The sequence below is a fragment of the Electrophorus electricus genome, chromosome 7, assembly GCF_013358815.1.
Source record: "Electrophorus electricus isolate fEleEle1 chromosome 7, fEleEle1.pri, whole genome shotgun sequence".
Taxonomy (NCBI): domain Eukaryota; kingdom Metazoa; phylum Chordata; class Actinopteri; order Gymnotiformes; family Gymnotidae; genus Electrophorus; species Electrophorus electricus.
The window spans coordinates 15923185-15991525 of record NC_049541.1 but is presented as its reverse complement, the minus strand read 5'-3'; the positions used below and the strand labels follow the sequence as shown (position 1 = coordinate 15991525).

Genomic DNA, 68341 nt, shown 5'->3' with positions numbered 1-68341 from the left:
TTGTGAGGTCTGCTCCTTGCCTGGTGATGGAGAGTGATGGTCTCTGTTGAACAGCAGACTTGGAAGTGCAAATGATTTTGTCTGTGTGCTTGGAGAGATGTTCAAGGGTATATCTGCAGTCGTTTAAACTGTGATAAGTTATGCGTGCGTGCGTGCAGAGGACAAGGGCGCTGCATTATAGCTGATTTTTGAGTAAAATAAAATGTTCTGAATGTATATGTTCTAATCACGAGCAGTCTCATTATGACATTACCATTAAACTGGGTTTTGATAGGCTACTTGTAATAAAACTCTCGTAACTGAAAGTAAAGGGGGACGGGTCATTTAAAGTGTGTCTGGAGATACTGTAATTTTTAGCTTAGCTAAATGTATTGCCTTTTTGAGAGAGGGCGAATGTGGGACAGGCCAAGAACTGCTGGGAGAATACACACCCCACCTGCCTCCAGCCTTCCTAACCACCCCCCACCCCCACCCCCATGAAAAATGAAATACAGCATTGAAATTCCACACAAGAGGAAAGAAAGCAAAGCGCAAAGGCTTTGAAGCACTGCCCTGTCAGTCTGTGTGTGTGTCTGTGCGTGTGTGTGTGCGTGTGTGTGTGTGTGTGTGTGTGTGTGTGTGTGTGTGTGAGTGAGAGACAGGAGATGAGTGAGAGAGCTCCATCTTCGAGGCCTCTCTCCTCTCACTCTCGCCTGCTGCCACTCCCAGGAGCCTGGGCAAAGCTGCAGCACACGTTTGAAAAAGTTGGGTTTGTGGACTTTGAAAAGGAAAACATCCCTCGCTTTTGAACTCGCCAAACAGCGAAAGCACACCTCGCTCGTAGCTCAGCTGTGTCTGAGGGAAAGAAGACAAGCAGGAAATGGAAGAGAAAATTTAAAAAAAAGTAGAAAACAAACACTAACATGCAACATTGGTCAGGGTGAACAGAACCCATCCCCCCATACACCCTCTAAGGATTGTTTGAACATTCTAACACTTTTCCCAAGAGGAAAACCTTCTTTCCTATTCACTTCCTTTCCAGCATTTCCCTCCCAAGCAGGCATTTGGCATTTATTAATTGCCGGATGGGTTATTGATATAATATCAATAATCACAGTCTGCAATGAAGGAATAGCATCTCTCCGCATTATAGCATTACCTGAGTTTATCAGTTATCACTTGCATTTATTATAGCCATACTGCTGAGGATCATTTTTTCATTCTGCTAAATAGATTGGAATAAAAGCCTCCATGGCAGACGAAGAAGAGCTAGAGAGACATCAGTGAGCAGGATGAGGCACCACGGCAGTGAATCAGGCAGGCAGGGCAGGATAATGAGCCTCATCCTCTGCGTTCATTAGTGCAGAGTGCTCCCCAACCCTGGGGGATAAACGTACTCCCGTCGTGCCCGCCGCAGGCTTTTTTAACAAGCGCCATCGCTGAACCCGCCTCAAGTGAGGCACCTGATCTGACGAGTCTGGCCCGCGATGATGTGTGTGCTCCGACGAAACAAGAACACGCTGCAGATTAGTCAGGTCTTCTGGGACACTGTGGAGACACCGCACCCCACACCCCTCCGTGACACCACAGATCAAGTTTGCAAACAAATCCGTGTACCTCTGTATACCGAGGCCCCTGTGGCCTTGTAGGGGGACAGGTACTTGGCTGGTGTTGTGCTATGACTTGGCGGTAGTGAACTCTACCCCAGCTTCTTCCCCAGAGGGCGGGACTTACCTGCCAGCCTGGGCATCTGTGGGCAAATTTATGACCACAAATTTATGTCTGACGTGTGTTATTCAATGCAAAAGGTAATTACAATTTAGTCAGGTAGACTGGGGCAGGAAACACACAAAAACAAGCCCTGAAACCCGTAGTCAGGTCTGAGACTGTGAACCGGTGATTTCGACATCATCAGGAAGTTAGCACAGCAGAACAAGATGCCGAGATTCCAGGACTCACCAGAGTGTTTCTGATATCAAGGGACAGAGGAAGACATAATTAGAAGACAAATTGCTAAAAATTAGTATAATATGTTTCGGTATCAACATTGTTGATGCTTCAGATTATGAGCAGTCATTTTACCAGGTCTGTATCTCATTTTCAACCTGCAGCTGAAAAGCTTTGCGACTCATAAATGTTGCATAGGTGCTACTTCACTTCCCACTCAGTTCCTTATTTGCCACTTGGTTGAGGACATGCAGTCTGTGCTCTCAAAAAAAAAACCTCAACTACTAATTATTCAGCAGCTTCCAGTGTGAGTAATTGTGGGCTGTGTTTCCTGTAGAAGGCCCAAAAGAGAAGCATTAACATTCGTTAGTTGCTTTTCTTTGAGGGGCGGCTATTACTAATCTCTTAGAAATTTCCTCTCCTTCCTACCTGCGGCACTGTCAGGTTATAAATGAAAAGGAATTAAGAAGAAATCCATACGTTTCAGCCCTTCTCCCCTCCACCCTGCCTCCACCCATTTCCCCTCTCCCAGTCTGCGTACACCAGACCAGCGTATATCATTAGAGGAGCAAATTAAACATTAGCTCTTCGGCTGACGGTAGTTTGGGCTAATTGCTAATCAGCAGTAAAAGTTGCCTGGCACGGAATATTGCTTACCATAAGCTAAAGGTAATTTGCTGCTCGAGACGAGCTAGGCCGACTCGTCTGTTGTTGTCCAGAGTCCATTCCTAATTACTGCCGGAGGGTGATGACAGTCATTCAATGGAGATTAAGACCGAGGCAAAAAAAATGGAAATGCGCCATAATGCAGGAATGAGCTAGAAGTGCTTCTGTCTGCTTTTCTTTAATTCTCTCTCTCTCTCTCTCTCTCTCTACATATACTTCTTTTGCCTTCTGCATGCAGTTACTAAGAAGGATAGATAGATTCTCAGACTAGTCAGCAGCAGAGTAGTTGCTTGGTGGCAAATGGAGTGTTATGAAAAGCTGCATCATATATTGAGTTTAAGATGGTGAAAAGTTGAACTGAGCATCTCTGAACTAACTCATCCAGTAGGCCCTGTCGACATGTGTCTGGCAAGGCTCCATTTTACGCTGTACTACTAGAGCTGTTTCAATTTCTCCTCATTAGGCTAAAGTTTTTCTTCGTGATTCAGTTGCGCTTGCTTTCATGAATATTCTGGAGTAAATTGTCTGTGCTTTGCTGATCACCAAATGTGCTTGAGCCTTTTATCTTGCAAACTTTCCATACTCCTGATGATCATGTATATTCAAAAATATGGCGATCGCGCTGTGTTCTCATCAACTTTGCCATCTTCTGTTATTGCTCGTCTCTGTGACAGCTAACACAGGCTCTGCTCATGTCCCACGGGCTTTCAACTACCAGATAAAATCAGAACCCCAAGTTATCGTAATTAATAATCACCCACCTACAGGGTCCTCAGTCTAACCTTCAGAATCCAATCCAGCTTCTCTTCTGATCCCCTGATTGATAGATGTGCATGTAACCATGGATATGTACTGTAAATATCTATGTACACATAAACTCTAACAACATCCATGTCTTTCATCTACAGGTTTGCTGTACAGGGGGAGAACGCACACACACACACACACACACACACACACATGCATACGCACACTTTTATCTAATGTCAGACTTCAAAATGTCATCCTACTTGGAATAGAGAGAAAGCGAGAGAGCAGGCGAGGGAGGGAAAGGGAGGGAAGGAGGAGGGGAGGAGCCGTAGGTGTCTCACACCCCCTGGTCGAATCCCAGTACAGTCGAATCAATACGTCGTTATAGATCTTAATCACGTGAAGCGTATAATCGCCTAAAACCTATCAATTATAGAGAGAGAGATAGCTCGGCCGCCAAATCCTGGCCTGCAGCCCCCTTCCTCCTTGGATTAGGATCTGAGATTGGGTCGGGATCATAGGCGCCGTGCCCTGCCTGGCCAGATAGCGCATTAATGACCACTCCAGGGGCAGCTGCCTTTCAGGCTGCAGTCTGGCAAAATAAATAATAAATCATTTAGGCTGGAGCTGACATAATTACCAAGTAAGAAGCTCAGTGTAGGCCAGCAAGGCCAGCAACAATGTCGGGGAGCGGGTGATCGGGCTAGTGCTCTACAGCGATTAGCTCTGCTTTCTAAAGCCCCACATGTCTCTCTCTCTCTCACACACACACACACACAGACACACACACATCCCTCTCACACTGGTCTCAGCGTGCTTCATTTATTCCTCCCCATTTACATGGACAGAAACACGCCTTGTGTCAGAGTCTGCACCGCACTTTTAAACGAGAAAGGAATCCCTTGTCCTCTGGGTGCTCCTCTTTAGTAGAAGGGGGCTATAAACCCAGTTCTGCTCACTCTAGAGGAGTACCTTTAACTCTGACTACTGGCCTATGAGGACTAACGAAGACTCTCACCTGCCTGTTGAGAGAACTGTAATTAATTGGAGGTTGAGGCCTACTTACTGTACCAGGAGCCAAATGTACTCCAGGCCAGGGAGACATGTTGCACGGTAGATTTGACAGTGGCATATTGACCCAGTCTACTTTTTTTCCTGCCAGTAAGGAATTGTCACCCCATCCCACATGCCCCCGGAGCACCTTGTTGCCAATGGCGATGCAATTAAAGGGAAGAAGAATTCATTTCACATGCAGGACTCACCAATCAAGCATCGTTTGTGTCTGAGGTAACGCAGGTGGCCGTGCTGTGACAATTTTACAGATTCACCTTCATTTTGCCCTCATTTTTTCTTCATTCACAGAAAAAAAAGACAAATATGTAATATGAAAAGGAGGGACCTAGAAACAAACATGCACATGCTTTAATTTCTCTCCCCAGCCACACCTCACACGCCTACACTTCCTGTAGCAGGCTTGTTCATTGCCCGCTCCAAATTTAAATTCAGAAACATTTTCTAAGCGGATTTTCTCAATTTAGCCATACTTTTAATCTTTGGCAAAAAAATGAGTGATGACTTCTTTCAATAAAAAAAAAAAACGCACCCTGACAGGCTTAGAGTGCACCGGCGGATTAGTTTCCCGTGGAGATGAGGTTTTCCTTTGTGCAGGCGTGTGTCTGTTTGATGGGGGTTTAACAAGAAACATTCACGCTGAAATTGGATGCAGACAAGGATAGTGGCGAGATGGCCAGTCTTCGATACGGCCCCCACGTGGGAGCTCGGCCCTCACCATAGCCGCCTCCCACAGGGCTGCTGGCCCCCCAGTCCCCGACTCCATGCCCAGTTCCACCTGTATGTCTGGAATGCATGAAGCCCACAAGGCTACCTCTGAATGCAGGACCATCGTGTCAAGTTGCCGTAACACTTACAGCCAGGCTTGGCTCCTCTGGAATCCCCTAAACGCATATTTCTCGCTTGTTAAACTGTTGGATTCCACAAGTGTTGATGCTCGGCCTGTTGTGTATTATGCAGCCAAAGACAGTTGGAGAGAAAATGCCAAGCATAATTGGTGGTCTAAACCTGGTAATGCATAAGATGAATGGGGTCTTGTTGCATAGAAACAGGCAGAAGCACGGCAATAGGCACAATTGTGGAAGCGCTGGGTGAAAATGCGGCCTATTTACAGCAGGGCAGAAATCAGGCAGCTCAACGCAATGAGATTAAACGCTTGGGCAGAAAGACTGTAAAATGCCATAGGAAAGGAACTATGTTCCCATGAGTTTCCCACTAAGAGCTGTTTAAGTGTCTCATGATAGGGGAGAAGCTGATGTATCAGACACAGAGAGATGTAACTTTACTGGACATTAATCCTACAGCAACAGCCACGCATGCCTGGGCTCCCTCAGGAGCAAGCGGGCTCCACACACCCTCCCCAAGCCCCCCCACCCCCCCCACCCTCGGCCGCGCTGCCGATGGCCCGTGGCAGATGGGCATCAGCAGACCTAAGCTGGGACTGAGTCCGTGGGCCCAGCTCACCGAGGCCCTGGCAGCAGCCTGGCTCACGGGTGACTAGCTCCCTTATCTTCTCAATCCTGCAAACAGGCTTTTGTTTGCCCGCCACCTCCTCTTCCGTCCTGTCATAGACCCAGGCCGGCCAGGAAGAGAGCCCAGGCTTCTAGCGTGTCGTGCTGTGCAAATATGCCATAAATTACTGATGAAGCCACTTACTTTAGCACAGAATCAGCACATCGGCACTAATTCCACATGGAAAAAAATGCGACTTTAACGTAGGCCGGAAATCTGTTACACAGGATCAGTTAACCAAGTGACCCAACTCCCCTGCCCTGTGCAACGATGTTGGGCTAGTGAGAATATCAGAGCTGAAGGCACAGGAGCAGAATCCTGCCAACAACTCTGCTTCACTTTCTGGGTATGTGGTGTGCTTCGACCCACAATACCACGAAAGTGCATCCAAAGGGAAAAAAAGCTACTGCTCTGATAGTATCCTTTGATGTGCACATGCATTTAAGTGGAGCCACTGCTGAGTTGGATGCTTGATAAACCACCAGGGTGAGTTGCTACTCTGCATGTTTTTTTTTCAAGGGAGGAGTGGAGCTTGGAGAAGAGAAGTGTATTGGCTTTCCCTCTTAAATCCCCTGCTCTTGACCTACTTTTTCATTAATGGGGAGTCTGAGTGCAAAAAGGACCTGTTTATCAGGTGATGAAAAGCATAATCACATCATTCATTTTTTTCAAAGCTGAAAGATTGGCCAGACAGGCTTCCATCTGTAGTGGGTTAGAACAGTCCAGGTGAGTACTGGTCCTGTCTTTATATGTAAAGGTGGTCAAAAGATGCTTTTTTGCCAATAGCCAACATAGACGGTCTTCTTCTAACAGTTCTCACTTATCGGCATCCTAGTCGACACGTAGATGGTGAGCAATGATCACTCAAAGACTCAAAGCAGGAAAGTATTTTAGGGAGGTGGCACTGTAATCTGAAGTGAAGCTTTTTATTTTCAAGGTTTGTTAATGATCAAAGCACTCAATGGCGTTGAATATAATGATGACTAATATGAGTTATTCTTGTCGAAGCACGTCCATTAGGTGAGATGAGATGATTTTAATCACGAAGTAGGTAATTAGCTAACAGTGATGCTGTCCTTTAGGTTTCCTGCTTTTGCTGGCATGTTTGCGCACATGCCCAGTGAGCAGCAGTGAGTGGAGGGGAGCCTATCGGCGTGCCTATCCTGGAGGTGTTTGTACTGGCCTCCAGTGCACAGAGAGGGGAGTGGGGGGGGTGTAGAAGGGAGGTGAGCTCCGTCTTCTCAAGCAGCGGTAGGCGGGCGCGTGCTGAGTGTCGGCAATTAGAAGCAAGTCCCACTCGCGAGGTGCACCTCACTTCAAAGGGAATTATTCAGCTCTTCGCTTTATTTGATTATGGACAGTCCTCTGACCTCGTCTTTCTCATGAACCACAATGCATTTCACCAATTACCGCCAGCACCTGGACGCAATTGATATGTTGTCAGAGAGCCAGGCTTGGTGCAGAATATTTAATAGTTGCATCTCAATCCACAAATTATTCACTAAAGCATATAAATATTTGATTCTTGTACCTTCCAGTCACATATTGGATTTTTTTCTTTTACCCCAAGGCCTGTGCATGGGCTGTTTTTTTACTCCCATAAAAACACAGATGTTTTATATAAATATTTTAGGTCATCCTCTGTTTCTCTTCTTCTCTCTCTCTCTCTCTCTCTCTCTCTCTCTCTCTCTCTCTCTCTCTCTCTCTCTCTCTCTCTCCTCCTCCTCCTCATTTACTATTTGAAGCAACTATTAGTGTTTTAACACCACAGGAAAGCGGCTTCATTGAAATGCAATGAAAACTGCACAGAAAAGGCAAAGTTAACTAATGGGCTCAAATTTTCAAACGAATGCAAGATTAAAGTCAGTTGAATCTCCCATTGGGTTTTGACTGAAACCCTTTGAAAAGGGGCCCCATAGTGGGTTTCAGAAATGAAAAATAGGGCTTGTTCTAAAATATTAATAACATTTTATACCCTCATTACGGCAAAGCAATAACGTTTGTTCAGAAACTTACCTCAAAGTGATTTGCATGACTCCACCTCTTGGCTTCAGACAGGTGCTAATACCATCAGCCCTGTGGACACATCCTCATGCACGACTCTTAAGATGTAGTTTATCAACACATCAGTGAGAAGGCTATCATTTCAAATAGGCCATATTCATATTTGATCTGCTTTCTACAGCCCACCCTCCTTGCTTCAATCTCTTAAACTGAGTGGGAATTCTGGGAAAAGATGCCATCTCCCCTCTCTGTGGTCGTCTGTGAAGGAAGTCAGAATAGGAGATCTTAGGTAGCAGGAATGTGTAGTGTACCTCATTGGCCTTCTGGAAGACAGAAACTAAATTCCCTCTGAGCACATTATATTATTCTTTAAGGAACAGACATCTAGCATCAGCTAGCCTGGCCTATTTTTCTCAACCAGACACTATGAATTAAATATATTACACCACATGAGCCCACGTGTGCATAAATGAGACACACATGACAAAACGAGTTCAGAGAGAAGATTAGGCAGAAAAGTTCCATTTGTAACTCAGCATTGTTCCTCAACACTTTCCTCTCCTTAAGCCCGTAGAGCTTCCTTCTCTTTAGAGATTTTCGTTGTGTCAGAAATCAGACAAAGAGCATCATCACACACACACACACACACACACACACACACACACACACGCATGCCTGCACGCACATGTGCACACACACACACACACACGCGCGCGCGCGCACACACAGTGCATACACATGAGCTGACAGGAAGGAAGATTCAAAACTCCTCTCTCGTCCTCACTAACACACACTCCACCCGTAATGGGGTAGAAGTCATTAAAAACATCACTGCAGGCCTAATTAAGACGGGACATCTGGTCTCTCCTCACAGAACGGATCGCAGGCGAGTACAAATAACTCCTCCATGACAAGTTGAGAGGTGTCATACATCTCAGTGATCGTCAATCAACAGGGGACTTAGGGAACTCTTTCATCATTAACGAGCGAATGCTTTGTTTTCCTTTTATAAAAGAAAACATTTCGACAAATTTCAAAAGGGGGGTTGGAAGGCAGGGTGTCTTCTGACATTTTTCAATCCCCCTTTTATGTTGCTGCCAATTAGTTGGTATAAACTTTAAGTTGTCTTTGACGATGACGATTTTTGCATAGCAAATGCATACTGCAGGCCTGCATAACTGCAGATTTATCAAAGCTTGATATATATGAGCCTAGCTACCAAACCCTGGCTAAAGCCAAGCAAAGATGGTGGTTCAATCTTTTTCTGGAGGGTAAATTGTTGCAATTACACAAGGTCTCTTGCCATTTAGGCAACTTAAAGTTCAGATATTGCAATAATACCACTTGTCCATGGTCATTCTGGCATAATGACGCAGCCAGTGCCCTAAATCTGGAGTGGAATTACTTTCTAATATCAGACTAATGATTTTAGTCACTATTTAGTATTATACACTTTTAAGTACCAGAACACAGAAGACCAGTTCTGAAAGTGAAAAGGTTTTGGAGCAACTTTTTATATATAAAAAAAAAAAAAAGATTTATTCAATAGAGTAACTAATATATATGTAATAATACATATTACATCACAGTTCTTGCAGTTCCTGGTGTAAAAAGACTGTACTTTGTAGGACAGAGCTAGCACTGAAGGTAAAAGATAATAAGATGATGAAACACAAAACCATTCCAGAAAAAAAAGCAGACCTAGTCTGTAGCTGAAGGAGACAATGCATGAAAATAATTGGAGCCCAAGGGGTGATATTTGTTCTCCTGCAATAATAATTACTCTTCTGGACGTTCCTGTGCAAACATCTAGCGCTAAGGGAGAACAAAATCCACCATTAGGTTTCTATCAATAATCGTTTCCAAGGCGTATGTGGTCTTGCTTTGGTATGTATCCCTGGTATCACACTGTTAGTGGCCCGTGCTTTAGCAGATTAAAGCACACCTTGCATTTTTAATTAAGTGCATAATGACATCATTAGGCTTCTTGAACTGAGCTTAACATGAAATTCGTCATTCACTAAAGGTGCTTTGAGCATTGATTGTGTACAATTCCAATCAGAACCATATCATCTTATAGATAGGAGACAGAATAGTAGATAATGTATAAAGAAAAGGCTCATATCAAGTCTAAAATAAGGCAATTTCTATGTAAATCGGCAATAAAGCAGAACTTTTGCAATTGCTTAGGGCTCCTTCCATTACTGACATGCGGTCTGTTCAGAAATCGTTTAACTGCTTGATAGCGGGTATCCTATCTCGCCAGATATTTGCTTACCTTTCCTCTTCCATTAATGTCCTCTGCAACATTAAGCCGTCTTCCCCGCACATGAATATCTATGGTATGGTGGCCCCTCATGCTGTGGCATCTGATTATGCTGTCTGATAATTCTATCCTGAATGCTGCTGTGCTGCATCCAAGGAAGCATAGTCTGCAATATGAAGTGCCTGATGAAGAATAAGCATTGGTCTCAAATTAAACTCAGGGACACCTTTCTCATTGACCAGTCATGTGGTTTAGGAGAGAAAGACATGCCATTCTGTTGTTGTTTAAAACTGGCAGTAATGTATGACCTCAGTGGATATCAGTATTATTAATTCAAAGACAAATATCATTGATGTAAGCTTTATTTGATCTGTATTGGTGTGATGTGAGTCTTTATTTGTGGTCCTTTACTTTCTGCCTCAACTTAAGGTGAAGTTGATTAAAGAAATTCTGACATCAGCAGTGTTAGCTTCGTCTGGACTTTGTGATTAGCTCTTTTGATAACACTATTGGTAAAAAGAACATTGTTAATTATCCTGGTACCAACAGAAAAAGCACAGCTTGCGTATGTTTCACTAAAGCACTCCTCACACTCATCCCCACAGTTGGAAGTCAGAGGTCCAGCTGACTGGTAGGGAACCTGGATGAGCCATCACCACCTGAAAACCAGTGGGAGAAGCCAATGAACAAGAATGTCATTTTTGCCTGCGTGGTCGTCTCAGCGTGTGCACCTTTGTGCGTGTGTGTCCATGAATAGCATGTGAAGCCTTAAATGTTCATGCTATGTCTTTTGAGCAACAGCTCGGGGGGAGAAAATGGTTAAAGGCAGCACCACCACATTAAAGGCTGTAGTTAATGCAAAGAGGAACTGCCGAGTCTTGCCGGGCATTGGTCTGAGTTGCATTTGTACTGGTCATGAGTGTTGACTCTCTTATTTAAAAGTGCTGACAGCTCAAGTCAAACACTACACATTTTGGGTGCTATTACAGAGACGTAAATTTGACAGTCGACGTTGCTTTAATAACCACATTTTAACTGCTGGGCTGGGAGGCTGAATAAATATGTGTCCCGGGTATATTTGTGATGTTCTCATCACAGCAGAAAGACTGAACTCAGCATATGTACACAACCCCCTCCCCCCAAGAGAGATTAGATTTCTCTAATAAAAAGTCAAAAGCAAATGAAAAAGTAAAACTTAATGCTAAACTTTTACTGCCAGGGCACAATCTGAGCTCAGTCTCAATCAAATATTCACTCTGCATGGTACATTTGGCCAAGCTAAGGAGGGCATTGTAACTTTTCTTAATATCTTGCCATAGACTAAGCTTACACTGTCTAAGCTTACATTTCTCACCTCTAGCAGCAAAGTGCTGATTTATTCATATTGATTCCTTTCATATTTATGTGGCGGCAGACACTCATTGGCTGCCGGCTGAGTGCTGGTAATGGCTGTGATCCAATACTGGAAACATCAAAATTAATAGCCATCTTGTCCTAAAAATCAGCCACCACTGAACCTATGGTGTAGAGCCAACCATTACAGGCCTGCTATGGTGAACGCTAACAACGCAACAAAGAATCACCAAGGCAGAGCTTTTGCAGCATCTGTATATAGGATATAGGCACTACGCATGATGGCTGAAACATGACCTCCATTTAACTGATGTCTGTCAGCCCTGAAAGGCACTTCCACCTCGATTTTCCCTGGTTTGTGTGCAAGGCAGACCTCATTTGAATCTCAAGGCTGCCCAAGGAAGTGTGAATAGAGAAAGATGTATGGAATCTTAATAAAACTCTCTTCAGAGGCCTTCACTAATAAATGTACCATTACTCCACCAGAGCATTGGGTCTTCTTTAGGAGACCGATCATTCATATTTCTTCAAACCTGTCCAATTTTCACTTTTTGAAGATTAAGTCCCATCAGGACATTATGTATGATTCAAATCAAACCTACAACAAATATGTGAAGCCATGTTGTGCCCTCTCATTAGCACATTCCATTCCAAAGCCCTGATGTTTATTATATGTTATTAATAAATAAATAAAACAAAATATGCATTATGATGGAGTAGTTTAAATACATTATTTAGATTATGTTTCTATGAAATAAGCGAGTATAAAAAGAAAAAGGGTCCATGTTGTGGTTTTTCACAGTTAGATATCTTGTTCAAGAGCATCCACTCAAAGCAAAACTAATGGAATTCTGTGTGGCGGGCTGTCTGGCATATTCTGATCACTAGAAGATTGCACTATTGACCAAATGTCAGGCACAGAGCGATGCGATGATTGAATAAAAGAGTATACATAATCGAAACTGAGAACTCTGCCAGGGCTGCCTTCTGTTGCCTCTCTAACTACACCCTGGGAAATTCTAAAAATCATTACCCCCTTCCACCCTCCTGCTACCACACACACAGATTCACACACACACACACACACACACACACACACACACACACACACACACACACACACACACACACGTCTCCCCTTGTACATACACAAGCAAACTCTTACCAAAATGCAATTTGTTTTTTCTCATTAAAATTTTCATTTCTCCACCCACTTTCTCTCTCTCTCTCTCTCTCTCTCTCTCTCTCTCTCTCTCTCTCTCTCTTTCTTTCTTTTTCTCTCAACATTTTTCCATTCTGTCCCAAGCACAATGGTCAGTGGATGGTCCCGCAGCACCACACGGCGACAGGCCGTGAAATATTTGGCTCAGATGAATGTGTTCTCACTGGTGAAGGAGAGGGATGAAGATGACAGAGAGCCTGTCTTCAGCAAGTCATATGAGCTCCAGGATATTTAGATCAGTGTGGGACCATGGCTCACTACTGGAGAAGGGCATGTAGCACTCAACCCCAGAGGAGCACAGCCTCCAAACATAACTCACATGGCTAAAGGAGGTTCATGGACAGATGAAATTCTGATTGGCGAGGGGAAACCCCCTAGGAATTTAGCATCCAGATGACGTGTGTCTGAGCCATGTTTTAGTTGTTTGACATGTCCATGAACATGCTAGCGATTCAATTGCATTAATAAATACAGTTGAAAGCAAAATATGAAATATGAAAAATGAGCTTCTTGCAGTTTGTTTTCCCCATACCTCAACTCTAAGGTTTTCCAGTTGAATATAACCTCTCAGCAAAGGAATCCATTTGAGTTCCCATTAATTTAGTAATAAAATTCGGCAATAAAAATGAGTGAAGAGCCCTTAATTCATTTCCTTAACTGTGTTGCCAGCATTTTTATATCATTAAAAACATTTTCTCTTTGCACCTATGTAATTATGGCTGCAGTTATAGTGTGCACACATGAGCAATTATATCCGAACACACTGAAAAGCTTGAATGAATCATGTGGAGGACATTTACTTTTCATGAAATGTAACATAAGAGGTAAGAATCCACTTTTTTTTATCAGGAGCACCCAGGTAATGATAAAGGGTCACAATCCAGTTTGCCTTCTCATTTACAGCTATGAGTGGACATCCCCATCTGTTCCATAACAAGATCCCTTGCACTCGGCTTTGATATCACTGAATGCTATTAGCCAAAGAAGAGGCGGAAGGCTAATGAACCTTCAACAGTTAATTTGTTTGAAGCAGTTATGCTGTAGCAAGCCCCTTTTCTGGGGATGAACATTGCCTTCACCAAAGGAAAGAGGATTCTCTGTCTGGTAGAGAAAAACATTTGACTGAAGGCCACAGGGAATAACAACAAAGAGACAAAAATGGAATTTATTTCACTGAGGTCTCATGGAGCCCAGGGAATAAACAGTGACCCTGTCAGCAGGGTATACAAGTTCAGCAGAGTGCAGTGGCTCAGGATTAAACCAGCTGTTTGTTGCTAAAACAGAGAGAGCAGGTTTAAAGGGACAATCTCTAGAAACGGAGGGAAATGAGATGATGAGGAGAGCGTGAGTCAGCAGTGTCCTTCCTGAAGGCCGAGCTTTACTGTCAAAATGAAACGTGTATGGCTCGCAAAGAACACAAAGGCAAACCATCATTAGTCTTTGATGGCACAAGGGCATAACCTCACCCTACAAAACGTGTGAGGTCATCGTTTGTGCCATCAAACAAATACAGAGTTCCGACTAGGACATGGGCTCAGTTATGCTGTTTAGGCAGGAAAAGAGCTTCAAGGGAAAACGTTGCGCAGGCTAAACTGGAATCTCTTTTGTATTTTCACTTCAGGGATTTTCAGATTAAATGTCAGGAAAGTAATATAGAATGTTGATATCCAGCAAGGAATGTATTTGTAATTTTTGATTGTGATATTTCATATGAAGCAGCTTGATTTCATTTATATTATACACAGATTAAAAGTGCTCATCATGTCACTGTTCTATCACTCATGAAAATATGAAACAGAACTTTCCAAAGTTATCAGCTTAGTGCCATTTTCAGAGTTGACTAACACAGCCAAGAAAATTAATTTAAGTCCATGGCAGACTGTAAGTGAATCCCAATTTAATGAAATCGCTCTTTATTATGAGTCACTCTCCCCTGGGGCTTATAGTATGTCCCATACAAGTCTTCGAATCCAGGACGTGTGAAACATGCGCAAGTGGCAGAGAGCAAGTGAATCCCCTTTAAATATCCTATTAAGAAAGCAAAGTGTTGAGTCTTACTTCAAATAGGTCTGAAAGAATTTAATAGCACAAAGCAAATGGGACTTTTATTTTGATCTCATCTGTGATGCCATTAGCTGTGTCCACTGTCATGACTTGGACCAGAACCAAAAGATTTTGGTCTGTCTGTCTGCAGCTGCATTAAAAGGCAATTTAGTGGGTTCCTGTTCCAATTTCGTCTGCCAAATCAAATCCTCACTATTTGCTCAGTGTTCATATATTGGTAACAGTGCAAGCAGAGAGTTGGAATGAATAGAGTTTGTCTCAGCATACCTTTGCAACATAAGGTCAATGTCTGAGTGTCAAACTGGGCAAGGATGTGGTGAGAGTGATCCTGTTTTATTTGGGGGGAAATCTGAGGTAGAGTGTGTGTGAAATTCTACCCAAGCTGATTGGTTCTGACAGAGAAAATGTGGCTTTTGTGACAAGTGACTCATACAAATACTCAGTAGGTCTTTGTCACATGTTCAATATTTCAGAATGTGCTGTTTTTGAGACTCTCACAACAGCTTTGACTTGGCTCCCCAAAAAGGCCTTTTTCATCCCTCCTCACTGATGACTGGAGTGCTTTTGAGAATATCACTTATCTCAGCTTTAAGAGAGCAATGACAATGAGAACATCAAAATGGCTGCCACAGATGACAACCCAGTCCAAAGTGAAGCAACCAAGCAGGTTTTGTTTTTTTTGTACGACTATGCCTCTTTCATTGAGTATATGCTTCACATATTGAGAATACTTGCATTAAATTGTTTGCTCATACCATGCCACACTTTTGACTTTTACTAAGGCTGTAGTGTATGTTGCTTTGTTTCCTGCTGTTTTTCTCCTACTTTTTATAACCTTAGCTGCACTTTGAGATCAGACAATGAGAGAGTGATGTAATATTGCTGCCTGGCGGACTCAGTAATGCAGTCAATGGTATAAGTCCTGCCGCAATTTAAAACTGCTTATCTGAGCTGAATCCAGATGGGAAATCACTCTCAAAACAGTTTTCTTTCATAAGCACTTCGCATGGACTATGTTCCTCTCTACACAGAAGATGCTCAAACTCATATATATATATATATACATTTTTTTACTGGCCACTCTCCTGCCTTTCAGTTTTCAGTATCACCACTCCTATCATGCCAGAGAAGTGCGGGCACAGACAAGGAGCCTTATATTGGAAAATAATGGGCCAAGTGCAGGTTTTCTACAAACAAGGCATTACCACCAGATCTCACTCAACCAAGGCATTACTACCAGATCCCACTCAACCAATCGCCTGTCTCATCACTTTTTTGCCACAGTGCTGCTCTCTCCTTCTCAGCCTAACTTAGAAGCTCTGTTGTCTGACATGGAAGTCTACAGCACTTGATCAGAGTGGTTTTGAAGCTGTCTAAAGTGGAGGTATGCCTTCTTTTTTCCTGCTGTGTTTTTACATGTAACCGTGGTGCATATTTCAGGGAGGAGTCTTTTCACTTTTGCGTTTAAGTTTGGTTGCTATGGAGATGCTGGCATTTGAACCATCACAACTACAGGTACAATAAGGGTGTGATGTCAAAGGCGGGTGCCTGGTCCCCCTGGCCCACTGAGACCAGGATCTGATGTAGTCATCACAGGGGGATTAGCAAACTATTCCGGTGGGCCTCTGACAAGCAAAGAGAGCAGCCAATTAAAACATGAAGGAGGGGGACTTTCTTGCTCCCATGCAAATAGAGGTGGTGAGGAGGGGTGAAGGCAGGCATAAAGGCAGACGTAAAAGCAGACATAAAGGCAGGGTAAAGTCAGGGCTGAGATGTAAAGACTCACAGTTTGCTTGTGCCAGCTCCATTTTTCCTTGCTGTGTTTTACGCATTGGGGAAAAAAAGCTCCGCTCTTGAGCAGCTTTAAACCATAAAAGAAGCACGAACTACATGCATAATTTGCACTATTATGCCAGAACACGTTCACATCAAGCCTACAGAGATCATGACATATATATATATATATATATATATATATATATATATATATATATATATATATATATATATATAGGGAAGGATAAGGAAGGGTGTGTGGGTGTGTGTGTGTGTGTGTGTGTGTCATATATTACACATTTATTGCCCTCTGCATTGAGGGTGGGGGGCGGCTCTCACATGTTCACATGCAGGCTGACCGGCTGATGGATGTACTTGTACACACTTGAAAGTTCATATTGTGTGGGCTTAGCACTTCCTTGGGCACTTTGTGTTACTTGTTGCCTTGAAAAGTCAAGCTGTCAGAAGGCATTACATTACAAGAATGTTACGTTAACTTGGCTAAACTGCTCATGAGATTCAGTTTTGTCTCTGGACTCCCCTCTTCTTCATGAGCACTAATGCTATCATGGTCACAAGGTGCCAAAATCACCAGCTTTGGCTGCCTGTCCGCTCATCACCTTAATAGTATCCCCATTGCACTCAGAGCCAGAGCTGATTCAGAAAGCAGAAGGCAGCATCCTCAACCATAAAGTCTACAGTTACTAATATTGTTTAAAAATTAAGTGATAAAACAAAGGCAGGTCTCTGGCTAAGTGGCTAAAAGCACTGCTTAGCTATGCAGAGCTGAGCACCAGCGTTGGGATCCTTGCTTAAATTCCTGAATTTCTGCTCTGCATTGTGCCATCTGTGCACAGGCATCCCTGAGGAGGCAGTTCTCATTAAGAGGGTCGCACGTCAGTTTCCCCTTTAGCCTGATGTTTGAGACTGAGCTATCCAATCATGCCAACCCTCCTCTTTAAAATTTAAAATTAAATTCTTAAAAGACTACATTCCAGATGTATTAGATACAGTTATAATGCATTATATATTTTTAACTGTCTGTAGGATCTAATGTCATGAACTGACTGTTAAACACAGCTAATCTTGGGTTTCTTGCTTTGAATGAGGCTAGTGTTTATTTTTTCAAGGTGATGGTGCTCTCATCCTCATGGAGGGAGGAATCCTGTATTTTAATGTTAGTCATAATTACATAAAATATGCAGTGCATATTAGGGAGTAGTTTATTTAGTGCAATAGAACTTTGCCTTGCATGCATTAAAATGGAAGTTAGGTACCCCAATCAGGACAGCACCGAGTATTCAAGGCATGCTGAATCATGGCACAAGATGGAGTCAGAAACCCTAGGCAGCGGTGGCCATGCAGCAGCTGCTGGGAGGAGTGCAGAGAGTGGCAGTTGCTCGCAACTCTGTGAAACATGCCGATTAGCCATCTTAATTAGCTGTCGTCTTCAGCACTGGTCCTCTCTGCATGATGAAAATTTGCTCTCCAAGGATCGATCACAGGGACGGGGCAAGCCGCTTCGAATCCTCTAGTGTTGTCCTGTGTCTCGGTAAAGGGTTGGGGATGTCAGTCGAGGATGTCATCATGGGAATTCATCATCACAGTCTGCAATATCAGTCAAATAGGACACCTAAAAAAGCATTTCAGCTGATTCTCTTTTAAATTCCACTAATGTGGTCTTACCTCGAGGGCACTCAATAGGGTGGTGAATAAATCCATTCCTTAAGCTGTGTCTCCTGAGCTCCATACCATATTTTGAATCTGTGCTTCATGGTATCGGCCATCTTCACAGGTCTCAGTGAGGGTGAAGGTTAATAGCTTTGATTCAGAGACCAGTGGTACAGTTATTTCTTCCATATTCTTCACAGCCAAAGAGAACTCTCTGCTCACCCATTTTTGGCACTTTGTTCCCTGCCATATTGTAATGAGGCCATTGTGTCCTGTCCTCCCTGGCTTTCTCCCCACACTGAGGGCCTCCCAATCTCAGCATGTATGAGTCAATTTGCGAACAGTGAGGCAGAGAATGGGCTGAAGGTTAATGGTAGTGGTGAGAGCAATAGCATCCTTTTGCATTTCGTGCAGAGCCATGTTGTTCTTAGTGAAGTCGGAGCAGATTGACCAGGGGATTTCTGGTAAATAGAAACTCCATTAACCCTTTTACTATCCCTTGAGCTAAAAGTTTCTTTAAGTTCCAAGGTTTCCAAGCTTCCACTGTTCAATTCAATATGGGAATCATTACATGAGGAACAACAAAAGTTGATCTCAGATCAGTGTATGGAGGCAACTTTGCGCTTGTGATCATACTGACTGACGCGTGTAGGTGGGGAAATCGTAGTGAGGGTACATGAGTTGACATCAGAGCATGGCTTCATGTTGCCAATTAGTGCTCGCAGATCCATGTGGCGATGGAAATCAGAGCATGAACTAACTAGCTGAAAGCCTCAGAGATCAACCCTTTTACAAAGACTTCGGGACAGTATGATGTATGTTGTTGTACTTGTGTATTTTTGACCCTGAGATAATATGGCACTTTGGTAAAGTCTGGTCAAAGAATTAACTTTTAACTCCAGTTGGGTTTTTCGTATAACAGACACATTAAAGTAGGTTATTTTGGGTTTGAACACAAAATTTAAAAGGGAAAAAAATGTTATGGCAGTGCAGTGAAAGAGGTTGCCAGCCAGCCCTGCAGGCAGACCCAGATCAGTTTCATTTGGTTATAATGATCAATTATTTGTTTATTTCATAAAAAAAAAAAAAAAAAAAAAGTCTTCTATGGTGTTTGGTTAAAACAAGCCTCCTTAAATAGCTGTTTTTGCATGCTGTTGTTTTTAAATGACAGAAAAAAATTCTGTTTTCCCAGCTTCATAAAAATATAATGTATTATGTTCAACATTAATTTATTATTGTTGTTGTTGTTGTTATTGTTAATATGTCAGTATTCCATTGTAAATTCAAGTAAATACATTCCTGATATTAAATTATTGTACAGAAGTATTAAAGGGTAAGTTCAACTCCAACAGTACTAATGTAATAACAATAATGATGATGATGTCAAAGCTAAGTCAAAACATCAGCTTTTATTTTCAGTTAGCCCCATTAGCATTGCTCATCTGCTCTGGGGACAGTGAACTGCAGCTCCAGTGTTGTGTGAGTGGCTGATAGCTCGGTGATGCTAGCTGAAGTTAATATTTAACAGAGTTCAGTTTTATTTTTTGGGCTGTTACCCAGAGAGAAATAGAGAGGTGAAATAGAAGGACATTGCTCCTTATCTCTGTCTATTGTGGCATACAAAATACTCTATTTGTAGCTAGATTTTTACAGGCCATTTAGTGGATGTGCACTCTTTTTGCAGTGATGATTCTGTCTGCAAATACAAATTATTATTGACCAGTATTTAGATGTACATTGAGGTAAGAAAGAAAATTTATTTACTCTGCCTTAACTTTCACAAAATAGAAAGCAAAGGTAAGGAAGAAAAATATTCAGCACTTTTCTGTTCTTTCCAGAACTCCCCACTTCATAGGAAGATATTACATATCTGGACTATGCAGGAGCTAAAGGTATAAATGATGATGAGATCCTAGGGTTTTCAGGGCTAGAACAGAAGTAAAGTTAAACTGCATATATTTTAACGCTGAAGGATCAATAGATATGAATCATTACAGTAATTGCATTGGTTATTGAGCATCAGGAAATCTAATAGATTAATAGGATTTAGGAGGCCCAAGTCATGCAAACTGTGGTGATGACTATCTTTGCCTAGGGCACATGCTAAAATGGTAACATTTTGTGTGGGCATATAAACGAAGGGTTTCCATTGCAAGCCCAGCTCAATTTTACTGTCAACTGATGCTGTGCACTGCAATCAGGGATTGTCTGCAAGAGATTAAAAGATATTTTCCTCTTCAGGCGGAGTAAATTGGTTTTGGATTAAGGCTGATTGATTGCCACGGAGGTATACAGCAGTCTGTTTGAAATGCTCAGTTCTGAACACACAAGTAATTTCAGCCAAGCTACTTGAGGAAAGCATGCCGGATGGAATCGATTGATATTATGTAGCAGTTACCAGTATCACATTGCATTGGTTAAGGTTATCATTAAAGACTTGAAGAGATATTATTCAAAGGTTCATCTTCTTCTGGTTTTAGGTTTTAGAATGTTTGTTTGTGTGTGTGTGTGTGTGTGTGTGTGTGTGCGTGTGTGTGTGTGTGTGTGTGTGTGTGTGTGTGTGTGTGTGTGTGTGTGTTGTGATAGCCTCATATCCACAGGGTGTGTTCACTGTGATAGAAGATTTATTGGACAAATGTAAATAACAGTGACCTCTAAAACTTCAGTTCAACCCAGTGTCTCATCTGTCATGTAAAGTTTTATATATTTTTTTGTCATAAATGTTTATATACACAGCATGCTTCATTAGAAAACCTTTTTATCTCACAAATGCCCCCAAACCAAGGATTTTTAAAATTATATTAAAATAGTGTGGGCATGCAAATTCTGATGTTTATCCTTCTAAACTTTGTTGCACTTAGAAAGGTGCATGTTCTCCTATCTGTATAAATCAACAGCACAGTTTTAATAAGACTGGTCCAAAATCATGTAAATAATGGAATTAGAGGTTTTGGTGTAATCAATAGAATTTGGCATGTTCAAGTATGACAATGATGGATTATTTATGGTCATTTTCTCAGTGGAGGAATTCATGTCAAATTTTTTCATAAATGAAAAATTACCTCTTGAATTTCTCCACCCAAAATAGTTATACAACACTTTATTTTATCACAACATCAATTAATTTAAACTTTAATCCAAATAAACATCTCTAGCTCATGCCCCCACACCTTATGTTGTAGTGCACTTATAGCAAGGTACTAGAAATACCAAGGTTATGGTTTCAATTCCCAGGGAGCACTCATACTGATAAATATGTAAGTCACTCTGGATAGGAGCATCTGCCAAATGATGTAGTATAGACTGATATTTTGAGCAATTTCTAAGGTGATATTCCATTTGCTAGATCTCAAACCAATGATATAAGGGTAGAAAAGGTAAAGTTCAATCAGATAATGATTTCAACTATCATTGGTGTCTACTGTGCAGTTTTTAAGAAGCATGGATTAATTTAACAGGAGTTAATTCATTAAAGTTCATTACGTCAAAGCTCTTATGCAGGTCCCAGATAAAATGATGTAATGAGACTAATCATCTTCAGAATGGCTTACAATCACATCTTCAAAGAAAGTGATTAAACGTTTCATCAATTAGAAAATTTTAGTTGGGCTATGAGACTTAATTTGTTCTTAGCTTAATTTGTTCTTAGCATGATATTTTTGGTTACATCAGATCAGATATAACTGTGTAACCAAGATCAGAAGTAACTATGTGAAATGAATTATGCAAAATATAATTAGTGATATTAAGAAAGTGAAATCGTCAAATTATCTGCATATTATTGCAACATCAGCAATAAATTTACTTTGATTTTGGTATATTGTTACTTTTATCAAGTCTTACTCATATGCTATTTCACCTGCCTACTTGTCCAAGGGCATTGGGCAACCACTTCTATCTGTAATGCTGTCACATTCTACTCAGATATTCTACCTCTTGGACTGGCCTTTGCTTTTGTTCTGAACAAATTAATTGCCAGTTGAATTAAGTAATCTCCATCGATTCCCCCTGGTGTAATAGTGGGACCCAATTTCCTGTGGTCTGGATATTCTTTAAATCCAGAGGGCTCCCCTTAGACCCATTACTAAAGGTGATTCTTCAGACTTTGTCAAAGAGTCTCTGTAACTCACAGTAGTCTCATCTCTGCCAAAAGCTAAAATTGGTCTGTGGAGCAGAGAGAGAGAGCGAGAGAGAGAGAACTGAAGTCAGGGGAGAGGGGTGGAGACAATGAGGGGTGAAGCAGGAGCAAAAGATGGCATTAAAAGCTACGCATCCCTTGACCCTACTTGAGGGTCACCTACCTGAAGCAATTACCAAGTGTCCCTCTAAGGAGAGGCCCTGCTGGTCGTTAGAGCAAAGTCACACATGTACCTGCATGTCTTCTGGGAGGACAGAACCCTGAGAGAGGGGAATGGATGTAATATGTTAGCATGTGTGTCTGTGTGTGTGTTGTGGTAATGTCCAGTTGGGGAAGTCTTAGTTTGCTGTTATTAAAAGTACGACATATGTTGGGATGGGAGTAGGGAGCAGACTCCTGGGGCCTTTTTAAAATGTCACTGATGCTCAGCAGAGGGCCCCAGTCAGAAGGAGAGGGATATAAACTAACACAATAAACCAACACATGGCATCGCACCTGGATACTGACACCCAGAGTCTCCTGGCAAGGGAAACAGGACACAGGCATCTCAAACTTTAGCACGCTATCCTCTGCTTTCGTATGTCGCAGCCTCACAAAAAGCACTACAGTACATATGCTGACTGCTTTTAAACCGATTCATCAAGGTGTTCTTGAATTATTTGTCCAGACTGAACCAAGTTTTGTATGTAGCTTTTTCACATGATGACACTGCTAACCATGTGATCTGTTGCATTTATATGCAGCTTTTGACACATGCAAACGTGCACTATGTGCTCCAGAAAATTATGCCTTGTGATGATTGGCATCATATGCGCCCAGTTCTTTTGTCTCCCTGCATGATGAAACTGTCTCCTCTTTTGAAGGGAAGAAGGGTGACATTCCTGTTTCCCTTAAGTGCCCTGCGTTTCTGCATGCTGCTAATTATACAGGTAATAAGAGTGCATCTGACTGGCATTATAAATGCAGTATCGTCACCCCTTCCTGCTGATGCCACCTACTTCTCCTCTATCCACACTCAAAGTTGCCTCCAATAAATTATTTAAAATAAAAAAAGCTTCCCCAGACAGATATTATTAAAATCGTTTTTTTTTATCAAAAGTACAAACTTGTTCTCTTTCTTACTTTGTCCATCTATGTATCTGTCTGTTGGTCTATCTATCTATTTCTCACTCTTTTTATCCTTTCCACCCTGTGTGTCTGATGCACCATCCTTCATTCTTTCCCAGGCTATTTCAGCCAAAAGAGCAAATGTGTGAGCAAGAAAGAGAAAGTGAAAGAGAAAGAGAGAGAGAGAGAGAGAGAGAGAGAGAGCAGGAGAAAAAGAGAAATAGAGGGAGACTGAAAAAGAAGACTAAGCTCTGTCAATTGGAGTGAGTGCACTACTAAGTCTGGCTTCACTACAAAGGTTAGCAGATCTGACTGTCAATACTGTCAGAGGAATGGAGTCTTTGGGAGAGGAGGAGGTGGAGACACAGAGGTTAGGTGGTGGGGGGGCAACAGGGCTGGCTTTGAGAGAAAGAGATACTTTGATATTTCGGAATGTTAGAAGGGTGAATGTAGAGAACTGGAGGTTGGGGATCTAATTACCGGGCCATAATTGGGGGCTGGGGAATAGGTTGCCGTCCTCTCAACTCGCTGCAGATCAATTATGTTAAGAGAACATCTGTAAGTGGAGCTTAATGAGGTCCATTAGAGCAACATGCGCTGCCTTCCCTAACGGTGCTTGTCAGCTTCTTGGATGAGCTGGAGTGCGCTGCTAACTAGGGAACTGGTGGAGGTGCTTAAAAAGGCGAGGAGGCGTGCGGGCCGGCTCAGGTCTTTGCTGCCAGGGAGAGAACGAAACCTAGAGAAGAACAAGCCTTTGCATGGAGAAGGAAGGGAAACCTTTAGATTTTTAAAGCACGAGCCGGGAAGGAGGCACAGACAGGGTGCTGCGTTTTTATCCGAGCGGCCGCGTCTTGAAAAGAAGCCGGCTATACTTGAGCTACGAACTCCTCATACGCGGCAACTTTCCCTCGGTATAGTATCCATTCTTACATATTAATTGCCCGCTATTATTGAAACACGTGGACACACGAATAGTCGAAATTGTATTTATTTGATCAATATTTTACTTTTACTTCTCTAGAACAAGCGACGCGAATATGATCAAATACACTGAGAAGTATACAAGTAATTCGGCTATTATTTGTCAACAACTTGATCAATGGTTTCTTAAGAAAGGAAAAAAATACTGGAATAAATATGGAATAATGGAATAAATATGAATAGGTTACCTATTGTGATGTGGGTAACACTGGTACGCGCGCTAGATGCTGTCCGAGCAGTGCACATTAGTAGGCTAGCAGAGGTTTAAAAACTCGGATTAAGTTGAGGATTCCATATAATGAATGGCCGCTGGAGATGTTAAAAGGAGGCTTAAACCAGACTGAGTGTACCAGGAAATATCTCTTTACTCCAATCCCCTTCCGAAAAGACTTTCTCTGCCAAGCTTGGTATCCTAATTAAGCGGTGCATTCATTTCTACCAAGAGAAGCCACATTCCTCGCTCTTTGCATCCGTCGGATGGAGTGGGGTGGTCGTCTGTCGGATATCCTCCTCTTCGCTGTATTCAGTGCGCGCGCATGTGGGGAGGAGGATGGTTCGTTGAACAAGCAGTTTTATTGTCCACGTTCGTTTTAACGATGTCCGTTTGCAAGGGTGTCAGTGCAAAGGCATCGCACACCACCCCACGCAGGTTTGCTGGAATATGCATCACATTACGTGACGGACGACTTAACTCTGCGCTCGGCACGGTCTGATGATGGCACTCTTTAGCTCATCGCTCTCAATAATTCAGATATCTTTGGTGAATAATTGACGTGATAATGCTAAAGATGAAATGATAGCGGGGAGGGGTAGGGGGCTGGGGTGCGCGAAAAGGAAGAAGGGGTTACTGCTCCCCCGCCTCCACTCCTTCTCTCCCTCTCTCCTCTGCACGCGGCTAGAGCGTCTCTGCCGCAAATTGCATGATTACGCAGATAGCCCGCTTTGAAATAATTCAATCCATGACAAAACCTAATTACTGGCAGGTAATACCCTGTCAGCTTTAATGCGTCTCATCACTCATAATGGTAGCGAGTAGCATTTTATGACCCATCTCATTATTGCTTCTTTTTAGGCCGTGATTGGCAAGAGGCCGCAAGCTAACATTCGACTGCACATCTCCGCCACAATCTCTACGGTTCTGTAGATTCTCCATATTCTCGCTACTCTCGTATTTTGCAAATTCACATTTAGACTGACATTAAAAAAATTTGGGGGCATGTTAAACGCAAAAACTATTATGCCAGTTGCGCAAGCGTGCGCGCGAGTACGCGTGTACTCTATGAGGGGAGGGCACAGAAGGCCTATGAATCATTCTCCTTGGCAACGTGTGCATCAATAGGCGCTAATTAGAGCGCGCAGGTGTAACCAATGGGTAAGGAATAGCTTTAGAGTTACATCACACAGAGTAATCAGCACGAAGATATGCACAAAAAGCGGCATTTTATCTCGAGGAAACCACTAACTGTGCTGTAGGTTATAAACACAAACAGAAAATAAAATGAAATATATGCACTATTTTATTTATTTACGGAACTGTTCCTGTTGTGTACATTAACTTTACATAGTGGTACCTTTCGTGGCAGTTGGCCTGAGGCCAGTGAAATGCTTTAGCCTGGTCGAAGTAGTCACACGTAAGGCCTGTATGGTTGTTGGTGAATTCCTAAGAAATTATTCAGAAACTGAACAGTAACTTTAGAAAAAATGAAAACCTTAAACAAGATTAGTTACTGATCACCTTTCTTACTCATGCCTGTTTTATATACATAATACGCATTATACTCGGCGTGTTCGAGGTCTAATGTTTTGTCTTTTTATGTGCTTATTGCCTTATATAGCCAATCAGATATTATTTAGATGGAACTTTTGGAAATGGTAAAAAGGAAAAAAAAAATTTAACCAGATGCACGTAATGCGCACTTCAAGAGTTCCTGAATATCCAGCTCGTGTTTCAGTATTGAACTTGCATAAATTACATTTAAGGAGATTACATCCCTGTGTATATGCCGTTTAGGGTGTAAACTGATCTCCGCAGTATCTAAAGGTATCATAGTACGGTATATAATTTGCTACCAGGCAGCGCAGGAGAAAACTGTGGGAGATGCTAAACTACAAGGATAATGTGCGCAGAGCTTGTTTGTGCGCGCGTCTCGACCTCCCATACGTGTCAGTAAGGAGAACACAAGTTTCTCTAGGGAGCGCGCCTGCACGCGTGCGCTCAGTTACTCCTGCTATCGTTTATAAGTGAATGACCTTTTCCTCGTCGTGTAATGTCTTACTGGTGAGGGATTGGTTTTGAAGATAATAAAGCTAGGCTTCACTATTCTTCGTTTCTCACTTGCTGATGGGCAAGTTGTTCTGAGCCTTTCACACTAGCTATACTCAATATATGACGACTCGGGCGAGAACACCTGTAGCTTTTGGTACGAACAACTTCTCGTTGGTGATCCATGTGGACCTCATTATTTTCAACCTGAAGATCACTGTTATCCGCGGCGCAATGTCGGTTTCGTGAACTTTTGCTCCGAGGTATATAGAGTCGGAGTCTGCACCACGGTGCTCTACCCGACATTAACCTTCTGCATAACTTGGTCAAGAAGGTGAGTGGTTTGTCGACTAATTGTTTTGTGAACTGTTTATATACTTTGTTATGATTTAACAGGATGCACCACTAAACAGCATTTTCAGTATAGGAAATCGTCCTTGAAATATGATTCTGTAACGCAGTATTTATGGCTTAATTAGCATTATTTGTGTTGAAGGTTTTTAAAGCGACTGTACGTTTAAAGCTCGTCGTTAAAGGAGTATGATCAGGTAGTGTAAGGTGTAGGCTTGCGAAGATGTATATGGTTAAATGTTGTATATTATGTGTGGAGATGTGTTTCACTGATTTTTAATTTCTTTATGGTGCTTTTCTCCCAGTTGATCTATGTGCGCTTGCAAGTTTTTGAATTGGAGACTGTATTTGCAGATGTTCTGTCAAAATGTAACAAATTAGAATGAGCGAGAAGGCTATTCTTTTTCAAATGCGAGACAAACAGGTAAACACAATATTACCAGCTCCATTATACCACAGTTCCGACGATAACGAACGTTTAAGGATTTGTTTATGTTCTTATTATTGTACGTACACCAAATGCCTTGGATGGGCAAGCGAGGAGCACGATAGGATTATAAGATTACGGCTCCGCGAGGGCTAAGCATATGCCTTTGTCATCCGCTGTCATTTGTTCGCCGTCACTCGGCTCGCTACGACTGCTGCTAGATCTAATTTCATAGTCGAGCACTGTTGTGACAAACGCTCCTAACAGCGTGTGGCGCTGAGCGATAGCGAGCCGTCCTTCTTCCCTTCCTACTGTGTTCTGTTGATTGGTGTTTTCCTCATTTTCACTCTTTTCTTGGGAGGCGAGGTGGATTGTTACTTCTAACAAAAGCGAGCCACCCTCGGAGAGCGCGCGTGCATACAGCTGCTCACTTTACCGAGACGGGAATCTTGGCTCGCGGCTCCTCTTGTTGCATGGTGTTTTCGGGTGCTGAAGCGAGTCAACAAATGCAGAAAAGAGAGAAAAGTTTCGGTAAGATCTGAAAGTGTGGCTTTTATTGGATAATAATATCGCGAGTGTAATCTGTTCAAATTTGTGGAACTAACGCTGAATTGTTACGGTTTTTTATGGTTAGCTATAGCTCATAGTTTAAACGATATGTGTAACGAGTATGTTTGTGTTGAATTAAATCTACCGTGTATTTTAGGATATATTTACGTTTTCAAACATATCATTTTGCGCCTTGCGTAGACTACTAAATATATTTTGTCATGGTATTGCGTAGCGTGATTTCGAACGTGTTAATGGTCTCCGAGTTAACGATTCCATTTCGTCGTTTTGCAAGCTGCCTCGAAAATTGGGTTCTCTGTAGCAAATCTTATTGGTCTTTTCCAAGCACTACGCTGCCATGGCAACAGTAATTAAACTGATAAGAGGGTGAAATGTCAGCATCTCCGACTCGCGCAGCTGTGATGTGGTTGAAAGGGGAAATCAAATTGGTACTTTGCGCCCTGTTTGCTTGCCAAGTCTTGCCGAAAAATCTACACCAGTATTTCGATATGAGAATAGGGAAGTGCACAAAGAGTAGCCTATCCCGTGTGAATTGGACGTAATGAAATATCCAAATGAGACTGTAAAGACGAAAAACGACCCGCATATCGAGCCCGGTTGTGGATAGCATTTATTTTGCCTTGTGGGAAATCAGTCTTTTGTTCACCGCTTCCCCTCAGCAATCCCTAAATCGAACACGCCACATTCCTTTCAGATACATGCACCTAAAGTCCAAACAGACCCTACAGCATGATCTGGAAGGAGAGCGCGAATAGGATATTGTTCGTTTGAAAAGAACGACCTTGCACAATCGATTCGATTGGTTCCGAACCTGATTGCAGACCGAAGGGAGTCGAAACTCTAACTTCTCTGGATTGGTAATGAGAGGCGGTGACTTTGTTGTGTTAGCCAGGCGAGCTGGGACGGTGCGGATGAGTGCTACTGAACAGGACCGCATAGCGAGCGCAATCAGCCGTGCGCGCCTCTCACAATCCAATCCAGCCAATTAAAAGCTCAACAGTTTAAACGCAGTGTGCCAAAATAGTGTTCGCTCATTAGCGCAAACAGTATGGCTGGCATACACTGCGTCCTTGCCATTTTTCTCTCTCTGACAAAAAACACTTTAATCAGCTTTTTAAAACCTTCTAAATAATGCACCGTTTTGTTTGCGTTAAACTTACAAATATGATCAAGGAGTTTCTGGCCTTCAGAAGACTTGCACACGAATGTCTGTCCATTTACACCTTTTTACTAACCTCCGACTTATAAATTCCTGCAACTTGAGATCGTCTCTGTATCAGAGTGGCGATGTTGCGCACAACTCTTCGATACCTAGCTCAACATTACCCATTTCACCTGCAGTGATAAGACCCTGTGTAGCTGCTCCTATATGCATCCTGATGGTAATCTTAACTTCGATTGTGTGTGTGTCTTAAAGTTTTTTTTTTCATGTAAGGCATTCCTGTCTAAACTCATAATCATGAGGACTACCTGCAGTTGCTTTTGTTTATTCATTTTGCTCTTTGCTCTTAATTAATCAATATCTTTATCCCTGTAATGCAGAAGGGAGTAAGGTCAAAGAGCTCTGGTCTCCAAGAGCACCCAGTGGCTCTCCTTAACTTAAAGTTCACACACACACTTCTTATATTTCTGCTTGTTCTCTTACAGTTGAGCCAGTAACATGCGCGTTCGTTGTGGGGGAGCGCAGCTCTGGCGGTGAGCGAGGCACACCGTCCCCGCTTTAGCCCAACAGGCAGGAATCAGATGCACTCGTACCGGAGGACAAAAACTATTGGGGCAGGACAAAAGGCGAGCAGGCGTGCAGGCGTGGGGCAGAGCTGGCTGTTCTCTGCACGGAGGGGGAATGCTAATTACAGGCCGTCTGCATGGGCCTGCATTGTTCCCTCCACCCAACAAAGCCCTTTCACAGCCCTAAATGGGGGTTACACAATGGTTGCTCTGGGGGCAAGCTTCTCCTGGCCCCTCCCACAGAGAGAGGAAAGAAAGAGTGAGGGAAAAGGGAGCAAGAGACAGAAAGATGCTAGCAAGCTAGCAGCTGCAACTGGCTGTTTTTTTTTCTCCTTCATTTTTTATGTAGACAACCAGCAGTGCATTTTCATGTCCTCATTGAAGTATCAAATTTCTAACCCACTTTCTTAAAATATCAGCTCTGTCCCATACCCAGTAAGATGGGCCGTCAGTGCAGGCTTCATTGTTTTGTAGCTTTGTGTGAACCACTCCTGTTCTGCTGGTTGTTGCATTCTCACTGACGTCCCCCTTTTTCGTCTACCCCCCCCAGGTATACAAATGCTCTCCGTCCAGCCGGACACCAAGCCAAAGGGCTGTGCCGGCTGCAACCGGAAGATCAAGGACCGCTACCTGCTCAAGGCCCTGGACAAGTACTGGCACGAAGACTGCCTGAAGTGTGCGTGCTGTGACTGCCGGCTGGGCGAGGTGGGCTCCACCCTCTACACCAAAGCCAACCTCATCCTGTGCCGGCGGGACTACCTCCGGTAAGAGCTCCTTCCACCTCACCTTCCTCTGGGATGGCTATCGTCCATCCCGGCCAGTCACTGGATGTGTGAAGTGTACCATGAGCTATTGAATTACTCTTCTGTATCCAAAGAAACGTGCACCTCATGTAACGCACTCTGTAACAAGCATGTAATTAGTTTGCAGGTAGATATAAAGTGATTAATATTGTTACATATTTGAAGGTTATTATAGGTTGGTGCAAGGTTTTTGTTTATGTGATGTATTAATGATACCAAATGTTATAGACATGAGAGAGAGAGAGAGAAGGAAATCCTAAGAAGGTCGATTATAGAGCACACAATGATAAGAGAAGCTACTTAAGCAGTTAAAGGAGGGTGTGAAAGTTTTCCTGTTTGACACCTGAAATCAAATCAAAGTCAAATTATCATGGCAAAACTGCATTTTAAGTTTTGGGGGGTTTTTTTACATCTACAACAAGGTTACATCTGCCACATTCCACACACATGGCTGTACGGGTGTTCTTTGAGCCCTTCAGTGAAAGCAGGCATCTCATAGGTCATGAGTACTCTCAGTACTGCTGTTCTGAGGGTTGGCTTATGCTTTTACATATGCTGTTTGCTTAATATGAAAAGGGCATATTCCTGAGTCAATAAACAGCCGACATCTCTGATTAGATTTGGTTTAGGAAGTCTGCTGGCCCACAGCGGCTGAAGCATTAAGTTTTAGAATGCTGCAAAATCTTTTCTCTCTGAAAGAGGTCTCAGTGTCCAGTCCAGCGAGCCCTTTTCCTAGCCTGGGTACAGCATGGCGGGCTACACCAGACTGTTGGTGCATTTGTTTCTGCACTTTTCATTAATGGTTTGGCTGCAAGCACACTGGGCCGGCCCAGTAAGGCCACGGACGCTACCTCACTGTTATTCCATCACAGAAGCAGTCTGCTTAGTCAGTGAAGGAACAGTAATCACTGCTAACACTTTCACTGTAACATATAAACTGTTAAATGTAAGTCCCATGATTGTATAGGCACTATAAATACTATAAACAGAAATAATTTAAAAAAAACAGAAGTATTTTTAGCAGCAGTAAAATACAAAAGAAACATTTGATTGGGGGTAACAGAAACAGAAAATGTAGCTTCTTAATAAAAACCTAGCTTGATGTTGTAGATAAATGTGTACTCTTTCTATACTGAGTGGGGATCATGAAAAACACATTAGCCATTCAGTTTAGACATGAACCTGTGTTCTAGAGTATTTGTGTTTAGGTTTAGAATATGAAGCAGATGTCATTAATTGAGAATGACATTGATATTGATTATGATGATGATGATGATGATGGTAATGATGATAATGATGATGAGATGTTAGTAAGTGGGACCCCTCGAGGCTGAGATAGTTAAATCCTTTTAACTACTAGTTGCAATGTGCACTGCCATTCCCCACCCCAATCTATATTTTCCCAGGTATATGACTTTTTTCTAATCCAGGTAAGAAAACCTTCTTCCTATGGATCAAGTCTAGTAAGCCTGGCTCATTGTTCACTTCCAGAAAGCCTAGGGTATGTGCCACCATGTGCAGCAGTTACACTATGACATGTGTAAGTGTACAGGGCGGTGCAAGCCTGCAGGCTGGTCAGGGCACTCCAGGGATGCAGGGTTTTCAGAAAGCATGCAGGAGCTGCAGGAGGGGCTTGGCACCTGGCAGAGGCACAGTTCATTTCACCTGGGCGAGGGGAGGGGGTAGTGTCCATTAGGTGTGGGCCGCAGGAGCTGACCGCGGGACGGTGGGAGGGAGACGTGCGCCTGCCAGAGGGCTGAAGCTCAGATTACCGCCCTACAGCAAGCCCCATTGGCTGCGCTTCCATTCACAACAGCACGCACGTACATGCATACGCACGCACGCACGCACACGCCCACACGCACGCATATGCACATACTCACACACACACACAAGCATCTTTGTGCCTTAAAACAACAGCAGGCTCTGGAAGCTAAGGAAGATGACAATAACCCTAAGCCACAGAGGACGACATCTCTGCTTTTGCCTTTGACAGAATAAAAAGCTTAGTTGTCTGGTAATACTTGCTGGCTGATGTAACATGTAAGGACCATAGATAGTTTATATACAGAGTGTCAGATTGAATGTTCATTCCCTCAGTGCTCTAGTTAGTGCTTTTCTTTCTTTTTTTGGCACTTCTCCATTCAGTAAGTGCCCGAGCTCTTCTTATGCTCGTCAGCGATTGTGAGGACACAGGCACTGCTTGCTTCCTTCTTTTCTTCTCCATCATCAAAGTTCAAGGTGACTGGATTGATTTGATTGTTGCCGCCGTGCGAGCTTCCTGCCTGCGCTGCCTGTCTGGCCTCTCCTTGCCGGTGCTTAATGAATGGCGAATGCGCCCGAGGATGCGGCAACTTACTAGCACTCAGGGCCGCACAAAGGAAAAGGGGTCTCCATCGCCACGGCGATCAATAGGCACTCAGAGCTCCGCCTCTACGCACGGACCCCTCGATCCCAGCCTTCCCTTATTTATTTTCTTAAGTTAGCACTGCCATCGGACACAGAGATAAGAATGAGACCTAATCCCTTGCTCCCTTCGTTTTTGCTCTGTTTCAGCGTTCTATTTAATAGTGAATTATGCCTGGATTTATTATACACGGCTGCCCCTCCCCCCCGGACCACCCCTCCACAGAATCAATCCAGTCCTGTTTAGCAGTGTGGCATGTTATTAAGGCTGACATAACCAGGGTTAATAGAATTCCTCAGGGGTCTACAACTATGAGCAACCACGAGCAATACCATCCCACCAGCTAAGGAACAATAATCCCTATCACAATGCACACAAAAACAAATTAAATAAGGACAAAAAAAAGATTTGTGTTTTCCTGGACCTGTTTCAGTAGCTATGTACTGTATGAACAAATTCAGTGTGGGACTTTCTCTAGTTGGCATGAGGGGCAGGAAGTGTTTGGTGTGGGTGTGTGTGTGTGTGTGTGGGAGTAGGTGGGTTTGTGTGGGTGTGGTTGTAACTGAGAGAATATCAGTTGCTTCATATTCAGAGCATAGAGAAGGTAATTATTGATAGAAGGCATTATCGCGGTGGGCTCGATTCTTGTATTGCACTCAAAGTATGGGTATACGGTACTGGGCTGCCCTATCACCAAATGATTCTTTTGATACTGTGTTGACGTCTCCATTAACGATAAAGGTAATAACAGCAATAGCAGTGTTTATGCTGATGTGGTTGCATTGCAGAGCAGAGAGCGATAAGGTTAAAAGAACCAGCCAAGAGAAAAAAGAGTCTGAGACATTTAAGTTGGGAAGGTGGCAGAAATAAACTGTCGCTGCACACAGAGAGTAGCCACAGACATGGAAGCTGTCCACCAAGGCATCCTGGCAAGCGGGGGGAAAGCTGTTAGGAATCAGTTAATGGAAAACTGTAAATTTCAGGCATCCATTTTAAAGACAGCACAGGGAGACCACTTATTTATTTATCTATCTATTCATTCATTTTTTTTTTAATCCAACTTCAATTTTCCTCTACAGTGGTTTTACTAAGATTGTAAATGCAAGCAAACTCACAGAAGCCGTCAACATGACTGGATTTATTACCGTTTTGGAAAGCATGCTATCGGTGGAAGATAAGCAACATGTAGAGCATGGTTTAGTTGTAATAACTTCTAGTTTCCCTCACTCATTCAGAAGCAACTTTGTGGACCACATCCACCTTGGACTCATGGAAATGAGCCATAAAAAAAATGTATCTTTAACTTTTCCATATTTGCATGTGCCATATCGCAGGCAGTGCAGAATGCATTTGTGGACATACTCTATGTTTCACTGTCATACAAAGGATCAGCACAGTGTTGTTGCATTTGTCTTATCTGGAGGAAGTTGAGAACTGTGCTAAATTGTTGAACATGTTTTACTTTTTTTTTGTAATATTTGTCATGTTTCATATGGGCCAGTTCGACATTTCTGTTTCGATCGATTTTTAGCGTATGAATAAAGATGAGATGGATGTCATTTGCTTAGTAGGCACAAGCATCAGAGAAGTGACGAATGTCTGTCTGAAGCTGAGAATAGCACACTTCTACGAAATCATATCATGCACATGCCCAAAAGTCAGTGTCTCTGGCTGATCCTGCTATCGTGAGTGTGTGCCATTGCCCTTGAAGGCTCCCAGAAACAGTACATTTGGGTCAGTGCCAAAAAGAGACCCAAAGAATGACCTAAAAAGACAGAGACAAATTTTTTGGAAGTGCTTTTTTTCGTGCACAGGTAACTTTGTCCCAATCAGCTATTTCATTGATGTGTGCAGGTGTGTAGAGGTGTGTTCTTTTTTCCCCAATTTGCTCTGTATTTAGCATTTTGTTTGACATGATTAAAAGAGGTCATGTAGGACTTTGTAAGCTCAGTAAAAAAGTTTCAAATCCCTCATTTGCAATCCCACCCCCCACCCCCAGGTGAATGAATCATAGCACAATAATTCATATGTCAGCTGATTAATTGTTTTCTGATGGTGCAGTCGTATGAAAGTACGAGAGTGTGGTGTGCGAAAGGTTAGCGTGGGCTGTCCATGGGGACAGGTGCAGTGCAGTCTGCTGCAGTTTGTCTAGGCCTTCGTGCCAGTTTGTGAGGCAAGTTGAAAGATTGAGGCCAGTTCTCCTCTTAATGGCCAGTGCAGATGTTCATGTGGAGAAGTAGTCTCCCTGCTCTCTGCCACTCTGAGGCACCAGGCAGGAGTCCTCTGTGGTCACCCTTCCTCAGAGCTTACAAAGAGCGTTTGCACTAAAAGGTGTGTGTGTGTGTGTGTGTGTGTGTGCATATGTTGTAGAGCATATTCATTTATAATCTCCCACAATGAATCTGGGGTCACTTTCTTATTTAGCCATTTTATTAAACTTTAAAAAAAGGGTTAAATAAAGACTTGAATAGTTGATTTGGCATCCTAGGGCTTCTCAATCTACCCCCATAGTAGCATAGAACAAAAATAACATGCTTTATTGTTTTCACAGAGGTTTTGTACAACATTATTTATAACACATCAGGTTTTTCTTCGTCTTTGATCAGTATGTAGATTTTCTTGAGCTTTTTTTATAGATACTTTATATGATGCCTTATTCCACAATTTATTGCTACTCATTTATTGATGGCAGTGGGAAATCAGATTCTCCTTTGTGCATTCAATTGAGCCTGATTTATCAGTTTAATTTATAAACAAACAAACAAACAAATCATCTTCAGGCTACAAGGGGTAGATTTGTGTCTATTGTTATTCACCATTTCCTGTATTTATTGGATTTCTGTCTTAATGTGGTCATCTCCTCAACGATGCTTTTTAATAGAAGTGTTTTTAATGAAGATAACGCATAAATGGTACTAAATAGGAATGTAGTTATGGTAATTTGTTGGAATCTATGTGCCTTTATGTTTAAGTGAAAATTATATTCGGGTGATTATTTATAACAAAAGAGATCAGAAAAGAGGTAGAAGTTCTTATAAGATGTAAAAAGTTTGATAAGAGATTTGTTATTGTTTTGAGTTCCCGTTAAATATAACTTTTAAAAGCCTGCTAAAACTAATATATTTAACATTTTATTCCTTTTTAGAACGTTTAATTATGCACTTTAATTTTTAATTCATTATTGATGTTAGCATTTACTCCTATATATTTATTAATTTTCTCCTATTTATGTCATACTTGATTTTAATGCATAAAATGTCACCATGAAAAATTAAATTACTTTTGCAAGTAAAAATTATATTCTTTTACAGATGTCATGGGCAAATTGTATGATGGAGGAACAAAGTATAGTCATATGCACATGTGTATTACATAAATGTAGTATTACGGCATTAAGTATAAACTATATGGTGTAATGAGATTTGTGCTTGGAGAATTCTTGTCTTTGAAGGGCTGATATAAACTCAAGCCATGCATAAGATGTATAAAACTACAAGTTTTGCTGTCTGGCTAAAGGTCCAGCATTAAGCATTAAAGCTAAGATAAGCATTAAACTGACACATATTTAAAAGGTAAAAACAGACCAATCTCAAGTTAATTCTGACATGCCTCAGATGAATAACCTTGGAGTTCAAACAGGGCTGGTTTTGAAACATTGTAACATTTGATGAGGATTTTGCTCTACCTTTGTCAGCAATGACATCTCCTCACTGACAAATCCCCACGCTGATACAAGGTTGGAAACACACTGTGCTCAACACAGTGTTGCTGGCTGCACCTGAAATTGCACCTGTGTTATGATTGTTTTTCCCCTTCTTTTGGAAGGTATGCTGAATTATTTTTTTTTCCTATGCTGTCTTTTTTTAGAGAACACTCCTTTCTTTTAGGCAATCACTGTGCTGTCTTTGCTTACTGTGCCCTTGTTGGGTCGACCCTGACTCAAGCTTGCGTACAGCTCCAGCACTTTAGAGGCGTCGCAGGTGACACTCGTTCTCGGGCCCTTCTCGGGGCAAACGGCTGCACCAGCGAAGCGCGGTTAGATATGTAAGCTCCGAGGCAGACGAGGAGACTTCATGCCTGTTCATTAATACTCTCATTAGGTCTTCAGTAGCTGAGCGCAGACTTCTGAGGTGCCGTTTTCAAAAGAGGACATTTCAATGGCTTTGAGGAGGCAAATCCCCCTTGGAGAGCATGCTCTATTAGAAGGCACCTTCAGTCTAGCAGGATCAGAGGCACTTGAGGTGTGGACTCCGAGGCTGCACAGTGTCTCTTGGCCCTGGATAGCCCTCTGTCTCCGCAGCGCCTGTTACAACAGAACACTCAGTGTGTACAAAAGGGCTTCTCCCGCTGAGGGCTCTAATGGTCCTGCAGCACCGGACTCTTTATCTCCTTATCCTCTCCATCTCATTAGATAGCCGCACATCTCCTCCCGTCCCCTACTCCTGAGCCCTTGTCCTCACCAGCATTCCCCGAGGGCCCTCGTGGATGTGGATTTCTTTCCGGAATAGCCTTGTTTTGTCGCCGTTCTGTTGGTATCAGCGGCAGATTCATCTCATCCTTAAAGGAGTAGCTGGCATTTATCAAAATGATGAACGCGTTCATGTGGGAAATTAGGCCACTTGTGGGATTAGCAGCGGTGAGGATACAGATTTAAGTAAACCACTTCACTCAAGCTAATGAGGCAGTAAGGTAACTAGAAAAGGGACATTTGGAAACAGCCTTTGTATTGGCTTGATGAATAGTGATGCAGTTTAAGTCTCTCAGGCTACACGTTATCAAAAGCTCAGCACAGTTTCAAACATTTTAGCTCAAAGGCAGAAGAAGCCAAAAAAAAGATGAAACTTCTGACTTGGACTTTTTGGGAGCAGAACAACGAGGAATTCTGAAACACTGGGTGCCATGCCATGATTCTTGAAGACAAAGCAGAAAAGGGTGGATGAAAGTGAGCACAGGAGTGGGAGCTCTAAGAAGAGTGTATCTGAGATCGCAATGTCAGATTTGAGACTACATCTAATGCCTGCAATGAAATTGAGGATTGTTTCCTACATGCAAATCATAAATGTGAAAAGAGCACCTTGAACAGGCCATCTGAATGGTTGGATGACGGCTGACAGCAGTTTTGGTAGATTGCCATTATCACAATTGCTAGATGGCTGCTTAGAATCTGAATTGTTGACTGTGAAGGTCCACTACACAAAAACCAAATGGTCTTACTGGGACTTTCCATTTGATTCACATGTGATCTTTTGCAACTGTAAAGAAAGTTCCAGAAGCTGAGTTTCTGTTCCTGGGCTTGTTGGCCATATTATTTGTTCCCCGTGGCGCGTTGTGTGATTCGTGCCCCTGGAGACTCCCCAGCCGGGCCGGGAGCCACAGTGGCCCACGCATCGCCACAAGGTGAACTATTCCCCGCCGTGCCTTATTATTAATAACTGTCAGCCAGAGGGGGTCACCCACGACAACTCCTTGAAAAGAACCCAGGGCAAGGCAAGTAGGCCGCAGCTGGGCACCTTGTAAAACAATACCCCGCCCCCCCGCCGCCCCAGCACCCCCCGCCTTTCGCCCCACCCGCTTCCCGAGAGGATCAGCGCTTAAGGCAGGAATAATGCATGGGGGCGATCGGGAAGCAGCGCGCGGCCATGTTTGCGTCCGTGAAAAATTAAGATGTCACCACCTGGCACTGTTAAGCATAGGCTACCTTTTGCCAGAGCACGGAAGCTATCTGTTAGAACAGAGCAGACCAAAGGAAGGAACTTTTAAATGCCTTTTTTTCTGTCTTTTTTTAACCATCTTTGTGAATACCTTCCTTCTCTCCCAAGCCTTCATACATGTATACTGTTCCAGTGGTGCCTTGAATTGTGATGTACACAGAAGATTAAATGAAAATTGTATGTAGCGCCTCTTACAGATCAGTAAAAGGATCTTTGATGTAAAATAACAGCTCAACTTATGTGACCATAAGATATGCTTAAAATGCTAAAGAGAATGAATTTACGTATAGCATATTATAAAAACTAAACCAGCTTATTTGTCTATTTGCATTTAGTTGTTAGTCGTGCCATGTGTTTCTTAAAGGTAGTGGTCAAAATAATTCAAAATAAATGTTGCCCAACCTCTTTAAATCAGATATACCAATTCTAATCCACCAAGCTTGTATTAAAAGAAATGTTATTTCATATGTGGTGTGATAGTGGCGTGTGCAGTGGTAGTGACAGCAGTTTATTCATGCCAACCTCCCCTCCTGTGTACTTTGGCTTTGAATGCATTACAAATCCCGCTTTAATTTTCTACCCGTTACCACATAGACATCTAGCTACATCACTCCAATCTCTGCAAATGAAATTGGTTTCGTAGGGGTCAGAGTTCAGTGAGTTGGGCTGTGTTATGATTTCCATCTAATCTGCGAGAGGAATATAAACGCCTAATCCTTCCAACCTTGTCCAGCCACCATTACATTCTCATGTCTGTCTCTGGGAGCCATAGAACTGCAGTGGTGGAGGTGTTGCGTAGTGCTGACAGGGGTTGGGGGGGTGGGGGTATTGGGGCTGGCTTCTCTCCCTCCCTATTTGTTTTGTGGATTTATGGGAAGCGAAATGTCGGACGGCTCCGACTGTGCCATGCGTGGACGGACTCCATGAGTCTGAGGCTAGATTAAATGTCAACTTTGACCCTGCTGCTGATCAGAAAGGGCCACCCAGGACCTGGGGATGGGCTTGATTTGGTCCGGAGGAGGAAATGGAGCTCCTGTGGATTTATTGCTGAGGACCGCTGCTGTTGCACTGAATTCCCTCGCCAGCACATTTTTCATCACAGCCTTATTACGGAAGGCAAATGTCCACCATGAAACCTTTTTTCCTCTCTCAAAATCCCAATATAATATTAAAAAGAAATCACTTCTTTCCCAGATGAGAGTATGTAAGGGTTGTTTTTATAACATATATTCCACTGTTTTTCCTCATGACTTCACCCTGGTCTATTTTGATTTTATAGGATTTTTAAATCGCCCCAGTTGTGCAGTTGATAAATTGCTGGCTCACATATTAGTAGACCTGTTTACTTTCTCTTGTCTTCACAATTAAAGCTGCCCGGTGACATGCGGGCCAGAGTCATTCGCGTTGAATCAGATGCCAGTAAGCATTGAAATGGCAGTGCCGCTTGGACTCCGCTGCACCTGCCGTAGTGTCGCTGTGGCCGGGCTGGGTGTGCGCGTGGTAGACGACCGTGCTGCCTCAAGCCGCTGCTGCACACGGCAGCTACCTGCTGGGCTCAAGATTATCTTTTATCATCCCAGCAGCGAAAGAAACTGTTTGTCGGCAGCTTACTGTTTTTGCTATATTGATTTCTGCCAATATGAGTTTTTGCACCCCCCGTTATCTAGCGATGCAGTTCTCTGAGGTTTGATGTGTATTGACAGAGCAAAGGCTTAGAACAGGAGCAAAGCTGTTAAGGATATTCATTACCTCCTTGTGTATAGTAGCTGCTGTTAGCTGTAGCCTGTAACACACCTGATTTGTTGGCAGGGCCTGTTTTTATGTGCTATGTGTTTGCAGTGTTTGTGACTGCCTCCTGTTTTCTCAGATGACAGCAATGAAATTCATGCCTGTTAGATTTTCTGTTTCTTAATCTCTTTTTGTGAAATTATATCAAGCGGAGTCCATCATACGTCTTACACTAAGCACTGCTTCAGATGGTAGTTGTCATAGCAATACCAATTCTGACGTCGAGAACATTCTCACAGACATTAAGAATATTAAGAACATTCATTCTTTTCCCCTAATTTTTACCCTTAATTTTCTTCCTCATATACATACATTAGTTTCCAGAAACTGCAGCAGTCTTAATGAGGAAATTAAATCAAGCACCTGCTGACTAGGCTGCGAGGGTTGATCATTTCTGCTCTCCGACAGACTAAATTTAACTTTCACTGGCAGACATTCTTGCCAATTCCTTTTTCTTGCCCTCCAAACCATTTGATATCCTCGCTCCTCAGAGATTAACCTTTACGCCCTTAATAAATGGTCTATATTGACATCAAAGGGACAGGAAAGATGGCGCACAGCCTTCTGGGAGAGGGTCCCGGAGCTTCCCGAAAGAGCCTGGCCCCAGCTCCCCCAAACGAAGGGCTGTAATCTGGGCCGGCCGTATGGAAATTACACTCTTCTTTGTCTTTTTAATTAAACTTGAGCACAGTTTGGAGGCTGTTTGACCTTTCCGGGCCCCTCTTTGTGAGCATTGCTGCAGGTCATTTCCATGCATATATTACCGCCGGTTCGCTCCTCACAGCTTCCGGCCTTGGCCATGATCCACCAGGCTTTCCGGATGAAGTCTGAGGTGTGGTTCAGGAATACCAGCCAGGTCTTATCTGGAGCCAGTGACGAATCTTTGAAGAGGATCAAGAGCGTATTTTTAAAGTGCACTGATTTTCAGCATGGAGACTTGTCTGCCGCTCACGTTTTGTCACTGTGATCAAATTTAATTTGCATTAACAATGGAGCAGCCAACAGGGTTTGATTGCTTTTTCAAAGCCTCCGCTTTTGTCTTTGTTCAGAGTTTCAGATGCTCTCAAAAGAGGTTGTCTTCAGAGCGTATGGAGTCACTGTTGTATTATAAAAAGACCCCAATCACATTTTTGTCTTAGAGATCACGCGCCACTCAGATCTAGGGGCTTAATATGTTATGGTTTCAGCTGCTGCAAGTCCACGCCCTGCACATGCTAATTGAAAATCAGCGGCTGCGTATTTTTTCCTGAGCCCTGGTGGAGCCTGGCCCAGCTGGGGCGTGGGGGGGGGGCAAGGTGCTGTCGCACACTTGGCTGGCATCTCTCCTCTGCCGGCATGTGAGAGTGTGATAACCAGCCTTGCCGTTTGACACACGCAGATATGTGGCCGTCCCACCGTCCCCTCACACCGTCCACCCCACAGCTTTGGCAGACACCGATTGGTTTTGGCTTTCTGGGCACTGGAAGCCCGCCGCCATCTTGGCTCAAGAAACGGGAGCCATCCAGAAAGCCCGCAGCTCAGCCTCTGAGCAATGCAGTGCATCCAGCCCTGCTCTCCTCTCACCTGTGAACAACACACGCAACCCAGGAAGTGAGACAGAAACAGATCCCCCATTCCCAAGGGAGAGGCAAGGGAAGTTGCTTCTTACAGCAGGGTTCCGTTTTGGACAAAGCAAGTTTAAATCTTTCGCAGTGAAACAAAAACATTTTGGCTTTTGCGTGATCAAAAGTGACTACCCAAGGTTCATTTAGCCTGGTGAGGTGCTCTGGGGAGCAGTGCAGCGGTCAGCTGGGAGAACCCCTGTTTGGAGGTATGTGCACGAGAGCCAGCTCTGCCTGACTGCCTACTGGCCTTCACCAGCAGTGTATAAGAGTGTAAGGCAGTAAGACTGTGATCCCATTACATCAGGCTGAAGAGCACACAGTGGTCTAGGGAGAAGCACTTTGCTTTTTAGTACTGGTATCAGTGGAAATATGAGATCTGCAAAGCTCATTTGGGTTCTGGAGAATGTGAATGCCCCATTTTTTTAACAATACCTAAACAATACCTAGCTGCAGAAAAGTGATTAAGTGAAATATTGTTATTTGGTTGGAGCTACATTAGATTCTAGTCCACAGGTCTGGCCCCCGCACCCCCTTCATTAGACCCTGCCTGCTGTAGGTGTCTCTAGCATTATGCATGCGTTACCAGGTTGAGCCTGCTGTTCTAACGAAGTCCACTCTGGGATTCTGAGCCCATCCGTCCGTGTCTGCCTGTGACTGGCAGCTTGGCTGACCTCATCAGCGCTTCGCCACAGCCGTCGCCGTTGCTCACCAGCAATTAGCCAACAGTATTAGAGAGAGAGGGTCTTCTGCAGCCCCCTCGGCCCCGCCTCCCAAAAGCCCCGCCCCCGGCGTGATAAGCCTTTCCAGGAGATGAAATGGGGCTGGATGGGAGAGTGAAGGCCACAGCTATTCTCATGGTGATGGGGCAGAGAAACCACCAGATGGTGATTGGTCCATGTCAGGCCCATTTTACAAGAGCTTGATTTGGATAGGGAGTGCAGCATTCCCCCTCCCTTTCCCGATCCTGAACCCCTGAGTGACTTCTCAATTAGTGTGCGGCCTAGCGGAACTGCGAGACACCGCTGGATGCTCTGTGGTTCCTGAGATCTCTCCCACGGCCACACGCTCAGGGTTATTTTGCCGTGGATAAAGCATCAGTACACATGCTTATATTGAGCCCAGCAGAGCGCGGCTCAGCCTGGAGGTAGAGGCTGTAGCCACTTTCTGTCGCACTAGCTGCAGGTTGCTACTAACTCAGCCACATTTTCAGAAGCCCAAGAAAAACCACAGGGAGTAAGACTTCGAATGATCGCACCTTTCCCAAAGAAGGTATTAGCTGAACCTCACTTGCCATCGGATGCTGTACATGCTGCATTGTGAGCAGTGCACGATGAACATGAAAGGAACTGCAGATTTCTTTTCTCTCAAATTGCATAAGTGAGCCCCATCTAGGCCAGTCACTCAACTGTACTTGTGTAAAATGAGATGTAAATGCAGCCATTTTAACAGTCTGATTTATTCATGAGGGAACCAATAGAGAGAGACGAATGCAAATGAGCCTCTCTGGCTTTGCCCTTGGCCCAGGCGCAGCCACAAACAAGCCCGTCTCACCGAAGGAATTAACAGCTTTATTACTTTACCTGACAACATGCCCCACACTGCTTGACAGGTACCTCCACTTCCTGTGCAAATGCTGATGTCATCAGTTACTGCTGTTTCAGAGGATCAAACCGCGAGTGTCTCCACTGACGTGTGCGCAGTGCTGGACGGAGTGTAGATGTCTCCAAGTTATTGTTTATTTTACTAAATATATGTCAGGTATTATTCCCCTGTACACTTGGTGTTAAGACTTTTCTGCTGTGTGGAGAGCTCTGGTGGGTGGGGGGTGGGGTAATGGCGTGGAGCTGTAAGTAATCGATGCAGTCCTAAAATCACACCCAGCCTCTTCATTAAATGCCTATCTGAGCATGGGGAAATAAGGGCATGGGATTAATCTAGCTCCGTGTGTGTGCGTGTGTGTGTGTGTGTGTGTGTGTGTGCGCGTGTGTGTGTGTGTGTGTGTGTGAGAGAGAGAGAGAGAGTGAGTGTGAGGGAGAGAGAGATGAGGCAGCCTCTGTCGGTGCTGCTGCAGCATTGATTGCACTGAAACTCAGCCACTTTTCCATACGCTTTTAATCTCTCTCAAATGCTAAAGAGGCAATCAAAAGGAATCGCCAGCGCATGGGTGTGTGGGCGTGCGTGGGTGAGCGTGCGCTGGGCCCAGTGGCTTCTCGTTTGCATGGGGTCTGCATGCAGCGATGGATCACGCGCACACAGCCCTGCCTTCACCATGCAGCTCAGCCTCGCACAGAGAGGAAGCTAATGCTATCTCACCAGCGTGCATGCTAAATGCTATCACTGCTACTTCAGCAGCTCCCAGGAATAAGAGAGTCAACCTGACACTGTTCCAGCATGGAATAGAATTTGATGTCCTGCAACCGTAAATGCATTTCTAAGGTGTCAGCAAAGGCACACTTTAATCCAGACAAGTTTAGCCTCCGTCTGCATCTCTATGTGATACGTTTTCCTTCTGTCGCCTATGAGTAATAGTTCAGATTACCGTGTTGCTCCACAGTTTGTAGGAACCATTGTCTTTGTCTGTAATTAGATTTGTGCTGAAAGCAGTTATTTTTCCTGTGCGAGGAAAGGGCATGGCGTAATGAAACAGTTTTGTCCATTTCTCCCCGAGTCAAAGTTAGCGCAGGCCTCTGCGTCCCCACATCTGAACAGCTCCAGATATTTGGATTTGATCGAGCCCGAGGCTTTTGTGTACTCTCATTAAAATAATTGGCTGCTCTTAGTCCATTCATTAGAGACTCCACCATTGTTAGGCATGGGTGGTGAGATCATTCTCCTTGATTCCTTCCTCTCCACCACACATCGAAGTAATAAAGAGACATCACACCCAGCGAAACGAAGTGCCGCTTTCTGCCACGCATTTCTGTGATCCCCATATGTCCCTGGCACAAAGCAGAGAAGGCTTTTGATACCAGCGTGGTTTGGGGATGGGGGGTGGGGGGTGGGGGTGGATAATTAATTTGATTTTTAAATGAGGGCGGGAGGAAAGAGCGTATTGATCATGAGTTCATTTGGCTTTATCTTTATTCGACTAATTACTTTTAGTCTGAAGAACATTAAGGTGGATTTTCCTTTCAGCCAGCACTGGGAATTCTTGAGAAATCTGTATTTTATCAGTGATTAAAACATTTCAGTCATTATGTCTGTGAAAAAACACCCTCCAAGCTGAAAGTGGGGTCCTATTTAGAATTTCATTTAATTAAAAACATGCATTAAATATTTCTTAATTCTCATATTCATGATATGAAAAGGGGAGGGAAGTTAATCAGGTGGGTTTTCAAGTCTGGGTTTTTCCCCCAGATCAGATGTGAACAGGGGGGTTTGCTCATGAGTCCGAGTGCGGTGGGGATTTCAGCCTCTGTCTGGTCTCGGATGGCCTCTGCAGCAGCACAGCTTTACATCATGCTCATCTTAGATCAGTGCATTTTATGACTCATCTGATCCCTGCCTGCTTTAACATTTAAGTTTCTTTCTTTTGAATCACGGCACAGTGATTCTCTCCAACACAGTGACACTCTTGAGCACAATCGTAACCGAGATGGACAGACTTGTCTGTTTTGCCGGTCAGTCCGAAGACGAAGAGTGAATTTTTCGAAGCCATTTGCGCTCAGCGTGGTCATAACCGCAGCATATCCACCCTGCACTCCTAAACCTCTACACAAGGCTGGAAATGTAAACACAATCCCTTGAGTGTAAATGTGATACATGATGCATCAGCATATGGAGAAAGCTGTATGTTGCATGCAGGGAGCAATGTGCATCTTGCTCTGTTGTACATCTCCTGCTTAGAATGGATGCATCTGTTGTCTGTGTTCATGACATGAATGTTCCACTAAGGACCTGTTTTAACAATTCCGTTTCTTTCCTTTTTTCTTTTTTTCTTTTTTTCTTTTTTTTGCTAGCTTCCATTTGCACATTTTTATGTGACATTTCAAAGGCTTACACAGCCAATCATTGTTGTAGATATTGTTATTTAAATGAAGTTTACCGCAAAGTCCCTTTACCATGAAAAAACCCCTAAAAAGCCATAGCACAAAAAAGTGACATTTCTGCTAGCCCCTGTTTTGTCATGGAATGACACAGAGATGTTAAAAGCTCTGAAGGCGTCTCGTAATTACTATGTTGTGCTTGGGGGGTGGGAGGTGGAGGAGCCTGGCCACCATTAACCTCTCTGCACTACAATTCACTTCACATGTCTGGCAATTACCTCGCCAATAATGCCCATTCTTGCAAATGCGTGTGTTCTTGACTTCCTGTAATTAAATTGGGCTTTTCACATGTAATCTGGAAATGCAGGCAGGTCAGAATGGGCATGTGTAATCACCATCAATCGAATCTGAAGTAGAAGTGCAAATACTTAATCCTCTGTTTTTCCTCCTCACTAAATTGTCGTGATGGAAAGGTCAGGTACTCATTCGACGGGTCAAGGGTAGGACGTTATTGTTTCCCCTTTTTAGTCCTTGACAAGTTGTAATGAAATGGAGTCTGCCATGAGCAGATGAAAAGATGCTCTGTTTGTCTTAACAGATGGATATTTTAGCATATGTGCTAAAAAGAGAAAAAGCCTTTTGAACTTCTTAAGTGCAACACGAGCGTCCTTTATACTTGAACGGCATTCATCTTTGGAGTAGTCTTTCAGGAAGAATACGGGGCGGTAGCAGAGGTTGAAAGTTGCTCTTGGAAAAACGAAATCGTTTCGGAGCATCCGGCATGCTCAGAAGTGTTTTATTGATCCCTATCATTCACTAAATTCATCTTGCACTTGTAAATTTTCTTTGAGTACATATCTAAAGCATGATATATATCAGAAAAGGAATCCATTCATGCTGGCATCAACACTGCCCCACGGCCGCAGTAAGTCTGCATTTTGACTATATCCATTTAGAAGCTCTCCACGCCACCAGTGGTTCTGTCCATCATTGCATTTCCATTGCTGTAGCAAAAGATCACAACGTTGGTATTTCCTTTCCAAGTAAACGGCTTCAAGATCAGCGGACTGAACACATTATGTTTTTGGACAGTCCCCTCCAGTTGAGACTAGCTTAATTAGCTGTGAAGAGCACCGACTCGTGGGACTGCACGTGTTTGGTGCAGATAATTGCAGGCCTAGCTGGGGCTACCCTGGCGGCCAGCTCGCGGCTGCAGGTGGGTTGGCACCGACAAGTGCCTATCGAAGTGCACATCTGGGCCCTGCGGGGGCTGAAAACTTTCATTACACCCTCTTCAAAATGCCCTCCGAGTCCCTGCATGCTGCAGCCAAATTTCAGCACTGATAGGCCCTGCAGCCTTTTGGATGGTAGTATTTAGTGAGGGCATAATTATGTTTTTTTTTCTTTGTTTCCCTGCAATTTTCAGTTGAAAGAGTCACTAAAAAAGGAATTGCCTTTTCCATTCTGTCTGTGTTCATACACTCAAATGCAAATGTTTGGCCTCCCTTATTCCTTTTGTAGGCAATTTAAGCTGCCGTCTTATCTGATATTTGCTCATCTATGTTTTATCGCCCTTATAATGTAGTCATTTTCTGAAGTTGTTTTCTTCCTACAAGACTGTTTACAATTAATTACATTGTAGATGCAAACAGAACCCGTAACCTTTACTGTCAGGAAACAATTACCCTTTTTAGCAGGCAAGTTTCTGTGCATTAGATCTCGTGACTCGACTACTGAGTTGTGCGTGCTGCATGGTTCTGATGTCCAGAAAAGCGACGCAGCGAGGGAGGGAGAGGGAGGGACACAGGACGAGGGAGGGAGACAGAGAGAGAAGGAGACGGGGAGAGGCTGAGAGAGAGACATTGAAAAGGGAGAGGATATGAAGCCTAATAAGTGAGAGGTGGTCATGAGATGCTCATGAGTCTGAAACATGTGCGCGGGCGTTTTCTGGGCGATTAGCTGTGATCCCCCACCTCAGCCTGTGCAGACTGACAGTCAGGTGGGGAGAACTGCTCCGGCTGCAGCGCAGCAGCAAGAGGCAGAGAGAAGGGCCCATAATTCATCATTAGGATATCAGAGTCCAGGTGCAGATTAGAACTGATCCAGCCAGCAGCCAGGCAAGGCAGGGCACTCAAGAGGGAAATCTTATCCCGCAGACAATTCCCAGGTCACGGCCGCCCTAATTGAAATAATTTTGCCCCAAGAGTTGTTTAATCTTTGGGAAATCGCACATGCAGGAGGGTGTAAATTGAAGAAAGCACACGTCTGATCACATCTGCCAGCCCTGCCCAGTCTCTCGTCTCCCAGCACTGACACCACCGCCTACCCCCACCCCCACTCCAGCTCTTTCAGATGCTCCAACTGGCTGCAGCTCGCTGTCCCTATCCCCACCCCACCTACCACCCGCTAAACGCCACCGTTTAAAAGCTCGCGCCGGCACGGGCCGCGAGAACATGCTAGTGCGGGGCGCTTGCTACTCTAGACGCAACAAATCATTTGTCTGTTATTTAACCCTGAGCCTGTAATTATGCAGATTGCCATAGATTTTCCCTGGGTGCTGGGAAGTGAGATCCAGGGGTTGCTCTCAGCGTGGCAGGCGGACGGAGGGAACGGCCGTGCATTACTGAACTTGCCACATTCATCATGTTGACTGATGGCACGGGGAGCCAGTCCCCAGGTCCCGGTGGTTAATGTAGTGGGTAATTAACTGTCATTTGCCTGGTAATAGGCCGATGATCAATGGTTTGTGAGGAAACAAATTCTAATTCGGCAGCTGATGAATGCACGCCAGGGCCAGAGCAATTGAAGCGGCAGGGGCGGCACAGGGGAAGGAGAAAATAGAGGGAGAGGAAGGAGAGGATGGAGAGAGAGGGAGTAGAGGATGTGGAGAGGGGAGAGGAGGATGGAGGGAGAGGAGGATAGAAGGAGAGGGAGAGAGGAGGATGGAGGGAGAGGGAGCCTCTGTCAGAATTTCAAATGGCTCTGGAAGTGGTGGAGTTATCACTCTTTCTTGTTTCCCTTTAAAGAAAAAATAATTATTAGCCCTGAAAGAAAGTAATAATTTGTTTTAAATGAAGAAAGCTTAATTTGTTGCCCTTGATAGTTAGAGAATGCCCAAGCATACAAACCTGTAAGCTTAACGAACCCAGATGAAATGTTTCAGGTCATAACATATCACTGAAAGCAGGTTATTGCAGCTAGCTTTTTCCCCTTGCCTTTTTGAATCCCTTTTGATTGCATATCATGATGACAATAGACCCTCGTTTGCATTTGACAATCAGTAAATTATAAGAATTTTGTAGAGAGTGTTGAGGTGATACTACTTGTACATTTTCCAATGGGGTCTTTCTAATGATTACAGGCTAGCTGAGTGCCTGGATTTCGCCTGTGCGACCACTGGGCTAAAGCCTTGTGGAATAATTTAATTGGTGTCTGTTTCTTTTTCATCAAATAGGTACCACTGAGCCATGAGGTGGCGCCATGTACCTCCACCGCATTTATCTCCAGTAAAGCACTGCTGATTGCTCATGTGACCTGCCATGAATTTTTCATTTGGAATTGTGTTGTCCCTTCAGCCTTTTTAAATATTCCAAATCTACGTTTCTGTGTGAAACCTTTGCGCACAGAGAGTGCAATGTCCCCAAGATCCTGCGCAGTTCCTGACCAAACTCATCTGCCCAGAAAAGACCACGAATGCCATCATCACTGGTTGTCACTCTGCTTCTGTCACAAACATGCTCTTGAAGCCAACAGTTGAAATGGTGCAGGCTAACCTGTTTTGCACTCTGAACTCCCAGGCCTCTCAGAGGCTGCACATAGAGAGCATGTGCCTTCTGAATTCATTACCAGCCAAGCACGCTTAATTCGCCTCCTCCCCTGAGAGCCATTAGCGCCTGTGGCATCAAACTGGCGGAGCAGGGAAAGAGAAGTGGCAGGCAGGGCTCCATCCATCTCCCCCTCCCCCTTCAACTCCTGCCTGGTGGAGGAGCAGGGCTACCTCAGGAGATGTCAGTATTGGTTGCACCACCACCATCTCTAATATGGTTCTCTCTACTTTATTATAAAAGCAGAACTTGGAACGTCTGTGGAACGGCGTTTGAAACGCTCTCAGTAGAGTGTTTGATGTGTAGATTGTACTGTGCTAAGGATGTGCAGATCAGCTTTTTACTTTGCCATCACTTGCAATCCTGAGAATCAACTACCTGATTCAACATCACTAGACAAATAATGCCAAACGTTTCTTTAATCCACATTTATAACACTTTCCTGAATGTTCTTGGGTTTTGTTGTTGTTTTTCCCAGCAAATAATATAGCTATCTGAAGTTGAAGTTCCAGCAAAACCCATGCAGTGTGGAAGAGTTCCTCTCAGCCATGTCTTCTACCTATAAATCAGTGGGTTTAAATAACTGAGTCCTTATAGTGCATTTGGAACTACAGAGCATACAGTTGAGGCTGAGTTTCTGTGAGGCATTAGGACTCAAGGGTCTTCTGCTTTATTCATAAGCTGAAAGTCGAGCCTTTTCTGAAACTCTAGAAATAGTTGAGTGTGTTGAAGTTGTCAGGCTCTGAAAGAACTCGAACCGAAATCAGCAGCCCAGAGTACTACGTGCTTGAAGAGAAGTTGAGAAGTGTATCCCCAAAAGAGCTGCAGTGTACACAGAGATGTTCCATTGCTTGATCCTGGAGCAGCCTTAGAAGACAAGGCTCTTCCCTACGGGAAGCCCGTCAAGGACTTTCAAGGTCAATTCCATGCATTTTCTTTGCACACTTCTGGTGTCTGTTCTTATGGGATGTAACATATGGATGTAACATAGATGTAACATACATGTCTATATGCGATAGATTTCTTACTTAATCGTGTGTGATCCCTAAAAAGCAGTTTGCTTTCTGTTTTAAAGGTTTCAGTTTCAATCTCAAGGTTTATTTGTTATATGTAACCAGTACATGTACAGATAAAATGGAATTCATGCTTGCCAAATGTCCTCAAGGCAGTAAATAACATAGTATATAGAGCCAGCATACAAAACTCGGACATGTACTCTGTGAGTGTGGCAGCTTGGCTTGCATTGTTAAGATGGCGCACAAGCTGAGTTTGATAGTGATGTTTACTGAAGTACTGAAGCTCCATCTCTCTGAATCACTACATGACTGTGGTTATTTCCCCAAAGCACAGAGTGTGGTTCTGTTTTTAAGACATTTAAGGCTGGTTTCCTGTACATGGATTCAGCCTCTTTATTTAGCTTGGACTGACCTGCTAATGGTGGAGGCCCAGTGGAAAATCATCTTAGTCTAAGCAGTTTTAAACTGGGTCTGAGACACTGGCACTTACCTGTTTTGATTACACCTCAGTAACTCATCAGCATCGCCCCAATAACTGATTACTGATTACTTGTAATCTGATTACTGATTACTTGTAAACTGATTACTTGTTGTTATTTAACACTTTGACTAGTGTCATGATCTTTGAATTTGATGTTATAACTGTTAATTTTTGTATCTGTGCAGTTGAGTGTACGAGAAGTGTAATCTTGGCATCGGACATGACTCTCAGGGCAACAAGAGTCAGACTAAGCACTTCTGAAGATGTGCTTCTCGCCCTCGCTTCCTTGGTCAGCCTGTCAGAAAGTCCAGCAGCCAGGTGCAGGGAGAGATACAGAAGTCTCCTTCTCTGAGCTCTTGCTGAGGTTTATGACAAGTTCTCCACATATTATTGTACTGAATGCTTAACTATAATCGACATAGCATTCTAACATAGGAGTTTTTATGGACAAGGTGTCGTATGTTAGCCTGGTTGATGGGTCTTGTGGCTGTGCAGTAGTACTACTTCTGTGTGACATCCCTAAGCACTGGACACTTCTAGGATCTGGACATTCAATCATGTCATCTATAATTTTTTGAGTGGTAGCATGGTGATTTCTTAAAGTACATAGGTTTAGATAGTGGCAAGCTGTAAATGTCCACATGCACAAGGCCGTGTGCATGCTCTGAGTACGTGTAGGTGGATTACCTGGGACACTTGCCTGCTGGGTTTCCTTTCTGCCGTATGCACATATAGGGCCTTGTGGATTCACACTTTCATATGGAATTGTGGTGGATTTCATAGAATTTACACATAAAAATGGAATTTACATATAAATGTGGCACTGCGTGGAATTGTGATGCATTTCAGTACATTAAGTGCCTAATGATCTTTCACACGTCTAACTTAAGCAAAAGCATTTTACTTATTGAGAGATTCAGAAGGGAAGAAGTTGCATGGCTGCGTGTGACAGCAGCCTAACCCACACACAAATCACTTGGCAGCATGTTTGAGTTCCAGTAGGCTAGGTAGGCAAACCTGCAATAAGTCAGTACAACCAGTAAAGGTTGTGTGAATGCTGATGTACAGGTGTTTTCTGTGAAACCTTATACCTGGACATTCCACTCCTCCATTGTACACATTGTGATAGAGGTGTGCCAAGTTTTTTTTTATATATTCTCGCACTTGGAATATATATATATATATATATATATATATATATATATATATATATATATATATTCAGGAGAGAAAACAGAATAAGGGTGAAAGAAACCCACAGGGGCATAGACACTTAGAGCTTCAGCGCAAATTCGCAGTTTCTTCTCAAACTTGTCATACACCATAGATCAGGTACTGGCCTTGCAGCTGGAGTACAGGCATAATTCTTGCCGTAGTTTTAGTACACTGGGCTTCTAGTTTGTCTTTATAGTGTTGCTCTCAGTGATGCTTCTTCTGTTAATGAACAGGCTGTAAAATTCCGCAGGATCAGCAAACTTTGGTGCAGACCAGTATCCCAGTTACTGTCCCGTATCAAAGATGTCAGAGCGAACTGTCTCGCATTTACTTTCTGGTGTGCTCGGCCTGCAGCGGGAGAAGCTTTTGTAGGCTAAATAAAGCATCTCGACTGACGAAAGAGTCCCTCACCAAGAAAAATCAAGTACCTGGCCATGATGCACTCTAATGGAAAAGTGTCTCTCAGATGAAAGTATTAGACTAAATAAGGAATATGTGCCTGTTTCATAATAGATATTTCAAAGCATAAGGGCTAGAAATGAAAACTCGCACTCTCTGCAGTTATTTAAGCCCTGACAAGTGCACTTCGTTTCAGTTCGACTATTTTAGGTTTGAAGCATTTTTAGTTCAATTACGATGAGAGTTTCTGCTAACAGTATTATTTTATCATTATTTTAGTCGCACAACATCACATCGACCTTAATAAATAATAAATGTAATAAATGTTTTGTAAGTACTGATGTGCAGGAGTGTTGTATGATAGTGTATGCCTCATCGTCCCACTCCTCCAGTGTATCCTTCAAGTGACATATATGTGAATGTATTTAATTTACCTTAATTTTTGGAATAGTTTTACATACACATTACTAACATGAAGCACTACAGAATAATAAACTAAAGAAATTATGCAATTTTATACAAGTGTTCTCAACCGCTACTTAAATATTTATGTAGCTAATAGAGGGCAAAAATGAATTCAGGCAAATCACAGAAAATAAGTTGGGGGGGGGGGAAAAAACAGAATCAGGGAAAAATTCAAATGAAATCAGCAGGGCCCTTGACACAACATTCAGAGACATTTTGTGCAAATTCATTTGGTTAACGTCTTCACGTTTGCTATTCACTTCTTGTAGAAATGCTGAATAACACATATGAGTTTCCTATCTCTGGCTTCACAGCTGCCATAGTCTGTGTCTGATTCAAACTGTAAAATGGTGTACGAGTCTTCCTAACATCATAACGTCTTATATGCCATTTCATACGAACAGTCAGCAGTATTGAAAGGCGGCAGTTTGCCAGATGGGTTCTAAAGCAGTTGATGACCTGAATTGTTCATACCAGTGTGTTTTACTCCATTACTCTACCATGCTGTTCATAGTGCAACTCCACCACGATGATCCCCTGAGAGACAGCAGGCAGATAAATGCAGGCTTGTCCCTCACTCTGGGAGAGGGGGTTATGGGAAGCTTCATGTATTTGCAAAGACCAGACCTCTGGGCGCACTTGCTCAAACCCAAGTAGCGTGACAGGCCCAGTTGAAGGTGTGGACCCCGTTTGCATTTGCAGGAGACTGGGAAGGTGAAGCTCGCAGAACGCATAGTAAAAATGCAACATGGCACAAAGAGCTTCAGGCATCACTTTTTCATATGGGTATCGTTTGTCATTCATCAGGTGAAACAAAATGTTTTCTCTGCCTAAAACAAATCATCTTGGCAGCATTTTTCAAGGAGTTTCTTTTTTTGCAACCTTAGAAGCACGTCTGACTCTTTTCCTGTTTTAATTCATCATAATCATATGTAGGTGCATCTCTCCCTGTGTGTGGCTGTCAGAATAGGCATTTTATCACATAATCAATCATTTGTGTCCTTTTATATACATATAAGATATTTCAGATCAATTGCAGTCTTGGTTGAAGTAAAGAAATGATCTGTTTCATGCCATGGCCTGAATGCAGCAGAAGGGGGGGCGGAGGGGGGGGGGGCGAATGCATCTATATTTAGAAAGCTCAAAGGGAAAGGCATAATTCTTTTAATTACATTGGTATCAAACCAATGGCTGAAACCTCGTTTGCTCTTCCTCATTTCCCTGGACCGCTGCGGGAGATAGCCTCGCCTGCGCTCTAGGTGTGTTGACAATAGCCCTTAATTCCGTAGCTATTCATAAGAGCACAATCTTTCATTTCTCTTTTCTTTCTTTTTTCTTCATTTGAGCCTATGGGGAACATGCTTTCTGAAGGTTAATAAACAACCCTGCATATCCCAGGCCCTGAGATCATTTATCAGATTGCCATCTCTTACAGGCTCGGAGAGTGGCATGCAGTTTTATCATTTTAACAATGATGGCTAAAAAGTGCCTGGAGAAGTCTGCCTAATAGGTTATTTTGTTATATGATTTTGTTATCAGATCTCTCTCTCTTTCTTTCTCACCCTCCTCCCCCTTTACCCAAGCTAGGTCATGGTGGAGTAACATCAATGCATCCCTAATGAATCCTCTTTCTCTCGCTCTCTGTGGCCCTGTGAGCAGCCTAAATAAAAGAATAGGGCCTGTCCTGGGCAGTGTGAGGCTGCGTGGCCTCCACGGTGCTAACCTCGTCTCGCTCATGTCAGCAGCACTAGTCGCCGGCATGATATTTCTATTGCACTTGACCCGTCTCTCATGCCTTTAGGGCACTTTCTAAGTCCATATTATTATGATGATTGTTTAACCCATGACACTGGGAATTAGCCCCCATGTGGCCCACGTTCCACCACATTTCCATTTGTTGCTTCTTTTTTTTCTTGGTAAAAGGGCGCTGACCTTGACTTGTTTCGGCAGGCTGTTCGGCGTGACGGGAAACTGCGCGGCCTGCAGCAAGCTCATCCCAGCGTTTGAGATGGTCATGAGGGCCAAGGAGAATGTCTATCATCTGGACTGCTTCGCCTGCCAGCTCTGCAACCAGAGGTAGGCACCGCCGCATCTCGCCCCAGCCCGTCGGGAGCGGTCGCAGTGACGATCAGAGCCCGCTCGCCTGTCCAACACGTCTCAGGGCAGATATAAAAGTGAAGACCCGCTCAGTTGTACGTGATGCTTGCCAGTCTCCTCATTGTTATGGTTACGTGATGTCATCATTAGCTGCCACCGTGCAAAGTAGGCTATTTTCTCACGGGTTCTGCCTGCACACAGTAGCAGAGGACCACTGCTGGATTCTTAGTCTGTTCTGTAAAACGGTTTCACTGTTTGAGTCACACACAGCATATGCAACTCATGTTCATGTATGAAACTGGCCAGTAATCCCAGTGAACTCCCAGTGTGCAGTATTTGAATTATTACGCACAACTAGATTTTTCCCCTTGCCTGATATTTATTATTTCATCCTTCCTTGAAGAGTGAGATAAAACAGGCATTTGTAATCTCATTGTAGAGAACTCTCGTAAGGTGAAGTCCTTACAGAATCCAGAGCCTTTACACATGGAAGAAAATTCATGGATACCTCTGTCTCACTTTCTTTTTCACACCAACACACATACAAACACACACACTCACCCATACACACACACACAAGAGCAGTGCACATCAGCGGGGCAGATTGCAGGCTCTGGTTACGCACAATTAGCACCGGGTTATTGTCTTGCCACTTCACTTCACTGCGCGAGACACGCTCACCTAATGCAAGAAGTCAGCTAATCTCCATCAGCTAGGGCCCAGCCTGGTGTACTGGCCAGGCTGCCATTAAAACCCATTTAGACTCGGGCAAATCTTTCTTTTTACATTAGGCCAGCCAATCAACTGTTTAATAAAATCGACGTCAGTCCCGCGTGCTCCCTGCCGGGGCCTCTTCACGCCATTCGCCTGCCCATCACAATTTTGCCCGCCCTCACGACAAGATTTATGGCATGGTGTCAGCACTAATTGCTGTTGTTTCTTGCCCTAAGGCTTAACTTTTCACACACTTTCTTGACACTTTGGGACAGGAATACTTATAATAACATTTAAAGGGTGGTTATAAGGCCTGTATGTCACAGTGCCAGCAGTGAAGCATGGGGTGTCACCTAAATGGATGGTCTTACAGGTGACACTGTTCCCCACAGACCCCGGGAGACATGAGCTGAGTGTTGCACCTGCTCCAGCTTCTCTAGACCTCTGATTTCTCAGCTCTGGAGCTGCCAGTCCAGAGTAGTCTTGTGCTTCAGACCCTCATGTGTGGGAAGGCACCATCAATGCTGCGATATGAAAATATTCCCCTCCCGAAAAGCTGTTTGGGCACAAATTCATTCGGCAACAACCTAACAAGACGTTACTTCCACAGACAAACACAAGCATACGTGCCACCCGAGACTACTGGGCGACTTTCTTGTTCCCTTCAGGGCTTTTGAGGAAAGCGCATCGCAATTTTTTTTTAATGCACCTCTCCGAAAAGAAAGGCGGATGGGGGAATGGCGAAGCTCTGCAGCAGTCTGCTGTCACGGTAACGCTTCCACGCCTCACCCCTGTATCAGCTCACTCCAGTGTTGTGATGTTCCATGATAAGCATCGGTGGGGACAGGCAGGCTCTGTCAACTGCCTGCGATGGCAGTAGATATTTTAAAAAAAGAACGCGTGGTGGTGGGGGGTGGGGGGGGGAGTGCACTCCCATCGGTTTCCACTGGCACTCGTACCGAATTCGGTTTGAATGTTGATTTGCTTATCAGGGTTTTCCAGTGCGTTGCACTCCATGCCTGCTTTCCACATTTAGTTCTGCAGGCAAAGCTACAGAAGAGTCAAAACTGGGAGCCCCAACCATGAAAATGAGCCATCACAGCTCCATGAAGTGATCAGGACCAGAACGTTCACCACCATGTGGCACCGTTAAAGCAGGGAGACAGATGAATCACTTGTTACACACAGTTTGGGGTCAGAGAAGGTCCTTGGCCTTATTTGCACTGGAAATTAACCCAGCTAAAGTAGCGATTGCATTGGTTACAAAGAAATTGGTAGAAAATAAGGCAATAATAAAAATAATAATTAAAAAGAAAAAACTGTAGAATTTCACCTTAAAAATAAGCAGTCCTTTTCCATCTTGATGCCTTTGCTGTGTCATTGGACTGTGTAAAATAAGGGGCGGGGAGCCCTGGCCATTATATGTTTCTATTAAGATAGAGACATATAATCTCTCTAACAAAATGGCCATCATGGTCTCTTTGCCAGGTTCTGATACACAGAGATGACTATTGGAGGTTAGCAGGGTTCACAGTATGTAATTATTCTCCCCCTGGATGGGTCAAGAGAGGCCCAACATTGGTGTTCTGTGGTTAAATGGCCACAATCAAGCTTATATCCACACCAGAGCTCCCTCCCTCCCTCCCCCTCTCAGCGTCAACACAGACATCATCTCCTCTGAAGCAGCTTTATTAGTCACTGCAGCCCACACAGAAGCACAGCTGAGAGGAGAGAGTGTTGCACACCGCCAGCGATTAGCCCGATTTCCGCCTGCACTGAACTGGACTGCCTCTTATGCTCAGGGATGGAGTGGATGCCATTTAGAGACATTGTAATAAAGAGGCAGGCTAAAACCTCAGCTTCCAGCAAATCCATCTCCCTGCTGCTAGATGGACAAAATGTGATTGTCAGTCACACAAAATAGCACATTTTCAGGTATGATTTATGTGTCTCCCAGCACAAGGAGATTATCATTCATCGTCAGCGTTGTCCACTGAAGAATTCATACTCGCATGTGAACTTTCATTTTTTTGACTCGTGTGCCTTTGTGTTATTTCTTCAGCTTAGTTAATGAGTACCGGCCCATCATAGGTGTGTGTGCATGTGCGTGCGCGCGCGCGTGTGTGTGTGTGTGTGTGTGTCTGAGCATGTGTGTTAGAGGTTGGCAGATTCTAGCCATCCTTTAGCCACAGCTCAGCACTGGTCAAGCAGCTAATCGATGAACCTGTCGTCCACCCGGGCCTCATCAAGCCACTCCACATGGCCCAGCTCAGGCTGATCAGCCTGTCGGCTGATTCCGAGCACCCAGGGGATAGATGCAGGGGCCCCGAGCCTGGGGTCCAGGAGTGAGGAGGTCACTTCCATGGGTGTTTGTCCCTGCTGGACAGGATGGCGAGATTGGTGGAGCCAAATTGGATCATACATTGCTCAAGGACTGCCCTTCAGGACAGATCAGTGGGTTGTGAGCCCCAGGTAACTGTGTCCTACCTCTGATAGATCACAGTAATGCCACATGGCTTCGAATGTTTACTGTGAGGTTAAAAATAAAAACTTACATGAAACTGTTGATTCTATTCTATTCTGTTCTATTCTATTCCCTCAAGCTACCTCACATTCTGTCTAGCTCTCACAGATCCTCATTCAGTGGCTGCCTCTTCTTTTGTCGAGAAAATGTTACTACTATAGTTAACACGGACCTCCGAGGCAAATCGCAGACATAGCCATACATCATTAAGTGCACTGCCTTGGAATCTTCTCTTGAACTAGATGGGTCTCTATAGACATATTCATCATGACTGTCAGACCTGAGGGGGAACTGCGGAGAGACGGAAGGAGAAGGGGAAGAGAGAGCGAATGAATGAATGAATGAATGAATGAATGAATGAATGAATCTTAAAAGAGAATTCTATTGGTCTCTGCTGACAGTAAAAACTCTAAATCAGACTTGCATGTCATTTCTCAAAACTAAAACTACTTAAAGGAAATTAAGGCAGTTGAACTGAGTCAGACAGAGGGAGAGGCTGCCCCTGAAGCCAAAGGTAACGCCAGGGCCTGGAACATGTGGTGCTCTGTAATGATTGCAAGTGCTGCAAGACAGGGCAGCACAAGGGCATTTATTACCACTGCCTCTGATGGGCTGTCTGCAATATCCTCGTCATAATTGGTGCACAGATGTCACAAGCGCTGTTGACATTTCACCAAGCAGAAACAATTTGGCGCTACGAAATGGGGCGGTGACGAGTCTAAGAGGCAGCAGAAAACACAGGCTTTAAATAAACACAGAAGGATCCTATTAGCAGAGAGAGAGAACGAAAGAGGGAGAGGGAGAGAGGGAGGGAGGGATGGAGGTACAGGGAGGAGGAGAGGGCCAGACTGTCAGAGGAGACGGACACTAATGGATTCCCAGGAAGAATGTGTCATTTAAACAGGACATTTTTATTGGAGCCAACGACACCATTACATTAAGCCCAACTCTGCCTTGTGTTAATCACCATGTCAACAAGCAGGATGAATGGATATTACTTGTTGATACTTGATCCCACCTAATGGCTACAGCTGCCGCCTATCGTTGTCACCTGTGACTCACGAAAAGTTCTCAAAAGTTTCGATGCGGGGTGGTGGGGGTGAGATTAGGCGCCATTTATTCAGGTATCCACTGCTTGTGAGACGGAGGGGTTAACGCATCCCCGCTCACTTGATCTTTCTATCCCCCGAAACAATGCAGCACGGCGAACAGGCTGCGTTTAAGAACTCGGAATTGAAAGCAAATGGGAACGCGGGGGAATTTAAGCATACTGCACTGTTTGTGCTCCTGGTACAGCCTCAAGCACCTGTCTGAACGAGCCTGTCTTTTAATCTTCCCCTTCAAATGGCAATGGGGGAGTCTCAGGTATATAGACATGCCAAGTGAGAGAGAGGTGTTGGGGAGGGGGGTCTGGTAAACAGAAGCACGCACTCGTAGTCCGACCTTGTCGAACTCTCGCTGTGAACAAGATAAGCGGCCCTTAGGACATTTCAATGAGCAGAAGAGTGCTCTTTCCATCTCTCTCTCACACCCCCACTCCCTCGCTCTCTTCATTCTCTTCTTTCTTCCCCATCTCTCTTTCTCCTCTCCCTCTCGCTGCTTGCCTGTCTCACACGCACTCTTATAGTCGGCATTCTCACTCTCTTTCATGTATTCTGTCCCACCCATTCTCCTCCTTCCCTCTCTTTCTCTGTCCCTCTCTCAGCTGGCCAACATAATCTCCTCTAAAAAAGGTTGAGTGAGACAGCGGCCTGGTGAGCAGCGGGAGACCAGGTCAGGCTGCAATGGAGCCTTATTTACGTAGCCGCTGCAGGTGGAGGTGCATCTCCATGCTGCTAATGCATTCCAGAGACACACGCTGTGCGCACACACAGACACGCACACATCGCCTTTCCACAGGTCAAGTTCTCCTCACACAGCATTGAGGGGGTGGGCTGGCACTCATCGACGAGTTCCCTTTCCCCCAGTCCCTCAGCTTGAGAACAAGCCGCGCTGACCGTGCCGTGGGAAGCCCACAGCCGATCACTAATGATGATCCTGTCTGTGACTCACATGAAATAAACCTATCACTCTCTTTCTCTTTCTCTCTCTCCCCCTCCCTCCCTCATTGCTTCTCCCTGTCTTGTGCTGCTTTCTCAGGTTTTGTGTGGGAGACAAATTCTTCCTGAAAAACAACATGATCTTGTGCCAGACAGACTACGAAGAGGGCCTGATGAAGGAAGGCTACGCCCCGCAGGTCCGCTGACCCCTGCACGACCCCTCCGCACGTGGGGAAGAGAGCTGAGAGAGGACCTGAAAGGGGACATACAATCAGACAGCAAAAGCACTAACATCCTCTCCAGCCCCTGTCCTTGAAAATGTACATAAGAAACGCCCACTTTTGGGCACTGCTGTACAGAATAGCCATAGAGACGTTTTGTGAGTGGGAAGGGGGTTTTCACAAGTCCCCCCTAAGAGCAAAGTGACTGTGTACTTGGACATTGCTGTGGCTCTTTTGAAATGACCCTGCCTCTCCCCCACCCCCAAGAACCCATGGCCTTAAAGAAATATTTGACTCCCAAGGCCTAACACCTCAGCTACATACACACACATTCACACTCTCTTACATACATACACACACAAACACCCAACCCTGAAAAACACAACCACAGTCTTCTCCAAGACCCCTCTCCAAGTCACAGTGACCCCCATTTCACTCCCTTTACAGGCTGAGGACCACAAAAAAAGAGAAAAAAAAAGCAAGAGAAAACAATCAGCACACTGATTGGCGAAAAGGCATGAGTGTGGTACCATCAGCCAGCAGCAAGGGAGCCATGTCAACATACGATCTCAGGTTGAGTGGGTTTCCTTATTTCTCTTTTCTGTTACTTTTCTTCTCTTTTCCCTGTGCAAGAGAGAAAAAGAGTCTGATAGGCAGTCATCCCTGTAGCCCTGTGCAGCTGGGCACCACCCAGCTCCCTCCCTCTGACTCTCTGCTCCTGACTCATGGGTTCTGCAGACCTGCCCGGGATGGCTACACTCAGTGACGCAACTTTATTATTAAGATAATCCGTGTCCTGCAAAAAAAAAAAAAAGTCTGCTTTGTAACTAAAACGCAGCCTCCAGAGGTGACCGGCCATGTGGAGGCGGTCTCGGGGGAAGGGACGTGCACTAAATCATTTTTGGGACTACTGCGGAATTTGGCATAAATGTGTTGGGGTGGGGCGGGGTCTGATTTACTTCTTTTGTACACTGTATTTATTAGTTTGTTTGTTTGTTTTTCTTTTGTCATTGCGCATCGTACAGAGGCTTTGTCCTTCTCATGTTTATACTTGAATTAATTCACTCTCCGGTCGCTGGGCCTCGTACCTTGAGCTCTCTGGTTACTGGGCCTGCACGCTGGCCAGCCCCTGTGGTAACTTGAAGATCAGGCTGGGCCACACAAGCCAGTAGGGTGTTGGTGTAACATCCGAATTCCGGGCTCCAGGGGCTTTTGCCTTGGCCAGATGATTGGCTCGCAGTTACTAGCTATGTGCAAGTAAACGCTACTGTACCATGATTAAGCAGCCTCCCTCTGCCATGCTTCAGTTACCTTTTAAAATCGAGGGTCAGGCCCAGAGAAAACACAAACTGTTTGTAAATGGTGATTGTACATATTTGAGGCTGGGGGGGGGGGGGGGGAGTATTCCTTTTTGCTTGCTATTGTATAATGATTTTCTTTTTATGTGTCACTCAGCATGAGATGTTTATTTTTAGGACACGTGTATATACTGTATTGTAATCATTTTAAGCACAAACGTAATACAGTTCTATTGTGTTAATGTTGTGTGCTGGTGGTCTTTTCTTCTTGCGTTCTCAAGCCTCCAATCTGACGACACGTCCTTGCCGGGGGTGAGGCGGCATCACGGTTTTCCCGTTAGCCTTACGCCCACTCGCAGCACCGGGTGTTTACTGAAGCAATTTGGGTTAAGTGCCGCACTCAGGGGTTCGAGCGGGGAGGCAGAGGAGCGGGTGGAGGCCCCTCCGGCCGCCACTCCATTAGCCTAGCCGCCGGACCGTGCCGTGCTCTCCGCTCTATGATTGATCGTAAGTGCAATCGTTTTCGTCAGCCATTTTGTTGTCATTGCACCTCAAAAATCGCCACCCTCTCTTTTTTTCTCTGCCCCCTTCCTTCCACTGAAAAGCGAGGGGTATGTGCGGGAGAAACAGATCTGCCAGGGAATCTGTCAGCACTCGAGTGCATTTAGGGGGATCAGTTGAATAGAGGAGTGGTGGTAATCGCCTTCAGCTGAAATGCGGAGGGCTTTTAATGTATTGTGTGGGAAGAAAATGGCAACACCTTAAAATGGCTGAAAGCTGATTTCTTACTAAACCTCAATAAGCTCTACAGGTTCCAACAGAGGCCCACACTCAAGCCATTTAATGCCTTTTGTAGTTTCATTTACAAGTGAAGCCAGACAAGCTGTGATACTCTACTGTACAAGTAAAACACTGAGATTAAAGTTCTTTTCTCTAATTAGGAAGGCAGTTGAATGTAGCCTGTGAAGTTTGACAATAGCGGCACACTCGTCACATAACAGCCCATAATAAGTAACCAATTAAACTAATTGAATTTCTTTAGCCTGAAACACAGAGGAAAAAAATGTCTTTGATTAGATTCAAGATGTTAAATGTCTCAATAGAGACAGAGACTGCACTGGAACTGCACGAGGTCTGGAGGTCTGGAGGAACATGCAGACAAGAAAAATACTTGATCATTTCTCAGCGTACATCATAATAAATCAATACATTGCTGAATCCAAGAGTTATACAGTGAATATTTCTAGCTTTATATACTGTGAATATTTCCTGTTTTAAATAAGTCTATGCAGTAATATGTGTAGACTGTCATTAACCTGAGTCACCACATTGCAGTATTGATGTGTCTTGTGTTTTTCACAAACACGGTAACCTATAAACATTCGTAATGCAATTTAATACTGTATTTATGGTGTATAGGGGCCAAACTTGTGTTAAGTGTTATCATTACAAGAATGTTGTTACATCTCAGTGTTAGTTTGAGACATTGCAAACACAACGTGTTGCCCTGCGAATTGCCTGCGGTTATGAGTCTTAAAGCTGCTACTGTATTGGGAAAGAAAGTTCCAGGCTTCTGCAGTGCATTTGTTGCATCTCACCTTGTAACATCAACCTGACTGCGAATAAAGCCCGGTTACATCAGCTCGTTTTTGTCCTCCGAGAGGCAGCGGAGCCCCCAACTCCCCCAGATCAGGCAGGGAGACAGACGCGCACGGTGTCTTATTTAACACGCCGTTGTTATTGTATCAGACCCTTGCTACTCGCTTGGGCGTTTGCTGAAGTCCTGAAAGACAATGAGAGAAATGAAAGAAAGGAAGAAAGAAGTTGTGTGTGTGTGTGTGTGTGTGTGTGTGTGTGTGTGTGTATATATATATATATATATGTGTGTGTGTGTGTGTGTGTGTGTGTGTGTGTGTATATATATATGTGTGTGTGTGTGTGTGTGTGTGTATATATATATATATGTGTGTGTGTGTGTGTGTGTGTGTGTGTGTGTATATATATATATATATATGTGTGTGTGTGTGTGTGTGTGTGTGTGTATATATATATATATGTGTGTGTGTGTGTGTGTGTGTGTGTGTGTGTGTATATATATGTGTGTGTGTGTGTGTGTGTGTGTGTATATATATGTGTGTGTGTGTGTGTGTGTGTGTGTGTGTGTGTGTATATATATATGTGTGTGTGTGTGTGTGTGTGTATATATATATATGTGTGTGTGTGTGTGTGTGTGTATATATATATATATATATATACAAAACTAAGTGTTGTTTTCATATATATATATATATGAAAACAACACTTAGTTTTGTCCCCCTCAGCAATACAGAGCCCGCGAAGCAGTGCAGAAGAGGAGGAGAGGGGGAGAAAAAACGTGCGAGTCTCCACAAAATAGTCATTAGGACCATTTAGAAGAAAAGCGTCCGCTGCCAGGCCATGTATCGTTAGCGGCTTCATCCCCATGCGGCGGCTGACCCCCAAGTCTCCGCTAGCCACGCTGCTCCTCGTTTGGCAAACGGCTCCAGGGGTGAAAATAATGATCTACGCAGACATGCCAATGCTATCTGGACCAGATAACACTGCCTTAATGACTCCTTATCCTTCGGCCCCTTTTGTAGAGATGGGTGCCCTGGCAAATGTATTCCCGCTGTTGGATCATTATCTCTTTATTGCAGCGATAATAGACTTGAGTATTTTTGGTCCGTTTTGTGTGTGCGCGCACGTGTGCATGCGTGTGTGTGTGTGTGTGTGTGTGTGTGTTCTACCCCATGGCAAAAAAACAGCCTTCAGATACATTAGTCAGCCGCCAATAACAATGTGCTGTGGTCGGTGTGCTATTGCAGATTCAGGGATCATTGACTGGTATTGCCAATAAACAGTGACATGCTTGTTTTAATAAAACTGATATTGATTGGGGAGTGAATGATGTGATTTCTTTGAGACCCTGTCAGTCCTTGGAAGTGGAACAGGAATGTGAATCTCTCAGAACCAAGTACTGGCTTGAATCAGAGCCTGGCTATTTTATCTGTTTCTCAGATGAGCTTGGTCATTTGAATGGTGTTTTGCAGTGGGATGATTACTAGAGCTTTTTCATAGCACCAGAATTATCATGATCTTAAACCCATGGAGAGCCCAAGATAAAATCCTTCAGGTATTCAGCAGCTATCAAGTCACTCAAGATGATTGACATGACAGTTATGCACCTGGTCTCGTACATACACACACAGATTCTCACCAATGTCCTGTTCCATTTATCAACCCAGGCTTAAGTCAGCAGATTCACATAAGTGGCTCACATAAGAAACCGTAAGTCGGGAAGAATGAGAGGAATTTCACCTAAAACACACTCAAATGCCACTAGCAATTTCTTCCGTGAGGCACAGTCCACTGATGTGTCATGTTAAAAATGCACAATGTGTTATCGGCAGTGAGCGATCTGCAAAGGCTGCCTGCCATTACAGAGAATGTGCTCTGGATTTCGGAGCATGGGGCAAATGGCTCAGGGAGAAGGGATGGGGGAAACTCAGAGGGCAGCTCCTCTGTGAAGTTCCCCTTTGATGTGGCATACTAACCTATACCAGATGCACTAGGCTTGGACCAGTAGGCAATGACACAGGAATGTACATGCCAGAACAACAGCTATAGTCTCTCTCTCTCTCTCTCTCTCTCTCTCTCTCTCTCTCTCTCTCTCTCTCTCTCTCTCTCTCTCTCGCCACATGCTTCACTGGCTCTCTGTCTCTGCTTCTTTCTGTCTCTCCCACATACGAATACCTACAAAATAACAGCCTGCATCATGCTACATTTTGATCATATACATGTCCAGAGGAGGCAGGATGTGCTTTGTGAAACAGCACAGCTGTTGTAATTAGACAACGACCGCAAGTCATCTCCCAGCACTGTGTGACTGGTTTTGGTGTCCTGTTGAACACTCTGTGATTGTCAGTCTCACAGCTAGAAACCCACCAGTGCATACGGCAATCCTGTTTGTTTATCTTGCAATGTTTCCATGTAGTCTAATCTCAAATTGGAGAGATGATTGTATTCAGCAGGGGGTGCTGGAGCCACAAAACGGCAGAAAATAACCTTCCCAGAATTCGTCAAAGAGGAGATACAAACCGATGCAAGTTCATTTTTGAACAGCTCCTGTTTGCAGTTAGTAAGGGCAGCATGCAACTTAAAACATCTTTATTTCGCTGGACTGAAACATCCAGGCAACTCAAAATTCTCCCCAAACATGGATATGCGAGTAATTGAGTGAAACTGCATTTACTAAAGGAGCTGAGGGAAGGTGCTGGAGTGAGGGGCAGTCTGATCCTCACCCAGCTCAGACACGTGCGCTCTCCTCCCAGGCCTACTGGAAGATGATGGGCTCGTTATCTTAGCAGCAAACACCAAAAAGAGGTGATGAACGAGGCAGAGAGAGCATGGGTCTACTAGGCATTAGCACACAGTATAGCCTATTGTACACCTATGGCCTTGAGTGCATGCTTGAAGCGGTAGCAGTATGTCAGGCTGTATCCTCCAGTGGATAAGGGCTTTATTTTCAGGTGGGTAATTGGACTCCTGGCTTTTATGGTCTTATTTGCCAGGGGGATGGTGGGGGGGGGTGAGCTTGTGTACACAACAACAGCTGAAGGTTATGTTTGTGCCTGAGCGTGGCCCAAGTGCCTGTAGGATCAGCCGGCATGTACGAATCCAACAGCTCCTGTGCTGCAAGTCGAGTTGACTCCACAAACAGCGGGTTGACATGCAGAAGCAGCTGACCCCTCTCAGAGCCTGACCCGCTCGGCCGCCTGGAGCCAGCCAACACCCGGCTGGGCGTGCTCTAACCTGACAGGGCTTAATGGCTACTTGGGAAGTTCCTCTGTGGTGAATCAGAGCCACAACCTGCTCGGACACCATGAGCAGTCATAATGATCCACCTTGATGCCATTATGAGTTTCTCTTAAGATAAGTGCAGTATAAGGCATCTACATTTAAATAAAAGATGCTTTCTCCAATATCGACAGTGCTATCATAAGTGTATCACTTGTCTATTAAAGCCAATGTTTGTACTTAACAGAATTAAGGAAGTTGCTGTCTGTTCAGTGTTGCTGATTGTTTGTTTGCTTATTTGTAAGTTAGATATGTTTATATTAGTAGTGGCAAAGAAAGATGTCTTTTTTCCGCTTCGAATGGTGCCCTGTGCACCCGTGGTAAAGTACGCCCACGTGCATGCTGTGCATTTTGGACTGAAACAGCTACGGGTCAGATATGTGGGATGGAATATGTGTGTGTATGTGTGTGTGTGTGTGTGTGTGTGTGTGTGTGTGTGTGTGTGTGTGTGTGTGTGTGTGTGTGTGTGAGTGAGTGTGTGCACACATCTGTGTGTGTGTCACTCAGCCTCCCAGCAAATCTTACAAAAAACGAGCTTCCTTAGGAGCCCGTGCAAGAGGATTCTAATGTTTGCTATTTCAGTACAGCAATGAAAGGTTTTCCACATAAATTAATTATGCAAATGTTCTGGTTTAGCATGCAAAAAATCAGCAAAGGATTTATTGATTATCAGGATATCCAAGAGCCATTGTGTGAGCAAAGAATTCCAACAATGCCAAATCAATCCTCACAAACTCAGTGGCCTTATAAGCATAAATATGGCATTCTCTTTCAGTAAAGAAAAAGTCTGATACACCTTGATCGAAACAATTTCTCTGCATTTGGGTTCAGTATAATCTAACTGGCAGCATTTGGAACAAGTGACATTTGCCAGATCAGCAGGCCTCAGCACTCATTACCATTGCTAATAAGACGAAAGCGCATGAACATCTGCTAGGCGTAATCCCCACCTACAATAAGAGTGTTTTTTCATCACTGAGGATTTTGTTTGACCACATAAAAATGTTTGTGTGCATGCACATTGTCTG

At 43.9% G+C, this 68341-nt stretch overlaps 1 protein-coding gene across 3 annotated transcripts; it reads left to right on the top strand.

Annotated features, from left to right (window-relative positions):
• The first annotated feature begins 24258 nt into the window (after positions 1–24258).
• On the top strand, positions 24259–61954 carry lmo3 (LIM domain only 3). Of its 3 annotated transcripts, none has more exons than XM_027002164.2 (4): positions 24259–24437; positions 30397–30610; positions 55496–55621; positions 61020–61954. In XM_027002164.2, exons 2-4 carry the CDS (start codon positions 30405–30407, stop codon positions 61123–61125), a joined length of 438 nt encoding a protein of 145 aa, XP_026857965.1. In that variant the 5' UTR covers positions 24259–24437; positions 30397–30404; the 3' UTR covers positions 61126–61954. The 3 variants fall into 3 exon arrangements, with proteins under 3 accessions (XP_026857965.1, XP_026857964.1, XP_026857963.1); XM_027002163.2 differs by lacking the exon at positions 24259–24437 and adding an exon at positions 26708–27104; XM_027002162.2 differs by lacking the exon at positions 24259–24437 and adding an exon at positions 27748–28079.
• The last annotated feature ends 6387 nt before the right edge of the window (positions 61955–68341 follow it).

Coding starts and splice junctions, on each gene's coding strand:
- lmo3 (XM_027002162.2), top strand. CDS start 28,022: ATGGTGTTTTCGGGTGCTGAAGCGAGTCAACAAATGCAGAAAAGAGAG. Junction 28,080..30,396: donor GAAAAGAGAGAAAAGTTTCG/GTAAGATCTGAA, acceptor TACCCCCCCCAG/GTATACAAATGCTCTCCGTC. Junction 55,622..61,019: donor TGCCAGCTCTGCAACCAGAG/GTAGGCACCGCC, acceptor CTGCTTTCTCAG/GTTTTGTGTGGGAGACAAAT.